The following is a 60,948-nucleotide window of genomic DNA, read 5'->3' as shown; positions in this document are numbered from 1 at the left end:
CTGTAGATGTTTGTTCCTTGTGGGTTGAGTTTTAATTCTAAACATGGCATTAGCGGTCGAGTTTTATTTATTCTTTTCTGCAAAACTTAATTTGATTACCATTATGATCAACGTTAAAATGATATATATAGCAAGTGGCAAAATGCACTTTTAAAGGTACCGTATTTTCCGCACTATGAGGCGCACCTAAAAGCCTTAATTTAAAAAAAAAAAAAAAAAAAAACAACGATGGTGCACCTTATAATCAGGTGCGCCTTATTAATTACAGACAAAATAGCTTTTACGTTTTTACTGGTGAAAATGGCGAAATAATAAAGCATCCTTTTAATGTTGGCCATGATGGCAATCTGACGTAAAATTTCAAAAAAGAAATGCTTTTTTGAATGTACACAAAGAATAATTTACTTATCAAATTCATTATAGACAAAATTTCAACTTTTTACTGCTGAAAATGACTGAAGTCTTCCTTTAAAATACAGTAGGCCCCAAAATTCTGGTCTAATTCCTAAAAAGGCCTGAAACTGATCATAAATATGGTGAAAACGATAAATATGGTGAAAACAATACATTAAAACTGTACTTAAAAATATGTTCTACAGGTCATATAGGAATCAAATCATAAGTTGACTGAATTCAAATAAATCGATCTGCCTAGTTTGCTAGAAGATATTATCACCCATGAAAGAATTTAACCCGTCACCACTCCAATACAGATCTTTTTTTTTTCTTTTTCCTTAAAAGAACTGTTTATGAATTTGAAGTGTTCGAGAAGCCATTAATTTTGTTTTCAACATGCCGGACATACTGTAAAATGAACGGTTTGCATCAATTACTACTTTCCTATTAGCAAGGGATGTTCTAGCATCATGTAGCATCTCAGGATATGACATCAAAAAGCACAAATCCCCCCTGAAAGACTTTCAGTGGTTAGTGAATAGATGGATATATATTAGTGCGGTTAACTCTAATAGCAATAAGTCTGTCTTGTACTTTGGATATATTACCGTCCTGAGAGGAATAGAACACGTCCTTTCCTTCTGCTTTCCTTTAACTGTGTCGTCTCCATTTATGTGCAAAGCCCCCCTTAATGCTAACCAACAGTAATATTATACATTTTTCATGGACGTAAAACTTAAAGTGACAGGCAGCGGTGCATAAAAAGGGAGTGCGCGCGGAAAACGAGGTTGTTGCGACCCCCTCCTAGAATTCTGCCAACATCCCTTCATCAAGTCAAGTTAATAGAGGCCATATCAGGTGGCAGCAGGTTGTAAAATTTCCTGATGGCAGTCAGCATTTATAAGTGTTTGTGTCTTCCCGCTCCAAACTGCGAGGATGTGCACGCTCTATACGGGCTGCGTGAATCTGAGCGTGCCTGCGTCATCCTGAGTTCACGCTGGTGGGCTGGCACTGTGCGCTTCATTTTTCGCAAACGACCGGCCACATCTGAGACAGGATCTTTCCCTGACATGATCCCAGCATGATGTTTGCATCCAGTGGGATTTCCCACAGCCTGTGGAGTGGTTTTCTCATCATTTTCTAATATAGACACGGAAAAATACATGATACGCTCATTATAGCCGAGTTAGCCCCCTTACACTGTTTCGAATATTTCGAATCGTTTTTGAAACTGCGCTTTTATTGAAGTTTTTTTTATTTTATTTTCAGTTTCTCAAAGGATTGACTCTCTTTGTAAGTTTTATGAAAAGAGCACTTTAGATGAGAAAATGAATATGTGGAAGGATATTCACCAGAAGTTAAGCTTCAAAAAGTGAACCAATTTTTGAAGGCATTTACCCAACTGATTTGGTTCGCCATAAAAGCTTAATTTGACCATTGATAAACCATGCTGACTCAAATGTGCTTTTTCAGTTGGCAAAATCATCTGAGTAAAAGTTAAGGGGAGAGAGATGTCTCAAATGTAATGTTTCTATGAATGGTAAGTAGTGTGCTACTTGCTAATCACAGATTAAAATTAAGTTAAAAAAATAGTTGACCATCAATTTATAAAACATGCAATTATATTTGTATAATTAAAATTAAAAAAAATAATAGTGCACAAAGAATAATCAAAATGTGACTCCATAAAGAATCTTCTTTTTAAAAAATCAAAATGCAGCATTTTTAAAAGTTGTCAATTATTATACAATCATTATACTGTCTACTCTAAATGTGTTCATTATTACTGCCATTATTTAAGTCTTTTGTAGGGGGCAATACTTACAAAACAAACACTCAGTTGGTCTTTAAAATTAAAAAAAAAAAAAGACATTTGAATTATTAACCATTCCACTAATTTGGAATCAACCTATCTTTTTTATATTAAATTAAACCTGATTTTTAACAACAGGTGTTGGACTAGATTTTTATTTTTATTTTTTTTTACTTTGTCCTTTTTTTTATCTTGATGATATTTGTTTCTATATGTTCAATCAATAAAGTGGAAAATTGTTATTTGGTCTACTGTGTTCATCATTGTTTTTCAACAAGGACGTACTAATGTGTTTATTTTAATCTAAATACTTGATATTTGATTCAAATGTTCTGTGTCACATCTATCCATCCATTTTCGAGAGCCGGTTGCTGGTGCCTGTCCCAGCTGACTTTGGCCAGTAGGCAGTGGACACCCTGAACTGGTTGCTGGCCAATTGCAGGGCACACAGAGACGAACAGCCATTCATGCAAACAATCACGCCTGTGAGGTGGACGTGCGAACCACTACAACACAGAGCTGGAATAACAAAAATACTCCATAGATGCAGCCCTATTTTAAAGGGTTTAGGCAGTTTTTCTCAAATATTGGGGTGGGAAGCGATTGGGAAGGGGGGGCATTTTTTTAGGCACTTTGATGCACTTGGGTTTATTTTTGCTTAGACAAACCTTTAACCCATGGGTGTCCAAACTCGGTCCTCAAGGGCCGGTGTCCTGCATGTTTTTCAGCTTCCTTACCGCCGCCACACCTGATTGGAATGATCAGGATCCTTTTCAGGCTTCTGCTGAGCTTGCCGATGAGCTGATCATTTGAATCAGGTGTGGCAGGGAAAAAAAAACCTAGAAAACATGCAGGATACAGGCCCTTGAGGACCAGATTTGGACACCCCTGCTTTAACCTGTATAAAGGCTGTAAAAAAGTAGTTAACAGTTGTTGAAGGTTTTTTTTTTTTTATATAATGCTTTTTCCTTGTGTCTATTTTAAAAAGGATACAGTTTTAAGGATACATATACAATCTTTCTAGGTAATAATCTTATTCATGGTCGGCGTAGCTTTCTCTTTCCTAGGGAAGGCTTTGCTAAATTTAGAAGCACTGTTTTACGGTGACAAACAACGTTGTAAATGTGCAGAAAAGTCATTGTAAAAGAAAATCCCAGAATTGTTTGTATTTTAAATTTTAAGTTTAATGTGAGAACATGACGCTGTTATTTTCAGCTTCTGTTTGAGTGAGCGAGTAAAGACGGAGCGCCCTAATAACAAGCATCCCAGATTTCCGGCGTTTTAACGCGCATCCTTCCTAATTTCATTTCCACTTAATAGGCTTTTAATTTCCTGCTACATTACAGCTCCACTCAGCCACTGGTTTAGCGCAGAAAAACGTGTCCACTTTGCTCCCAGCTGATTCCATCTGAATCGAGGAGGCACACATTACGCACGTTTGAGCTGATTCGTGGGGAATGAGAAGAAAGCGGTGATGCACAGTGTTCTGAGCGTTCTTCCGGCAAAGTGTGCACAATGAGCACTGGGGCTTCGGACAAATGTAACCCCGCCTCCTTTCTCCACTTGCTCACTCCTTGTCTTCACCGTGCGCCTCCTCAGCCAGTCAGTGCGGAAGGTAACTCCGTGCGTAAAAGCTGCCTCTTGGATGCGCTCTGCCTCTCGTTCAAAGTCATCCTGGAATTGCGGTTCTAATCACCAAACCCGCCCACGTTTGATGATTCAAAACGGGCCGGACTTTACTTGAATGTGATTTTCTTTGCAAAGTCTTTTTACGTTGTTGCAAACGAACCCCGATGCATCCTTCACTCGCTGCTACGTGAGAGCAGTCGAAAAGGCGCAAAGCAAATGAAGACGAATCAAGTGGGGAGCTAATTGCCAATGCTGGATTTAACCGTAGGCAACAGAACGCGAACAGCGACAGAGATCCGCTCAAACCTATGGCGTGAAGGTGAGATTTCTAAAGTTTCCCCCTCGAATGATGCATGCATCGTTCACCTGGAGCCTTTGGGCTCACGTTCTGACTGATTTATTGGGGGTGACTTCAGTGATGTTAACTTTGATCATGCATTAAGCACTGCGTGGTTTTCTTCATATGAGTGTTAATGGCACCATGGGAACTGCATTCAACCCCTTTACTTTGCGCATGTATGGAAAAATACAATCAAACACATCGTCACCTTCCTCAAATGGCTACATTTTTTCTTTGTCCAAATCATTTTATGATTTTGATCACCTCTGCCATCCATCCAATGAATGTTCCCACTTAATGATCTTTAGGAAGATACCGTGTATTTGTTTTGATGCAATACGATTAGTTGTAGGTTAGATGTTTAATGATCTGTGTGGTTGTTTTTGCTTTAATTGTTTTTTTTTTAAATGATGAAAAGTTTGAAAACACTTCCAAACGCATTTTTTTAAATTTTCTCCCCCTACTTGTTAAAGGAATGCTGAACGATGCATAGTATGTGAAATGAATCATTTACCAAAGTTAAAAAAAAAAAAAAACGACATTTAGAACAAAATATATTTTAGATTCTTCCCTGGGATCAGGCAGTTTTATGATCTCACGTTTGAATCTGTTTCCAAACATTTGACTGGTACTGCATATACAGCCCTAACATTGTACCTGGCCTTAACATTTATGATCCACTGACTGTAGGTTGCACACCCCTGGCTCCCACGATCAATGTTAGGCTTGCTAGAGCAACTAAAGAGCTCAACATCATTTTAGAAAGATAACATCTTGATATGGAAATATACGTGTGTGTGTGACTGGGCTTGTTGAGTTGTCCTTTGCAGTGTGTGAGAATTAATTGCATGTGATGCGACTGCAAAAAAAAAAGTTAACAGTCAGGCAATTGTTGAGTTTGACGTTTTTTGTTAGGAATGAGTCACATTTGATCAGATGTTGAGGGTGATGCTGACCTTCAGGCTTCAAGACAGATCAGATGCATTCTATTTAAGGAAGGGAGGAGGAAGGAGCCAAAACTGTGTTGTAAACATGAAAAAATAAAGTAATTAATTTATTTTTCAAAAATAGTTGAGTGCCTTATCTGTTCCGAACACCAGGCTTACAAATCGAGAAAGGAAAATGACACTTATATCCAGCTGTGTTTGCCAAGATAAGGTAAACACCACATAAGCACTTAGCGTAAGTGCATCCTGTAGCAAGAAAATGAGGCCAACTTAATAGCGGCGTATTGTAGATGAGAACGGTTGTTCTGCATATTTGCTTCCCAGTTGGGGTTCTCGGTATCGGTCCATATGGATCCTACACATCCCTTACATCTGATTCAGCTTTTCCTGAGCACTTATCAAGCCATGCAGACTATTTGACAGAAATAGCTCTAGTGAATCAAATCTCCTGGAGGGATTCAGAGAAGGATCGCTCTGAAAGTTATGTCCAGCCCAGCTGCATCAGATTACAATCAGTGAATGATAACAAAGTGTTTTTTGAGCAAAATGGGCTATCATTGACTTTTTTTTTTTTAACATGAAGGTGGCATGTTGCTTTAAGTGAATAAAGGCTCAGGCATACCATAGTAGTGGGCAGGGGTCATTGAAAACCATGTCCAACCCAAGTAGCTCACAATCTGTGATTCATAACCCCCCCGCCCCCACCCCCAATTAAAAACAAAACAAAACATGTGACTTGCACATTATCTCCGAGCTGCCGTCCAGCGCAAACACGCCGTGGTCACGATGGGATGATGTTTTCTGAGAAAAACAAAAACAAGCAAAACTGTCATGGCAAACGGTCATGGCAAAATTAAGCCTCATGAATCATTTGCTACATTTTTTGCTCCTCTTGGTGGCACTTTCGATTTAAAGATGCAGTGAAAATGTCATATGTTTCTCTTCCATTTTTTTAGAAAGTAGCGCCATCTAGAATAAAAAATAACAAAAACATTACAAGTAGTTCACGAGGCTTCATTTTCTCATAATTATGTCTATTAAAAAATGATTTTAAATGGAAAATCAGTTGAGTAATTTCATGTGCTTTCAATGTTTCTTAAGCTCTTACCTGAAAAAAATCTGGTGTGACTTGGTAAAGCCAATATATTAGTTCTCTATTGTGAAACATTTGTTGATGTATTTAAAAAAAAAATCTGTGATTGATGGGTAGTTTTTAATCAAGTGTGAATATCTGGAAACATGTCTTAGCTTTAGCTTCAAAATATCTACTATGAATTTCTTTTACTAAAACGCTCCGGACATTGAATGTCAGGTGTGTAGCTCACGTGTAACCGAGCAAGGCAGGTACGTAAATCTCTCCCAAAATTTGTCTTGATGCAACTAAAGAGCAAATTTTTGCCAGTTTTTCAGATAGACTTCCATCATTTCTATCTCTATCAATGGCATCAGTCTAAACATTCTCCAGAACACGGTTTGTCTTGGATCATTTGTTTCATGGATATTGAGGCTCAAATATGGGATTAAACAAATCTTTGACCAATTTTAGAGCCATACGCCCCAAAACTGACAGCACACAGCACCTTCATAAGATATTTCTGCTTAGTTTTTCAAAGGTTGGGGTGGATTTTATTTATGTATTTATTTCTGGGTGTCTCAGTGGTTGAGTAGTTAGGAAGTCTGCTTCATAGATGAGGGATCCGAGTTCAATTCCAGCTGTGAACTGTGAACATAATGATAACAACCCGAGTATCGAGATAACATTTTCGAATGAAGCTCGAATGAAGCTTTTGTGGGCCGTTTGGGCAAATTGCTTTGAAAATGGGTTCATTTTCAGAAGCTTCAGTTACAGCTTGGGGCCCGTCCCGCCAGAAACAAACACTGCAGTTGGTTTTAACCATTTTGCGGTATTGTGTCCAATCCTTTGATGTTCATATCAAAGGGAAAGCATTGAAAGAAGACGCTAAGTTCGACATGGTACGGCCACTGAGTTATCACGCTACCAGATAGGGCTGCACAATTAATCGAATTGTAATCGCAATCACGATAATGGCTGTCACGATAAATTAAGCTGATACTTAGCGATATTAGCATTTAGAAAATCAAGCTCTTTTTTTGATTACAAGTCAAATCAAGCACTTTGTCTTCCTACCACCAGGGGGCAATGTTTCCCACATGTTTGCATGACATAAACCTCTCCTTGATTCCTAATATATACAGTGCTAGTTGTCGATCGAGACCTACTCTGAAAAATCCGATTGGCAAAAAATTTGAATGAATTCGGTTTGAAATGACCGAAAACAACATTTTGACGGCTAATTGATTTACATTTGCTTAAAGGTAAATAATGTGCTTGGGCCTAATTAGATTTTTTTTTTTTCATTGGTTTACACTCAGCAAGTAAGTTACCTGTGTTTTCCTGTGTGCCAAGTTTTTGCCATGTCCTGAGTGAATTTGTCTTATTAATTACTTTATCTATTTATTTTAGGTAATTGTTATTATTTGTACTGTATCAAGCCTTGAAGCCTTGTTTGTACATTGCTTGTTTAAAAAAAAAAGGGCAATAAATTGACGTTTGACCAAACATGAATAATAACGATTAATAATCACGGTCTCAATATTGACCAAAATAATCATGATTGTTATTTCGGCTATAATCGTGCAGCACTACTACCATGCGTGCGATATGAAAGAAGACACTAGGCAGCTGAAATTTCACCCAGATTGACGAGATGTCAAAGTTCAACATGGTACGACCACTTAGTTGTCACACTACCAGGCATGTGCCATTGGATAAAATACTGTGAGAATGATTTGGAGGAAAATGACCCCAAAACGGTGAAAATAATGCACAAGGGTTAACATATCTATTACAGTGGCTGATAAGAAACGGCAGAAAGCCACACACGCAGGAATCAGGCAAATAAATAAAACAAAAAATGAAAGACTCTGTCAGATGACAGACAAACCACCTCACTAGGCCATGTCATACCTTGCAATAAAATATATATACAGTATTTACCAAATTATCTCAGTATTTATAACTGTGCTTCATCTAGTGTGAGCCAGGTGGAGCAAAAAAAGGCAGAGTGGAAAGATTTTATTTGGCCTAGGATGACCTCTTCCAAAAAGGCAAAGGGATGTAGACAGGAGCTTCTCTGACCTTTGCGTGCGCTTCTAACAGAATCATCACGACACAGAGATGAAATAAGTACAAGTCTGAGTTACTACTAACTTAATGTGAGGACTGACCCCGAACACCCACCACCTCCTCCAAATAGTGGATTGTTTGGGTATTTCAGACGCATTGCATAAGTGACTTGTTACTGTCCACCAGCCGCGCGGTTGTGGCTCGCAATGTTCTGGCGAGTCTCGGGCTCGTTACTCTTTTGGCATCTACGTATTGAACAGCATTGGAGTCCAGTAAATACATCCAAGTGGCCGACATTCTCTCTCTCTCTCTCACTCTCTCTCGTCCACTCATTCCCTCTCATCCTCGCCTATTTCTACAATTCAAATTCTTGACATGTGAAATACTTCAGGACCGGAAACATTGCTAAGATAAATTGTGGAAGAGCAATTATCACACCCCCACAAAGAAAAAAAAAAAAAAATAGAAGATCAGGCGTGATCTGGATGTGCTCCAGATCAGCAGTCAAATTCTGATGAAGTGATGTTAGTTGCTCGGAGGTGACTGTGTTGCTCATTGATCTACAGTGCTTCACAGTATAAAGTGTTTGGTGTAAACTTAATAATGTACGAGAAGTGCTTTGTTCCAGTGTTGTTTTTCACAGAATCGTCATTATTTTTAGCACTTGTTATAATTGCCCTCACACTTATTTTTGGTCTTGGCTTGTTGCATTGGATGCCCACATTGTTCAAGTTGAAACATTTGAAGTTAACCAACACCTCCGTCGCCATGCATTTATTTTTAGAGTGTGTGAATCAAAAATCTCAATTAAAAAAGAAGTCCCACCTTTGCTTTTTTTGTTCTTCTTGTGCTCATTTTGTGAATGTTAAGAATGTCCAAGTTGATGCTTTTTAAAGTTTTAGCCAAACTAGTTCCAAATCCGAAATCGGCGATTCAAGCCAAATCGTGTGACTTCTCTTTTCCATTCACACTGATTCCTGAGGGGGTTGTTTGATGCTCCGCTACTATAAATTCTTGTCTCTGAAACAGCATTAAAGGCGCACAAACATCAGTAGAAGGCATCAATACCCTGTTTTAGATATGAAATATGAACCTGAATACAATATCTTATTGGTCTCGAAAATGGCAAAAAGATCGAAAATGGCTTGATGTGAATGAGTTAAAAAAGAGAAAAAAGCAAAGAGCTTTTGTGGACTACAATCTGTCAGAGGAAATAAGGCCTTGGTGGCATGTGCAAGGCCACTTACAGTATCCGCTAAGAATATCACTGGACTGTCTTTGTTCTAAAGCATTCCGGCCTCATGGGATAAAACGTGGTTTGGATTAACAAAGAAATGAGAATCGCTGGTAGATTCTCATGAGAATATTTTCACTGCTCTAGATAATGAAACTAGACCATGTACAGTACACTGCAGTGTTTGGAGATACTGTATGAGGTTTATGTGGATAGTAGCAGCATCTAACAGGAGAGTTTTAAATTAAAAAATGCCAATTTTACCTCATTCAAACCCAAAGACATATTTATATGTCTTTTCTGAGTCCAGCCATTCATTTGAGGTACTTATTTATTTATTTATTTCTTTAACAAACGTTAGGGTAAAGGAGAGCCTGAAGATAGTTGACACTGAATGAGTAAATAGGCATACAATAATGGACAAAATTTCACTGATTTAAATTGTTACGTTACAGTAATTGATTCAAATAAATATTAAATGTGTGGTACTAGTAGGCTGATTATTAGTAAATTAATAATTTCTCATTTGTTTGGCATTTATTAGTTTTAGTATTCGCTTTATGTTTTTTTTGTATGTCTTGTGTGCAAACAAAAAAATAAGTATTCTGTAGTAAGATCCCTGCAAAAAAAACATGATTAAAGATATGTTGAGAACAATCCTCCACATATATATGTAATTTGTTGTGTGTGTTTGTGGGTATGAATGTGCAATCCATTTGAAGAGTATAGATTGTTAAATCAGTCAGGCTGATTGCGCCACATGAAAGCTGACACGCAGGCAGCATTTATTTCGCGGCTGGCTCAGAACCGCTGAGTGAATCGTTTGGTTCCGCTCCGAACGTAAGTCATGGAAAAAGGTCACTTTGAAAAAGGTGGATTTGAGATGAAGTAAGGTGGTGGGTCAAGCCGCTGGGCTAAAAGCCGCACACCATACTTCAACAATTATTTGCAAAGCCCTTGGGTCAAGTGCCAAATATTGCTTGCGTGGTACTAAACAGAATTTTTACTGGCAGCTTCCTTGACATTTTACTCAAGAGGATACAAGACTTTTGTTTGGTGAACAAAGCTACCTTATTAATTGGCTTTCTAGATACCTTTTTTTTTTTTTGATCTGATGGATGATTGAAATTTTTCTCAACATTGTAATGGACAAAATGAGCGGCATGGTTCAGGTTGTAAAGTGGTGTTATATTAACTCAAAAGTTGTGGACTTCATCCTTCTTAAGGGACACACTGAAGTTCCAGTTGGGCCTGATTAGGGTTAGACCGGTATTTGGTGCCGATATTTTGACTTCTTTACGAAGTTTGGTATGCTAGGTTCAGTAGAGCCTAACTGGCTAGCTTAGCATCCAAAAGCTATCTTTTTGCATTTGACAAAGTATGATAATACAAAAGGTGGCATACTATTTGTATTTGCTGCCACTTTTTTCAGATTTTTTTTTTTTTAATTTATTTTATTTATTTTTTTTGTAGTGAAATCATGCTTCAAACCACTTGTAACCCATGGAGAGATAGGCAGTTATTGTGAACAGACTATGCTTGTTAGGCGCAGCATGAAAAGAGCATTGCCGGAAAGAGTTCATTAGGAGCTAAGCGTGACTCACCAAAACAACATCATCAAAAATTCCATGATTCAATTTATTGCTTATGAAGAATGCCACTGTCTCACTTTGAGCAGTGTGTATATATATATATATATATATATATATATATATATATATATATATATATATATATATATAATATACTGCAAACCTGTGACCCTTGTGAAGATAAGTGTCAATAGAAAATGGATGGATGGTTATATATGTGTGCTTTTTTTTTCTCTCCCACATGGATTTCAACCATATTCACAAGTCTCAGCAAAACTCCATGCTCCATGATCTCCAGCCAGCCTCTCACTTCAATGGATCACCTCTCTTTGGTTCACATCTATCAGAAGTCCGCTTGGGGCATCACAGTACATGGATGTGCAAACCCAGATGCATAAAAAAAAAGACCTTTACTAGTGTTACAATTCCTATGATTCTCAAATTCCAAAACCAAATTGATCTTGCTCATTCGAGTGATTAAACAAGCACTGCGTAAACATAAGATTTACCTAGAGCGGTGATTGTGCGCAGCCTTTTCTCTTTTCTTTGTGTGTGCACTAACGCTTGTATTGGAAAAGCAAGCCGGAGTGTGTATGTGGGTGAGTGTGCTTGTATGTGCCAAGCAGGCTCACATGAGACAAGACTGGTTGTTAGGTTGGAGCTTTCCTACTACCTAATGAGGCTGATGGATGCATGTTACCAACCTCTGTCTCTCTCTCTCTCTCTCTCCCCTCGGTGAGGACGTGCAAGCATTCTAACACTATTGCCACTTTGAAATAGGCGACCTCCTGATTCCACCGTCCTCACACCTCATATTTAACCTGCTATGTTGCTCGTGTCGTGTGAGGAGCAGAATTTGGACCCAGAAATAGATAGGACATGGAAGTCGAAAAGCAGTAATAGTCTTGATGAAAAAAAAAAAAAAAAAAAATCAACATAACCATGGCTGACTAAAAATGAAAGAAACTGGATTTACCTCGGAAATTAGACTTGGAAACAACACCTCACTGAGAACCTTGATTTTAAATTTTCTCAAACATTTATCCTCTATGACAGTGGTGTCAAACAAATTTTTATTTTGGGCCGCATTGTAGTGATAGTTTCTGTCAGAGGGCCGGAATGACTGTGAAATTCAAATACATTTTAAGTGTGTTGATTACACATTTACCAAGATTTGATATCGGAAGCCGGCAAAAACTGTTCAAAAGAGATTTGGAGAACAAGTACGTTTTTCTTCCCCTACATTTTTAAAAGTTAAAGACAACTTGCAATTTTGGTATTTTAGTCAGAAACCTTAAGTCACATCAGCATTTCAAGGGCCACAAAAAGTGAGGTGGCGGGCCGGATCTGGCCCCCGGGCCTTTACTTTGACACCTGTGCTCTATGACATGAAAAAGCAAACTGAAGGACCACAGCTATTGACACATCACCGAATAAAGCAGTCACGACAGTAAATACAGGAGCCTATATGACAAAATTGATAAATACATAAAAATGACAAAGGTGACCAATAAATGACTACTATGGCAAAGGTGACAAATACATGACCGTAGCAATCACGTGGAAATTGATATCACAACAGCTCATCTTTTGTAATAACACTTTAAAGAATGTCTCCAGTGCTTCATTTGATTTCATCACTTTTTGACACTACCCGCAATATAGACCAATCTCCTGCCAAGTGTAAAATATTTTTATCGAGTGACATTTTTGCCAACACAGGTTATTTCAGATGTCAGTCAAATACATGCCTTGAGTGGCTCCAGTCATTTTTTAAAGTGTCATGTCCTTTCCTTCCTCTGATAACCTCGTATCACCACTCTGCTTTTTAACAGTTTATCTTTGTGTTTAGGAAAAGTTATATCCTTGTTATTTGTATTGGAAAAAAAAAAAAACTGGCCTTTGAAGCGTCATGTGCACTTTTTATATTCGCTGCACATGCTCTTCAAACAATAGTCACCCCAATCAGTTTGCAATGGAGAGGGAGGAAACGGATCGTCGTAAATGACTACAAAGGAGATTGATTGTTTTAATTTAGGGAGGTTAGACGGATATTTAGAAGACCATACCCTCTGATTTGTGTTTCCACTGATGACAAGTCTATTGGAACAACAAAAGTACAGTAGCTAATCTATGCTAGCCACACCAGCAAATCTATTCTCTTTCATTTTAACCTAAACTTTGTAGATTATCCTTGGAGTTAGCATAATGCGAACACATTAGTTACAATAGACGCTATTGAAGGGAAGGAAGACCAGACGTCTTCTTTTAACCAAGACCATAATGATTTTCAGTCTTGTGTCCTGCGCCACGACTGATTTCGCCAGTCCTATTGCTTGGTCCCGATTTTATTCATGTCACATCCCTACATGGCACTTTTTTTTTTTTTGGCGATGTATACAATAAATCCAGCTCGGTAAGTCAAAATTTTGTTGCCTTGTGATGCATGTAATGGCAATAAAGGATACCTAGCTACCTACAATAAACCGATTAAAAAGAATCAAAACTTCTTACTTTCACTTTAATATCATACCGGACACTAGAACTACTTCCTGCCTCAGTGTTGAGCAATCATGGGAAATGAAGTCACACCATAGAGAGATGCACTTTTATGAACAAGTTTTTGCCCCACCGAAATTGCTTGCATTGAAATAATCAAGCATTAGTTGGAGAAACAAACAAAAAAGGGAGTAATCTACTCGCTCACGCAGTTGACTGAAGATACGTTCTATGACCACCCACACAGCAGGATATTTAAAATGTCAAAACAAGTTCTAGTTTAGCAACTGGTGCCTAGTGACTAAACTAGTGATTAAAGTTGTTGTACATATACGTGAGCATTTTTTGTACATTTCATTTTCAGGAAATTTATATCCCAGTTTTTATTTTTGATAAATCTGGTCAACCTAACACCCAGCAACATGTAGTGAACATACGTGTAAGTCAATTTTATAGAGCACTAAAGTTAATGATCCAATCTCACCATGGCAACAACAGTGACATTACAGTACTTTGAATCGTAATATAAACATTTTTACAAGGGATACGAACAGCCTAGTTCATGAAAGCTCATTCTTGTTCAGGCTTGCTATTTTAACCCCAACTCTACTCAAAGCTACGCAAGTGAATCATCACTTTCTAAAGTGAAATTTGATGTCCTTTTTCTTACAAATTAATGCTTCAAATTGGTATCTTTTGTTATTGTTAATGGTTTCTTCAAAAATGAGCTTTTATCCTCCTTTTGTTGTTTCAAAATAAACACATTATCTGAAAATTCTTACCAAATTAAAGACACGTTTAGAGATGTGACAAGGAAATTTTTGGTAATGACAAGCGCAGAGAGAAGGGGTGTATAATTGCAGTGGCAGGAAAGTGACACAGTAATTGCTCAAACTAGAATGTGCAGGTTTATTTTGAGCCCCAGTTAATGTCATCGCAGCCACCACCTCCACAGCCAGCCTGCAGAACATGGCAACATAATTGTGACTCTTCTCTCACATTACTACAAAAGAGAGCTTTTCACGGAAAACTGGATTTTATGAGATAGTCATTGACTTTTCCAGCATCAACGACTTCTGACCTGGCGATTTAGACGCTTGCAGCTGATAGAAAACTAATTAGGTAGAAGGCTATCGCAGGGCTACATCAACACATTGACACTATTGACAAAATGGTCTCAGCCAGTGGTTTCGCCTTCATTTTCCTTGCTAGATTCTGGAGTTCAGTAGCATATTTTATGTTGAAGGAGTTGAAGGACCAAAGTCAACCCTCAATTCTTACCAACATAACCCTATTCATTCATTGCATAAACAGTTAAGTGAAAAATTGGGTGTGAAAAAAGTGGAAATATGTCACAAAAATTAGAATAACCATGACTTCAACATACTAAAGATCAAACGCATTAGTCTAATAATGTAGAAAAAAGTAGATTTTCTGCTTTTCTATCTATCTATCTATCTATCTATCTATCTATCTATCTATCTATCTATCTATCTATCTATCTATCTATCTATCTATCTATCTATCTATCTATCTATCTATCTATCTATCTATCTATCTATCTATCTATCTATCTAACTAATATATATATATATATATATATATATATATATATATATATATATATATATATATATATATATACGCACACGCACACACACACACACATACTGTCCATGCCAGTTGCAATAGAAATGAAAAAGATCTTTACTTCCCTCACTGAAATTACTAGCGCACCAGGCAATAGATGAACTGCAATTAAAGATAGTTTATATCAATGATGCATTGTAGCATAGCAGCTCATTTTAAATTCTGACATCATTGCCATGTTATAGAAGCAGAGGCTAAGGTATCATTTTGCTGCTGCAATAAATTTAAGTGCTCTACAGTGCGCACAACTAAATGACGACAACAAATTACACTCACAGGGCACAACATTATGCACCCATGAATCTAATAAGAACCCTCATAATAGCTTTGTCAAAAATACGCCTTTATAAAGACAGTGATGATCAGTTTTATGCTGTCAGAGATTATTTATTGAACATTTATAAAAGTTTGCAATGGTTCTTGATGAGAGGTCTGACTGCTATGGGAAGGGCAACTTGTTTACAGAGATACCACCAGTCATTTGGTGATTTGTTACTGAATGCTTTAATCAAAGAACCTGTGTCAGCGTGTGTGTGTTTTCGCCTTTTTTAATATGCACTTTAATGGATGGTACTGGAAACGTCACTATACTAACACTATGATAAAATATGCTTAGCGTAATGCTTACAAACAATGTAAATCGCCATAGATAGGCTAATGAACAACACTGGGTTCACCATGTATAACTTTAAGCAATGGATTTTTAAACAGAAATGGTGCGGCAATACACATAGACTGACTGGTCTAGTTCTCAAAGGAACATCTGATTTTGTTGCTATATTTTTAACAACACATGCTCAATCAATCAGGTAGAAGATGAAGCTTGACTCTAAGGGTTGTTTTCTATTATTTTTTGGAATGTTTTGATCAACCAGCACATCCCATCTCATAGTCTGCAACAGTCTGCAAGAGCTCCACAAAAAAGAACCAGATATTTTTGCTCACGGATTCCAAAATAGTCACTCGAGGTGTCGAAAAAGTAGCACGCTGACTAAGCTGGCGTAGTCACACACGGTCTCCATGCTCGTTGTCACGGTAACAAAAGCCATACTATGTTTTGCTTATATACAAATATATAAAAACAATATATATATATATATATATATATATATATATAATATATAGAAACAACCCACCTCTCTAATAACGTTCTCTGAAAAACATGATCAGTTTAATAGCTAGCTTTATGGCACTCGAAAAAAAAGATTGCAGCCATGTCTTCATTCTTCACTTCCTGTCAAGAGGTCGCATCCAGTTTCTATTAACTTTTGGAAAGTGAGATTTTCTCCACTTTATCTGATGAAGCAAAAACATTCTTTATTGCGTGAACACAGCAAACATCCTTTCTTAGGCTTCTTATCTTAAGGTTGGAGAAACAGTGCGCCCAGTGACTGTAATGTGCAAGTGCGGGAGAGTCAGATAATGCCTACTGCTTTCAGAGATCAGTGCCGGGGTCACTGGGGAATAAGTGGACGCGCTCAGATGCCAGACTGAGGACCGTGGGTAGAAAGTCAGGCTATTTAAGGATTCCATCCAGGACGGGCCATTTGCTTACAATGCAGAGGTTACCTGGCTGGCTGAGGTACTGTTTAACTTGAGAATTACCTTGCGCATTCAATTTGGATGAAATATAGACCTGTCTTTGTCTCTTTCTTGTTTTGAAGAAAGGCCAAATGCAACTAAACTGATCAAATCTTGTTACTGCTTGAAGTAAGGAAATTGATCCCTCTCAGTGACGATGCTAACTATTTTTTAAAAATCCGACAAAGTGCAATTTACAGCACTTTATAAGGCCCGCCCAAATTGCAAAGTCATTAGTTTTTTAATTTTCTGCCCACAGCGGGCTCTCCGAAGCACCACGCATAGCTCACAGTTATTGCATTAAAAGTTTATTACGGTTATTTGCCGTTGTTCTTTTCAGCACCTCGTGTGAATATACGTCATTAATAAGCGAGCGGGGGTATCACTGTAAAGTCGCTATGCGTGTGTCATGTCATTTCCAGCAACTTTGCTCTTTCAACAATTGCATGCTGTCAATTTATACTTTTTTGAGCTGTAGTTTGATGGAGCGTTTACAGGGTGGACGCTTTGAGGTCTATTTGTGAAGGATTGGATCCCCCTCAAGGACACTAAAGTTTGTAAACAATCTATCCATCCATTTTCTATATTGTTCATCCTGCTCAGAGTCTCATAGATGACTGAGTCAAAGTCCAATACACACTGAACTGGTTATGAGTTCTCTGCAGGGCTACTTTTATTGATTTAAAGTCTGAAAATCAGTTGCATTATTTGACCAAAGTAATTATAGTTTGTCTTTATTAAGATTAATGAAGGAGCTAATTGCAGTCATTCAGTCATAAAATTGGCCTGGTTCAGGTGGTAGAATGGTTGTCTCCCAATCCAAAGTGTTATTTATGTTCATCCCAAACCCTGCAACCGAGGCCAAATGTACTTGAACAAGTCGCTGCAAAATTAGGAGGTGAGGCCTCGGTGTAAAAGTGCTTTGTGTGCTTTGAGGCTAGGAAAGCGTGTTACAAGTGAAAGCCATTGAAACCCATTAACCGTTTCATCTTATTGAAATGTAATTAATCCTACTTGCTTTCTTAGTAAACCCACTTGCAAACTTTCATTAATCTTACTTGAAATCTAAGTAAACTTACTTAAAAAGATTTGTTGATCTAATGTTATGTAGTACTTTATTTTGCCTTGAAAGTTTACTTTAAGAAATGAGGCAATCAATTCCCTAACTTTTATACTTTATTTGTGTAAACTTGCCTAAACTTGTCTGACTTCCAACATATTAGCAATTATCTTCATTGTAATTTACCTCCTTCTCTTTATCATCTTCACAAAAGCTGTGCTGATCTCAAATCTCAAATCAGTCTGTCTCTGATTATTTTTGATTCGGGTTTGTAAATTGGATTTAGATGTAAGCAATGACCCAAACAAGATCATATTTAAATACCTTGGATTGATTGAGGGGATTGATTTGATAAAATCCAACACTAAGAACAGACATTTCATCTTGAAAAGCAAATTCTTTATTTCAATAAAAGTAACCTTGTCTTTTCGCCTATCCCTTAAAAGTTTCTCGCGCACTTCAAACTTTCTTTCTGCAGCTCAATTACTATTTTCAGCTACATATTTTATAACTTGCATCTTGTAATATGCGAAATATGATCTCTTTTCAATGGCGTTTTTATTAATTCCTTCTTAGTCGTTGTTGTAATGTACACCTAATGTTCAAGATATCAATTTTCAGAGGTACAGAAGTAGCAGGTACAGATACCCAGGCCTATAACCCTCTTGTAGTTAGTGTGAAATTATTAACTCGAACTTAGTTGCCATTTAAACCGTGTCGTGGCATGTGAGAGGGGAGAAAAACGTATAGGAAACAATGACAAAATCATACACTGCATAAAGCCACACTTATGGAGTGAGGAGAAAAGCGATTACCATTGTGGTGAGTGACATGATTATAATGTGTTTTATTGACAGTAGAAAGTAAGAATCAGAAATGATGTCTGTTGCATCGTGACTGTATTTATTTATGTATTTATTTATTTTTCATCCAGGGTAAATACTACAATTATTGTAGCCCCTTTTGCGAAAATGAAGATATTGCAAATGTATCAGAAACTGGAATTTTGGCATTAACTTGACTTTAACCTGAATATTGACTGCATGTGAGCATAGTTATTGACAAACATACTTCATTTCCCCTTACACACAAGGGTCTGTGCTTTGGTGGCTAAATTGGCCCCATTAAAAACAAAACTGAGCTGGTGATTATCCCAGATGACTTTGGATGAAAGATAGGGGACACGCTGGAATCCGGCCATTTGCAGACAGTATCAGTCAATACTGAGAAATATGAAATTGTCTTGAGTGAAAAGATTTATTTACTGCAGTGGCAAATGATATCTTCTTTCATTGCTGCAATTTCAATGCAACAAGGATTTCTACTTAACTGCTCTAATTTTGTCAGAGTTTTTGGTCATTTGCAGTGAGAGCAAAAAGGAAAACTAGTCTTCAAGCATGTTCCTCCCTGTCATCATCACTTATCAATGTTGCAATGCAGATTAGAAGAGTACTAGACACAGAAGTATCAAAGTTGAAATGATCATTTTATTAGTGAAAAAAAACTGTCAAGGGGGCACCATATAAAAAGTCTGATGCAACTCAGAAAGTGATTTGTACTGCCCATGCACTGAAGTCAAGGTTTTGCCAAAGTGCCACTTTATCATAGGTCTCTTTCACACAGCAGCTAATTGGCCTTCTGCTGTATTTATTGGAAAATCTTTGCCTCCTCCGTGTGCTGTTTGCTGTAAGCTGAAATCCTTCTAAAGAATTGCACTTGAATACCTTTAACCTGTGCCCTTTTGTGTCATTACATAAGAAAGCCATTGGTTTCTAGAAAAGATGTTGTTGCATTTATTCATATTGGTAAAATAATGCTTCATATAGTCCCCCTGGAGCCAACTTCATGGTTTTCAATGTAAGGATGCAGATACTGAATGAATTAAAAAAGGAATTAAATATGTTTTGGCTGGGTGAAAAACAAACGAAAACACAGAAGACCAAATAACTAGGGATGGGATGAGATTTCGCGAGACGAGATCTCGCAACATCAAAAGCCCCAAGATTTCTCGTTCCGGCATGCCACGAGATTCATTTCCTTCTCACTTTTTTGGAGTGTACAGTTTATTAAGCCAGAAATGCAATGGAGGGCATTGAGTTTGATAGGTAGGTGTGAGTGCTACACTCTCATACAGTAGGTGGCAGTATTCACCAAAACATTGTTTGCATTAATTGAGAAGGAGAAATGCACGATGCTCAGATTACTTTTAAATCAACGGTGTGGCAACATTTTGGTTTTCCAATTTAGGCTTTTGCAGTGCCACTGGATCCATCAGGTGTAAGAGCTATTCACATTCATGTTTATTAACGTTTAGCACTTTGAACAATTTACTTTTATTTTGTTAATTTCCAACTATGAAAGAGCTCAGCTACAACTTTTCTTGAAACAGTATGTTAAAAGGAAGTATTTTATAAATACATACGTACTGTATGTATTGTTAGGTTTTTTTTTTTTTTTCTGATTGGTTTATCGCTGCTAGCCTACATATGGTGTGTGTTCCTTCCCCTAGGTCCCTATGTGAGCGGGAAATGGTCTGACTGCCAGTTGTAGCACTTACCAAAATCGCACAATCATATTTGAACAGATTTTGGAATTCAATGAATATACAAGGAGCACCAGGTTGTGGGTCGCAATTTTGAGAAATCTAAGGGCTTTTATTTGTGCCTTATGGTACGGAATGTACAGTAATTGAATTTTCGAAGAGGTCAAATGTCAACAGTCAGTACAAAACTCTGTTTGGAACCGAACTGTGCATTTTTTTTTTTTAACTCAACTAAAAATGAAATTACAGTTGGTCAGAGCTCAGTTAAAGATCAATCATGCCTCAGCTTGTTAACGCCATATGACCAAACCCTGAAAAAAGTCTGAGCCATGATATGTTGTTAAATGAGCCTGGAGTCAGTCTGAAGTCATTTTCAGTTGACAGCAAGTGAGAAAACGGCCATCCCTGAGATTGATAAAAAGGGTGGATTTCGCCATGGATAATGCCTTGTTTGGACTAGTGGGGCCACGTATCGACTGCTCTCGAAGTTACTTGAACAAACAACAAAACACAACTGTTCTTTTGTCGTGCTGTCCAAACAGGAAATGACTCAGTGACAGGGAAAGTGTTTCAAATCAGTCTGCTAATCAGTGTCACAGTCAAGCAGTCAACAAAGTAAACTGCACAGAGGGAATTGGAAAGGCCATGAGATGCGTTGGCCATTGTGCTTGATTACAAGCGCCAAAACTAACCACACATTTTGTCCTGTGATCAAGAGAGACGAGAAACGATCCAGTTCGGACAGAAAGCCTTTGACGCTTAGCCAAAGCGAATCCCTGCGATTGATGCATGCGTTCATTGTCATGCCATTTTCAGTCAACGCGGAATGCGCATTGTCAGCTGTTAGCGGTGGATTAGAGTTGATATATCGCCGTGTATTCATGTGGGCTGCGTGCCTAATCGTGTTCGTGATACTGCGGGAAAAAGAGTTAAATCGTTAAATATCCATTGTCAGTGTGTTTGCCAAGTGGCTATTACGCTCTCAGCCTGCTTCCTAGAACCTCCTCAGAAATACAAACAAAGAATCAGTAAGCCCCTCCCGTTCCTTCGGACTACTTGATTAAATGTTCGCAAGAAAGCGTGGAGGGAGGGCACAAAACAAAATTGTTTTGTAGTTACACTGCGCACATGTGTGTTTGTATTCTGACTGTGGAGCGGGCAATTTATGCCAGCACTGAAACACATGCTGACCGATTTCATTGTTTGTCACCTTGAAGTGGCAATTTTAAATGTGGGTGGGGACTTTGCATCTGGGCGCTAATAGAAATATAGGCTGCAAATATAACTGGGAAAAACGTGACTGACTGACTAAATCGCGGCGTCATATCATATGTAATTGCTTTGTAGGTCACATGGTAAAAGAAACAGTGCTGCGTGGGATGGCTCTCAAACAGTCGGAACAAATGAATAGAAACACATTAAATGTTCCTTGGGCGGCAGTCGGGCGAGTAGGAAGCTCAAAGCTGTCAAAATAGTGAGTGGAAAATTGAGTTTGTGTTGACTCAACCCTTGACATGATATTCATAGTAATAATAACGATTATAATAACTGCAGCGGTTATTCTTATTAACAAGCTGCTCACACTAATTTTTTGCCTCGTTCCAAGAATATTCTGCAAGTATCTTTCTACATTCAATGGGCGAGTGAAGCAGCAGGTCTAATCAGTAGCCTGTAAAGAAAGTTTTGCTGAAGGCAACACAAAACAGTGTGCTGACATTGCAATGAAATCTGTGTCTGTGTTTTATAATTTTGATTGATCGGTCTCTCATGTCTCTTTTTGTCTGTGTTTGTTTATCGCATATCACCCAAAATGACATTGTGTTTTGGCAAAGGCTAATTGGGTGTCCGCTTGCTAGCCATCCCTGAAGGCATTGCTATCATCAGCAGGTTCCCTAGTGTTCCAATATATTGAAAGGTTTGTGTGGGCTTGGCTGCAGTGGATTTCCAACTTCAAAACAGCTGCGCAGGAAATGGCAAACCACAGAACATCAATCCTAATGAGACAAACAACAACAATGGTGGAGCCTTGTTGGTACACAAGGAGCAAATGTAAGGATCGCTACAGGTACCATTGATGTCTTAAGATCCCACATTGTCTGAAGTTCTTCCTTCAGCTCTTGGTGTTTCTCCTGCTTTTCAATTTTCCTTTAAAAAAAAAAAAAAAGCGTAACAGCTGTGGCTCCATTCGCTATTTTTTTGGAATAGGGCACTTTCTTTACAATTTAAAACTTGATTAATTATTGTTAAAAAAAGAAAGCGGGGCTTATAAGTATCTACACTTGCCATTTGGTCTTGCAAAGCAGAGCGGAGTAGATCATGCTGATTGTCTATAGATCGAAGCAAAAACCATTGTCATTCAAATAATTTTTAATTGAAGACAAATTAGCATGTTTGATATATATATATCTATATCTATATATATATATATATATATATATATATATATATATATATATATATATATATATATATATATATATTTATATTTATATTTATATATATTCACAACAGAGAAAAATGGGTTCAGTTATTCTTTAACCATGTGAGAGAATGTCTATCGAGTTAAATTACGACATTTTTTTTTCCCTGATGGCGGTTATTTATTAATTTTGATGACTCACTAAAAGAACCCACTGAAGCCTCTCTAATCTCATAACTATTGGAGTAAATGCAGTCGAATTACCGTATCCATTGTAAAAACAGCAGTTATGAGGCCAGTAGTTTCACACGTGCATAAGCGGGGCGGTTAAATAAATAAGAATCGACAGCACAGAGCATCTGAAGGCTACATCCACAAACTGGTCCCCCGGAGAACATCATTCTTGCTTCACTCACTCACTTAGTCTTTCTTCTCATTGTTTATCTGCAGAAATTATACCATCTCTCAATGCATTGAGTCAGCCTCCGCTGGCATTTTCTCTTATTAAATAAGCTGATTACGTGGTTGGAAAAATGCAGTTGCACATGTTCTCACGCACACATACACACAACTCACACTGCGTGCTAGTGCAAAGTGTGGACATTCCTTCATTATGTAGGCATATTTACATATAGTGTGTGAGGTGGAATAATTCGATTATCCTCCCTTTACTGCATTTGCAGTCACAGCGAAGTTAAAAAAAAAAAACCTTTGGACACAACATTAGGCACATCCAGTTATAGATTTATGTGACTAATATTTGTATTATTGAAGTCATAAATTGTGCTGCATCAAACCAAACTGGATTAATAATTATATTTCATTTAGCAGGATTGTCAAAATATTAGCAATGCCCTTTCGTATTACTAGGCAACAAGGAACAATTTATAAAACGAATAAATCTGTCAATCAATATTGAACCATCACTTCATGCATTGGAACTTAAGCTAAGATTGTGGCCAGTAACTGTGAATTTATTAATTATGGAATCACCCCATTGGCTTTAATAATAAATGTCCAATTGAAATGTAGCTTACAGTAGGAAGTATTTATTTTCCATAGATTTTCCCCACTTTGAACAAATGTGAACTCTTAGTGACATAGTCTAAAAACAAATCCAGAAAATGACTTATTTTGAAATAATTGCTATTTTATTTTGTGGAACAAGTATTTGAACCACCTGATAACCAACCAGAAATTTGGCTCGTGAGCCCTCCTGTCCTCCTCCCGTCCTCCACTGTATTAATTGGTCCTGTTTTAATGGGTTACCAGACATGTACACAGAAGAGGCATAGCCACAATTTTTTCAGTGGGATGGTGCATGCATAATATTTCGTCCTACCATCCATAAATATTTACCCACAATGTGGAGATGGTCCTGGCCCCCTTTGGCCTCCACATAGCTCTGCCCCTGGTCCACAGAATCATCAACCCTGCACAAGGCTGGCAAGACTACACAGTCAGTTTAAAATCCTACAGTACTCGCCAAGTCCTGTTGAAGTCAGCACATGTTCAGGCTCGTCTGAACTTTGCCAATGACCATCTGGATCAGCGGCTCTTAAATGGGGTTACTTGAAGACACTCCAAGGGGTAAAAGAGATTTTCTCAAAGTGTCTGCAGTTATTAGCAGCTCTAATTGTGCCATGATGGAAACAGTACCGTTGTCTTTTCAAATTAAGATAAAATCATTTGGAACATAAAGTTCTAAAGTGGTGTTTAGTGAAGGAAGTATGAGGAACAGCAATTCTTACAACAAAATCCCATTAGTAAAGATATAATGTGCTACAGGGGTGGTTCTATTATTTAGCACTAGTGTGGCACCCAATACGCTGTATCAAATGTTATTACTGTAGATCTAGGTTCAAAATATACATTTATTTTGCTGAGCAGTTTTGTGAATTTTTGATTTAATTTGAGGAGCAATTTTCTAATTTTGTCGAGCATTTTTTATTTGTTTTGCAGGTTTATCACGGGGGCCTGAAGCAACATTTTTATTAATAAAATAATATAATATTAACAATTATTAACTATAATGAATTAATTTATTATTAATAGTAGTAGTAGTAGTGACTATGTATGTAGTGATGACCGCAATGCAGAGACAATATTCAAGGAGGCAGCCAGGGAAACTGACCAGTTTTCAAGTTACTAATTTAAAAACTATTAGTGTTCCATGTTGATTTCCCCCCAGTATTTCAAAATTATTTTTCAAGCTGATATTTGTGACAACTCTCCAAAGTTGTATGCATTCACCAATCCATTTTTTTAGCCACTTTTAGGTCACGGGTAATTGTTTAAGTGTTGCATCTAGTTTTTGTTGTGTTAATGTTTATTAGTTAGGAATTTTGCTTATTTTCTCAACACTTTTCGACCTTGACCCATAAAGATGTTAACTTTTCTTCCTTGTGTTTGCGCCAAACATTATAAGGTTTCGCACACCATGTTGCTGTAGGTTGGCCTCGGGCTTTTGCGATATCCTCACCAACCACAGCAGGCTTCTGTTGTTGATCCTGGAGGCATCGTAACAGTTTTATGATGTGAAAATGACATCAATAATTGGTGTTTGTGAAAGATTGCCGATGCGTTTGCTGTCTCTTTGGAGCATTGAAATAACAATAACCCTTCATAATCCAACTCTATGAAAAGTGTTGTTATTCAGCAAGTTTGGACCTTTTTTCTAAAATGCAATTGTGTAGTGATCATCGCAATAGAGCTGCTATGTGAAACGCTTATTGGTATTCTATAACGTTAATTTCTTCACTACTTCACTTTAATAAGCAAAGTAATTGCTTAAAGAAAAAAAATCTCTCAATTTAAATCAGGTCTCTTATTCATTTCTGGTATGTGCTTTCATAAAGGATCAATTATTACTAACTCTACACCACATTACTTCCCTGTGCTCATTTCAAGTGTCTTAATTGCAACGTTCATTATGTCCTGCTCTTCATAGCAGTGAACTTGAAATATTGAACATATTTAATTAATTTAATCACCCTTGAAGCACAAAAGTAGACATATTTGATGAAAGTAAGAAACCAAACAGGTGCCACATTTGCGACACAAGCAATGATGTGATGTCATCTTTAGGAGACGACATCGCGGATCAATGTCCCCAAAATGTGTATTCTTCCTTCTGTCTCACTCCACTGTCAATCTCCTTGTTGGAGGACAACAGAGGATTCAGGACCTAGGAAGTTAAAACATAGTTTTCAATAATTTTGGTGTGTGTGTGTGTGTGTGTGTGTGGGGGCGGGGGGGTGTCTCCATTCACCCGTTCCATTAAAATACCTAACCGATGTTTGTTTGTGGGGGTTTTTGAAAGAAACAATTTTTTATGCTTTTTATTGGACGTTAATAATATTCCACAAAAGAGTGTCAAAATTACAGATTATTTACGATCAATTAAATACATCCTTCATTAACGTTTAGATTTATTGCGTTAATGTATTTTTTGTCTCTTCTATGTTTCCTGTATGCTGAGTGAGTTCGTTCTCATGCACTGGGCTTCTTGTGCTTGGGTTCTTAGAGGTTAGAAAACAAAGGGCAATCATAACCTTAAGTGGACACTGATTGTTATCATTGTGTTTGGCAAAAGTTGATAGGCTCCTGTTGCGTGTGGGAGGGCAAGTTCAGGAGCAAAAGGAAAATGTAAAATGGAAGTGACTTGTAAGTCCAATGAATGGTAAATCAAACTTTTAAAGAAGCCCTGACAGAATTTTGATGAAGGTAGAATGATCTTCCTTCTTTGCAAGAAAGAGTTCGCTAACCACAGAAGCTCAAGTTCAGCCACTTTTAACATTTTTAGTGCCATGGGCAACACTTCTCATCTTTTAATATAGGAATAACAATAATAAATAATGCAATTCTCATCAAATTTGTTTTTTTTATGGAAGGTAGCTGAGAGAATGCTAAATATACTGGTACTCTAGAGGTTTCCATAACGCCTGGTACTAAAAGAGTTAACCACATAAATGCAAAGCACCCACTCAGCCACAGCTAACGATACTACCAAACATGCTAATGTAAGTAGCAAGTCATAGCAAAGCTCTTCGCCACGCTAAACTTGACTTAACTTTTTTTTAAAGTTATTTTTGAATTATTTGGCCGGTGACAAAAGACAACAGCGATTTTCCTCTTGGTTGTCAAAACTCATCGCTGCTAGTTGCCATTAAAATATGTTTCCATGATCAAAAAAGTAATTAAATTTTATTGAAGTGCAGTATTTTACTGACATGGTTAACCTGTTTAGGAACAAATTATCAACCCAGTCACACCATATGCACAACTCTACGCCCCAGGCATGATTCTACAGACAAATAGCGTTTGCAGTCATCATTTGTAGGGAAGGAAGCAACATGAAGGCCTATTGAGTCAAGAAGCATACAGACTTGTGTCATCTTTTTCTCGCTGTCTAAACATCTCCCGCTGCCTCCTTTCGGATATTTTTACACTGGGGAAAACTGTGTTTGTGTCCCGCACTAAAGTCACTGAAAAGAGATGGGGGGTGGGGGTGGCATCATGGGTGTTTAAAAGACAGGAAGTTGACACCTCAGTCGGAGGTTTGCTTCCCCGAGTGTGCGGTTAGCTTCGGGCAACAACAACAAAAAAAAATCATTTAGTGAATCATCTCAAGGACTCTTCAAGAAATTGCCACCTCTTCTTTAGTATCAACCACGGCAAAGTGGCTTATTATACATACTCTACCAATATATTGTAACAATTTTGATTTGATTTATTCAGCATTCATTGGCACAAATTGCATGGAAAGAAATCTTTTTTACAACCTTTTTAAGATTGTAGTTTCTAACAAAAAGCAAAGACACAAACACAAAAAACACAAAACACAAACAAAGAAAAAGCCAATAATATGCATATTGCATTAAAATTTTGAAATGACAGCTTGTTTGTCATGCACATTAGAGGCTCGACCTTCAAAGTTTCATGCAACTATAAGAGCATACAATATTTATTCCCAATGTTATTTGGACAAATTCAGCATTATACTACAGTAGTAAGACAACAATGGTAATTTTACTCCTAAATATATAAAAAAAAATAGCAGGGTGGCATGGTGGTAGAGAGGTTGGCGTGTCTGCCTCACATGCAGAGGTGCTGGGTTCGGCTCTGGCCTTCTTGTATGGAGTTTGCATGTTCTCCCCGTGCCTGTGTGGGTTTTCTCCAAGAACGCTAGTTTCCTCCCACATTGCAAACTCATGCACGGTAGATATAATGATCGGTCTAAATTGTCCACAGGTATGTTAGTGAGAATGAATGGTTGTTTGTGTGCCCTGAGATTGGCTGGTCACAGTAAATAGCTCATCAATTGTTCCCAATGAAGGCAAACAATGTTATCTTCTTTTAACTTAGTTACCATGACAACCCATCAAAGCTATATTTATCTGGGATTGTTGGTAACACACTTGCGAACAATAATTGAACATGTAAAGATTTCTTTTTTGCACGTTATAAAAATGAGATTCATTTTTGCTCTTTTTAATAATTGAACATGTAAAGATTTCTTTTTTGCACATTATAAAAATGAGATTCTTTTTTGCTCCTCTTTTTATTATTCTTTTGTTTTTGCTCAATAAACCTGTATTTTCTTGTGTGTATTTCCAGGGCCTGTTGCTGGCCTGCATCACTCACAGCTAATGGATGTCTTTACCCACTATGCCTACAATGACAGTTTCTATGATAATGGAACATGGGGTTTCAACGAGACGGACCAAGAGCAGAAGCATGAGTACAACTACTACGCCATGCTGCTCACGCTGCTCATCTTTGTCATCGTCTTTGGCAACGTGCTGGTGTGCATGGCTGTGTCGAGGGAGAAAGCCCTGCAGACCACCACCAACTACCTAATCGTCAGCCTGGCGGTCGCTGACCTTCTGGTGGCCACGCTGGTCATGCCCTGGGTTGTCTACTTGGAGGTACCCTTACATGAAAATTCAAACACACGTGTGAGCTTGCAAAACCAGCGTATTCAGTCGTCAAGTTTATAATGTTCCTCGTTAAAATAGATGACAATGCTTTTCTTCTGTTCCAGCAATCCCAAATATTTTGCTTTGCGTATATTTGGGTGACAAGCCGCACCGGACTATAAGCCACAGGTCGTAACATCAGATATTTTTGCAGACTTTTTATCTCTTTTTCTATTTGACTCTTACTTTTTATCTAAACCTGGTTTTAGAATTGTCCGTTTACATCAACATCCTACCATTTACCGTCTGAACGTTCTTGCAGGTTTAGCACCAATTTACATCCAGAAAATAGATTGATGGATGGATGGATATTGTCAACATAACAGTGACAGAAGAGTAATAATAGTAGTTCAAACTTAAAATCAATACTTGAATAATATCTTCTTCTGTCTCCCTTTATTTAATTTATTGATTAGTTTAATGAACATATAAACGCATTGCATATAATTAAAAACAATATATATATATATATATATATATATATATATATATATATATATATATATATATATATATATATATATATATCTGTTCATGTGTGTATACTAGGCATCTCTTCACCAAAGTCGATTTATTCTGTTTTTCTGGTAATTCATGTGCGCCCATAAGATGAAATGTCATGTCATGTTACACTTTTAGTTTCGAAATATATGCTTCCGCACATCATAAGACCTTGCAAAAAGCTGTTAAAAGTTTTTAGAGAGACTGAGCAAAAATAAATAATGCTGATCAAAGAGGTGCTGTCAGTTGACTATTTGTACGTTATCATGGTGACTTTATGTAAACATTTTTAGAACAAACATAGCTGTCAAGTTGCAAACGATTCAACGACTTCAAGCAAGCCCTTAATTGGCAAGTAATATCATAAATAGCTGACTTTTTTTTTCCTCCTCCGTCTACATCTGACTGGAGCAATTCTATTTGAAACATCTTGCGCTGGTGCCAGCATTCAAAGACAAGTGTTTGGACTTTGTTGAAAGCACAGTGCTCCAATTATGAATGTACTCTTTTGTGTGACATTTAGAGTTTGTTTTTTTCCTTTTATTTATGTTTGTAGCAATATTTATAAGATGTGGCACTTTCACCTTGCTAAATGCTCACCAATAATTTTATCTGGAAGACAGCTCTTTGTACATCATTGTTTTGTTTTGTTTTTTTTGGCGGGGGGGAAGGGACATACAGCCCCTATTCAGCAGGTTAAAATATCAAAGGGGAACATCTCAGCAGGTGAAGGTCAAATCAGCACAGTACAGTAAATAAAGTACCAGCTGGCAATCTATAATGTATCTGTGATAATGTCAAATGTCACGCCAGACACAGTTCGCATGATTGTGAAGAATTCCAATTTTGGAATCCATCATCAGTTCATATGGTTTATTAATGGTTACCCTTTGCTTTCAGCAGATGCGACTCATCAGCAATGAATTATTGGTGCAGCTTTAAACTTGAGGGCAGAGACTGGGGTTGAGCATAAAATCTATAGTGGAAAAAAAAAAATCAAAAGCAAGCAAGGTGTGGGCTCCAATCAGAAAAATCAGTCTTTGATATATTTTTTCTTTTCGTGGCAGATGACGGGTGGGGAGGAGCGAGGGGGTGACCACCAGCCTCGAAGTCATGCCGTGTAATATAGACAGGCAATTTAAGAGTGCGGGGTCACTAAGCCTCCAGTGTCTCACAGTAAATCATGAGGATTAGCACTCTGATCCGATTACGGCGTTTGAATCTATATGATGTCATGGTGGCGACGGTGCATGTTTTTCTCTACATACTGTATGTAACACCATCTTAGGAAATATTATTGTAATGAATTCAGCCATGGACAAATTCGTAAGAAAAAGGAATCGATAAAAAGCGATTCAACTTCATAGCTCCGCGTTAGAGTAAGACATTCTCAGTCGATTGACACTTTCAGTGGTTATTTTCAAACATGTAATAAGAAGCAAATCCCACTGCAAATTGAATCAAAAAGTCATCTAGAGTCGCACAATAATATCAAAAGTGCTTCATGAGGCCTTTTTCCCCATCACTATTAACCACTATAAAAGTGTCATGTCTTAATTGGAGCACGTTTGGGATTCAAAACGATTGAAAACTAAACCTCTAATATGTTTTTTTTTTATAACATATTCATCAATAATACATAATAAACAACCAAACGCTTAATTATTTCAGCTCACAACGGTAGAACAGTTATTACATGCCATGTTGTATTTGGTGTTTACAATACTGACACTCTAATCAGAGCAACAGGGTTGCAGGTAACAAGGTTGCAAATGTAAGCTTCTCTCAGGAGTAGAAGCCAGCACTCCTGAATCCAAAGAACCTGAGCAGATTAGATTGACATGGCCCTTAGAGGCTACAATCTTATTGGACAGAAAATCTAATATCCATAAACGCACGGAAGCAGTAAAAAATACAGTTTCATGAAACACGAAAAAAAAGTTAAATGTTTCAAATGCTGTAGTAAGGTGAAGTTCTCATTGGATAATATTATAATTAGTGATACAGACAACTTCCTTTTCCTTTGTCTTTGATTTCAACTAACATTCAACATTTGCTGCACCGCTTCTGCTGTCAGCTCCGCGGCCTCCATTTTCAATTTCTCATAACAACACCTTTGCATATTAAGCCTGGATGCTGACACAATTTAAATCTCGAAAGTCTTGTGGAAGCATATCCACCGGCGAGCAGTTGTGCGTACGGAAACCAAAACAGCTGCGGCCCTGCCAACTAACGCACTTGTGTTTGGGTGTCAACTGTCAAAGAGAGACAAAGCGAGCAGTTTCCCGTCGCTGCAAAGTATTGTCCTGCCTGCTCCGATGTGATCTGACTTGTATTTGTCTTCTAAATTAAAGTCGGTGGGACCTCAGAGTTTGAGATGAAGATGTGATAGCGGGGAAGAAGAACAAAACGATTTTGTCAAGAAATCTTCCAACTTCTAAAGGTTGAAAAATGCAAAAGAGGAGCGAAGTGGAGAGGTTGAGACCGGGAGAAGGTCGCTCATTAGGACGTCTAATCTCTTTGCAATCACTGTCAACGTGAGTAGAAACGCTTAATTTTGGGATGACAAGGCCTCCGGGACAAAGATTAATAGACCCCCCCCCCCCACCCCCCACCCCCGCGCATACACCTGATACCCTTTTCAGAGCCGTGCAAGGTAGCAGGTGGGCTCGTGTCAGGCAAGACAGGCGGCCTGTCAGGGCTGTGCTGATAATGTTACATTCATAATGGGGTGCTTGAAAAAAATGCAAGCTTATAATTGCACCGTCTTTGAATAAAGATATCTGTTAAAGAGATTGGCAATTGGCAGTTTTATCATAACTTGATGCATCTTCATTATAAGGATGAAACGGTTTACAGTTTACCGTTGACAGGTAAACATTAGTGGCAATCTAAAATGCAGGCATTCTGTCATTTTTGGATTTGTGCCATTTTCCTGTTGACTTAAGCACTTTTGCGACCTGACATCAGGGGTGTACATTTTCAGCCCATCATCCATTTTTCAGTGGCCCCAAAGAAAAAAGGATTAGTATGCATGGGCACAGAAGTAGACCAGCACCTGACGAATGATGGACCAGAAAAAAAAAAAGAAGTCAATTGTCGGCCTCTGGTGGTGGCAGAAGGTTGGGCAAAAATACCCTGACGGATTGATGGACCAATGATTACAATTTCGTATGGCTTGAAAAAATGATGGACTGATGATGACGGAAAGGGTGAGGGGCTCATATATTTAGTGTCCTTAATGTAAAACATCACTTTCTCCGCATTGAAAGGAGCTAGCATGGCTGGGAAGCCATTATTTGTGCTGCCTTTCAGTCATGGTTTCATGAACTGAAATGAATACAGTAAACAATCTTGCTCAGCACATTCATTGTGCAGACCTAACATAAAAAAAAACAAAACATTGTTTAACAATTGAAATATTTTTGTAGACATTGAATTGATTTAATTTGATTGGTTTGTCACTTTAAAGATAAACTATTTCAAAAACAGCCAAATAGTAAAATTGAGTTTACTTTTAACATGATTAAAAATCAGTATGCATAATTGATGTTTGATCATTTAGCACAGGATTAATCTTTAATTTTATCATTGTTATATGAATAAACATTTTCTTACTTTGTTAAAAAAAAAATATATATATTTATATATATATATATATATATATATATATATATATATATATATATATATATATATATATAAAAATATATATATATATATATATATATATATATATATATATATATATATATATATATATATATATATATATATATATATATATATATATATATATATCACCTAAGATGACTCAAAACAGTAGTAGTGGTAGTTTTTCTCTTAATTTTCTATTTCCACAAATCATTTCAGCTGTTGTTCCCTGTTGTTTGTCCTAGTTAGATCGCCAGTTGGACCCTGTCCAATATTCACAACACATTGAGGCTTGGCTTCAATTGAAACAGTTTATTTATTTTTTGCCTCAAATGTCATAATATGCCGAGGTCGCCCATTTACATCAACGGAGGGGATACAATAAGGCTTATGCACGCAAACAGAACAATGCCATTTTTAAAATGTTCTTTCTTTCATGCTATTCTTTAATATGTTCCATGGATACATCCAATTTCAAATCCCTTGAAATGTCTAAAAGGTAAAAAGAGAGCCAAGGGGGGGAAAAATTGAAATACTGTACAGACATTACATTGAAATTGCTCACTTGGGCCTGTTGTGTAAATCGAAAAATGGCGTATTATTCCGGCAAACAATTTCTGCTGAGCTTTTCCTGAGGGCTTTGGCTTTCTTGTGTTGATAGCTGCACAAAGATGCCACTTGTTGGTGTTTTTCCTCTTGTAGGTGGTTGGGGAGTGGCGCTTTAGCAAGATCCACTGTGACATCTTTGTCACTCTGGACGTGATGATGTGTACGGCCAGCATCCTCAATCTGTGTGCCATCAGCATTGATCGGTGAGTCGGCTAATGCTCAGATTGCTCTTTCTTTCTATCCTGTCAGCTTTGCATGGATTTTTTTTTCTAAAGGAAATCTTTACTTTGCTTGAAACCTTTCTCAGTTCATGCCCGTCACTGTCAATTACTCTACAAAACCGATTCATTTTTACACCAATCCATTTTACGTAAATTGTAAAGATGTAACAAGCGAGTGGTATGTCGCATTTTGCACATGAAAATATAGAGTGAAAAATCTGATTTGACAAAATGAAATGTTCTAATGCAAATACTCAGCAGAAGACAGTTTTTCTGTGTTTGTACAAAGATTGAATTAAGATAATGAAGTCATACGTTTACAAAAATACATTTGTATCTGGTGTGCATGTTGATATGCAATTGCACGAGATAATACAAAAGACGTTTATGAACAGTAGTATTCGCGAGTGCAACCAGCAGGAACCAATTAATAAGACAAGGTATGAATTACCGAAATGAGTCTCTTTGGAGGTTTCTACAAAGCCTGGGGGTGTGCGCTCTCCCGCATCCTTTCTAGTTTATGACTGTAGCTGGGATTATGTTCTTACGTGTTAACTATTCACAAGGGGAAGCAAAGCAGAGAGTTAATTAGAAGCTGTTGAAATTTAGATTTGGGCTGCTATGTTCGGATGAAACAACAAATTTATTTGTTAGGAAGGTCAGTGAATTACCACAGGAAATACAACTTTAAATGTGAATATAACTCCGAGTCATTTAAATATGATCAAGCAATAAGAAAAATAGCTCAGTGAAGTCATTTCTGAGTTGCAGGAATGCTGCTAACTTAGCAACCAAAAAATAGAGGTTGCAACAAAATGGATATTTATGTAGTTTTAATTCCTAGAAAGCACATTGGAAATCTAAAACATCTGCGCACTTGGCAAAACCAAGTTCAAACATTGTATTAGTTGTACATCCTTGGCGTAACATCTTGCAGCGAAGCACCCTGCTCAAGTGAGCTCTACAAGGCCTTGCAAAAGGCGACGGCTTGCTTTTCATTTGAGCGAGTCCATGTGTTTATATGAGGCACGAAATCTAAAAATTAGAGCGAGAGAGCAAGGAAAATGAGAGAGAGCGAAAGTGCGAGAGGGCGAGAGCTAGAGAGAGAAAGAGGGATAGAGATTGTCACGTTTAATTTTACATGATCCCGGCTGCACAAAACAAAGCAAATGCTCATACCTTGCACTGATAGGATTGGATTAAGATACATGTCATTTTTTTAGAGGAAATCACATCATCCTATATCATCATACTTAATACATACATACATCATAATTTGTACTCGAAATAAACGTCTGTATGTACGCCAAAGGTAAATGACAGCACAATTTGCATTTAGATGTTATTTATAAGACTGGTCTCCTCTGGGTGTGCACTTGCTAATCCTCAAGGGGGAAGACTGTAGTCGTTTCCAGGATTCGCTTTCTCTTGCTCGAGAACATATGAGCGTCCGCCGAAAGGATCATTATTTCGCAAGAGTCTTGGATCAAATGTGTCGTACACTTGAACAGCTGGAGGCAGCTTCCTTTTTTCTACATGAAAAGAGAGTTTGCTTCTTCTCCTCCGTGTGCATACATCATCACTTTCTTGTTTATTAAAGTGGAGCAAAATCGAAAGGCGCTCACATTACGGGCGCTACATTTCTTCCATGCGCTCACAATGCAGCCGCATGCACATGCAAATGGTAATGCTTGGGAACATCATGATTTAAAGTAGGATATAAGCGAGTTATTTTGTTAGAATGTAGGACTAACAATTTAGCGAATTTATTAATCAATGAATCCGTCGTTGCTGTTTTATCGATCAATTGATCAAGTGGATGAAAAACAGGCTTTAATTCCCATTCATTCCCATTTGTTTTTTTTAAAAAAAAGAAGAATTTCAAATTCAAATTCACTTTGACAGTGCAGAAAATGATATACTATGTAGAAATGCTATATGTTAATGCATAAAGAATCAGTTACTGGTTTAGTCTATGTTATGAAAATAGACACTATGTTTGTGTTAAATTACAGTAACCAGATTTTTACTATTGAAAGGCTGAAATTCCGAGGATTTGAACAATTGTAAACTAACCTTTGTCTCACTGATTAATCAATTACCTTATGTCTCATTTTGATCCAACACAAATAAAAGATTTCTGCTTATGTTGCGATACAGAAACCAGATATATTCTGTTGGACAATTGTAAATGAAACTAGATCTGGCAACGATTAATCGGTGATCTTATTGATTCTTTCGATAATCTGCTATTTATCAATTAATTGCTCAATGGGTGTTTCCTTTTAGAATTTCCTTGTTTAAATTATTTTTTAACTAATCCTCCCTTTGGAATGAAAGAAAATGTGTTTTGCAATTGAAAACATTTTCCTCATTAGAAAAAAATACACACTAATAATGTGTGCCAGAGAGAAGCTCTCACTGCCATTCATTCATTCAATCATTCATTCATTAGCTTGAAGGTCACATGACCACTCAAAAAACAGCTGAGCTGTGGTTAGTCATTAGCTGAGCAACTATGATGTCATTTTCAGTCTTCTGCAAATGAGGGAAATTATTTTCTTTTTTTTCCCCCTCAATTTACATTCCACAAATGCAATAATAATCAAAGTATCTTGTTTAGGAACAATGAATGTGACAGTCTAAGGAGCCATGCCTTTTCTGGTGATTGCCACCACTCTAGTAACTAGGCTCCACTACGTAATGCATCAAGGTTAAATGATAAGAGTTGCCTGTGGCAACACGGAGTGGGATACTCACCCGTGCTTGTCATCATGTCACACACAATGCTGCTGTAAATCAGATATGTTTATCTATAAAAGACAAAGATTTTACATATCAGAAGTTTTGGGCTGAATTTTGACACCTGTGATTACCTTCATTTAGTTCTGGGAATTTGAGGCTTCACACCCTAGGAGAGAGATTGCTTGTTAGCACAAATCAACATAATGCTAGCAATTAGTCGACTAATCAAAATTCATTGATTAATCAATCTGGCCTTTTCTTATCTCCTCTGCATTTTTCACACGGCTGGGAGGCATGGCAAAACTTCAATCAAGATTTCAATCGACCGACACAAACATCAGTCCAATCTTCGTGTGTGAATAAATCATTCTGGAGAAACCGCACTACCTGAACAACTTGTTGGCTTAAGTCATTTAGGCCTGGTTTTGCAGTCTTTTTTGCCCCTACCCAACCTGCATCCGATCTCTTAATGGCAGTGTGAAAGACACATATCAGATTTTTTCAAAGTGACCCAGACCCTTGGGTATGTGCTGCACATTGCGATAAGTATCCTAACTTTTGACATGCGACTTCAGTCTGAACGGCCAGGTCACTTTCATCCGGCTTGCACGTAACAAACAAGCGATAAACATCACAATTCGGCGATCAGAAAGGCAGAAGCAGCTTGGACAAAAATAAAACAACAATAGAAGAAGAATAGGCAAAGAAGTTTCTGTGTGTGTGTGTGTGCTTGTGTGTCTGCATCTGTGTGTGTGTCTCCTTTAGTTTGCTCCAAACGTGCAAGGGAAACGTTGCTGTCACGGCACAAAATGCCATGGCCAGATATCGCACCTTTCCAACCCCTCCCCACCTTAAATGTAACAGATTAGGCTTCGGTATGCCGGATGTATTTATTTGGAAATGTGAAGGACCTCCCGAAAAAATCTGATATAAGAAAAAAAATTGGAATTGAGCATTAAGCCCTGCAGTGTGAACCTCGAAGTGCCACGGTTGTCGCAAGGCAATTGGAAAACTGCTTAACTCTTGAGGAATCAGACTGAAACCTCGGATCACCGTAATCTGGTTCCGGGAATAGAATGGGACATTTTCAGACAGCAGAAAAGAGGTTGTTACAAACAAACAAACAACATAATGCTAGCAATCCACAAAATTACATGACCACAGACATGGCCACCTCACCTGATCTGCACTGGTAGTCATGAAAGAGTCAGAAAATGTCCAGACCAGCCATTGTTCATCCCAAAGAGCTAATTAAGTGATTTGATTGTAGTTTTTTTCTTTTCCATGTGTAGATCTTAAGTACATATCATTAAGTACATATCTAATATTGTTTATTTCAATCGATACTAAAGTGCTTTCCACCTTTCTCAGTTACACAGCAGTTGCAATGCCAATGCTGTACAACACCCGCTACAGTTCCAGAAGAAGGGTGACTATCATGATCTCAGTTGTGTGGGTGCTCTCTTTCGCCATATCCTGTCCTCTTCTCTTTGGACTCAATAATACAGGTAAGAGGAAGCATATTTTGTGCTTATTTTGTGCTTATACATCTATGATACATACATGCATACACACATATTTAAACCTGTATCCTTTTTAATATTAACAAAAGAAATAAAACAATACAAATACAAATATATATATATATATATATATATATATATATATATATATATATATATATATATATATATATATATATATATATATATATATATATATATAAACAAATTATTGTAATAATAAAAAATAACAAAACTACATTTTCGCATTCATAATATTAAATAAAGCTAACGATAAATAGTAGCAAAAATGTCTTTATTAATTTCAAACAATACTGTTTTTGCGACCTTGTCATGTTAGAAAAAAGACTAAAACCGGTCAAATTTAAACTAAAATGAAGTAAAATAAAACCATATTAAAAAGTTCTAAAAACAAAGTAAAATTATCTGAATTAAAAAAATATATATAAAATAAACAAAAAGAAAATGGTGAAACTCTCATTGCTTGTTTGAGCTATTCTTGCTTCACACAAATACATGCACGTTCATGCAATTGAAGAAGACTGAACAGTCAATGGGTGTTATTAAGGTATTAAGTGTACTGTATATGAAAACTAATGTAGTCATCCAGTTAATTACAAACAAAAGAATAACATTTCATTGCTGAAAATGGTTAAAAAAGTAGAGTATCCCTTTAAAAATGCCTGGCTTGGTGGCTACTTTTCGAAAGGGATGACTCACATGTTTGAGTCCCCAAGCTGATGGAATAAAAAGGATTGTCATGTTCTAAGCAATGGTAGAGGAAGCTAATAAATGGAATTGTGTAAACATCGGTGAGGCCAGGTGCCATTTTCTTTCTCAAGATTTGAACTTCTCACACAATCCCTTAGTTGTTGCCACGAACACAATTTTCAAGCTACAGCATGTACAACAGCAAAGAAGGCTTTTTGTTTTTGAATAAGGGATGCCACGACCCACCAATAGTAAAAAAGGCTAAACACCATCTTTTTTTTTGTGATTCTTCTCCTTTCTCCTGGCAGCGACTCGGGACGCTTCGCTGTGCGTGATCGCCAACCCCGCCTTTGTGGTGTACTCCTCCATCGTGTCCTTCTACGTTCCCTTCATCATCACCCTTCTGGTTTACGTGCAAATCTATGTGGTTCTGAGGAAGCGTAGGAAGCGAGTCAACACCAAACCCAAGCAGCGCCAGTGTCAGGCCGCCGTCCCCGATGTGGCCACGTCACTCAAGGTCGGCTTTAGTCTTGGGGTACCTTCAAGTAATTTTCTGTCATAAATTGCACAAATCCTCAGACTTCAGGATGTAGGTGATCTTTTTGTATTCCTTGATGAAAATACTGTAGCTTGATTACAGTGTTGGCTTGCTACGTTGCACTTGGGTAATTGCGGCTTCACCCTATCATGATTTTTCATTTAGAACAATAGCTTTTTCCATTACCGGTTTACTTTGCTATTATTCTTACACTTTTTCTTCCTTTGGTGAAGTTATACCAGTCAACAAATAGCATGTTTATTCATTCAAAGAATCAGTCTCTATGACATGGATTTTCATTTATGACTGTTTATGTATTGCAGGGTTTTACAACTATTTTTCTTGGTTTTTTTCAAGTCAAATCAGACAAAAAAGTGAGTGATTTTTTTGTAGTTATTTTTCTTTAATAAAAGTGAACTGCTAAAATTGATGACATTAGGTACTACAGTATTCAAATAGTTTAGGAGATTACCGACTAAAGTAGTTGATCAATCTTGTTCTTAAAGTAATCCCTTTTAGATCCATATTTTACATTACTTTTGTACTTTGGAGACTAACCTAATCTATGAATTAGTACCTTCTACTTTAGCACCTAAATGAATAGATTACTACAGTTCTTAATTACTGAAAGTAATCAATTACTTTAGTTGTCAAGCTCAAAAAGTATTTGATTATATTAGTACCTAAAGTTATCAATTTTGGTATTTTGCTTTAGTACTTTAGAACCTAAGGTTATTGATTACTTTGTACTTAGATCACCGAAAGGAATTGATTATTTGAATACTTTTTTACTTAAAGTAATTGATTACTTCAGTGCGTAGTTACCTAAAGTAGTTTTTTATTTAACTCATTCTTATAGCGAAACTCTACATACCTGGGATAATATGAATCAATAATAAAAAACAAAAATATGTCTTTGGGATTGAGTGAGTTGAGTGTAAAAAGCATGTATTTGTGTATAAGCGTGTGCATTTGTATAATAACACACAAAAAACATGTTTCATAGTTTTGTTTTGTTTTACTGTACCTTAATAATATAATCCAAAGGCCTGTAAAGTCATTACATGGTAGCATCTTGACAAATGAGCGGATAATGATTATGATGAGAAAATAATCATTGTGAAGCAGACTAATCACACTCCAATACAGCGAGTGGCTGGCTGGCTGCACTTATTTGCCTGTCGTGAAATCTGCTTTATGATGCTGTCAAGTTAATGGTCTGACTTTCAGCGGCAGATCACATCCTCACTGAGCTGCCTCGCCTTGCCAACACTCATGTATTCGGCTTTGACCTTCCAGGCTGCCGTATCTGCGCTATGACAGCCTTCTTTTTGTCACTCGTGAGCTGACATTGTACTCGCTGCACGCTTGACACTTCTTTTTTTTCTCTTTTTTTTTCAAACGCAGGAGTGCACTCACCCAGAAGACGTGAGGTTGTGCACAGTGATTGTTAAGTCAAACGGGAGTTTCCCTGCCAACAAGAAGAAGGTGGTACGTTGTCATTATGCTCTTCTTCTTCAGTGTGACGGGAACACGAAAGCGATGGGCTCGCGGGGAGATTTAGCAAGATGTCACCTTGGGATATGACATCCCATCCACCATGTTAAACTGGGGGTAGGCGTAATAATTGGTTAGTCAGTTGTGTAGAACGGATTCATTGTGTTTTGAATTAATGGACCATATGCACAGCAAGACATTAAGCGTTTCCAGGGCAAAGGTCAGTTCCTGCTGTCTATTTGTTAAGTTTTACTGAGACGCCATCTCACTGAAAATTCACTTCTATCGATAAAACTTGTGGTTTTTAAGTTTTTATTGTTATATGGATCATTGGTATATTTATTATCTGTATATTTATGGGTGGGCGGACGAATTAAGACAGGCGGGCGGACGGACGGACAGATGGACAGACAGACAGACAAGACAGATAGATAGATTGGTCACCATCTACAGGGGACATTTGGACAAGCAGTGTGGGGAAAATATATGTACTCCTATAAAGGTAAATACCAGTGGAATATAAAATCCAAGACAATGGAACATGACATACTTCAAAAACAATAAATCAACAAAGTTGTTGAAAAAAAATGAGGCACTAACACTAAGGGCAGAGACTGATTCTGTACTGACGGCCAACAAATGAAAATGATCTCTGAGAAGCAGCTGAACATCTCTGCTGTCTTATGGGGTTCCACAAGGATCCATTCGAGGGCCACTGCTTTTCTTTTTGTATTCGCTGTCACTGAGTTTGATCTTGAGATGGAATTTCCTTCCATTGCTATGCTGACGGCAGGAAGAGTTATGTTCCACTTGAGAAAGAAAGGCCTCCTCTTTAAAAATGATTTAATTTAATCTTGAAGACATTGCCACTTGGATTAACTTTTATCAATAATGATATAACTACATATTTTTCATACTTTTGACACTTCTCAGATATTCATTAAAGATGTGGCCAGCAAAGGCGAGGATCTGGAACTGGATGAGGTCAACAGTGGAAGCAGCATCCATAAACAGAAGCCGCAATGCACCCTGGGAGACACTCCGGCCACCAGCCATCAGCGGCTGATGCCAGCTAAGGCCAACGCTAGCCCTACGTCCTCGCCCCCAACGCCCCCGGAGGAAAGCCAGAGAGCGGAGAAGAATGGAGACCCCGGCAAGGACACCCAAGGAGATCCCACACAAATGGGGGCCAAAGTCTTCCAGACGCAGACCTTGCCGAACGGCAAGACGCAGACATCTTTGAAAAGCATGAGCAAGAGGAAAATTTCCCAGCAGAAGGAGAAGAAGGCCACGCAGATGTTAGCCATCGTCCTCGGTAAGTTTGCTCACCTGTTACCGTTCCCATTATTAATGAGTGAACACTACAATCAAATGGAAGCATCGGAACTTCCTCAAAGAACGCGATACATTTACACTGCAGCTACTGTATATGGGTCACTGGTCCCCAACCACTGAACCGCTGGCCGCACTGAACTATTCTATTCTATTCTATTCTATTCTATTCTATTCTATTCTAACCCTGTCCACCGCCCAAAAATGGTTGAGCATGCTTGTGACCCACACGTGGATAAGCAGTTTGGGATGATGGATAGTACTGTACTTTCTCACATCATATATCATATCATATCATATCATATCATATCATATCATATCATATCATATCATATAAAAATGAAAATGCATAGATTATGCATGGAAATACAACGTTCAAACATTTTTAATGCATTTTCTTCTTTTTTTTTTTTTGCCCCATACCTTTCATTGAATTTCACTTTGGGAAATTTCTTTTCGAGTTTAGCATGTCACACTTTTATTGTATTTGGCTATCATTCAAAAGCAGCTATAGAAAGTGGATAGATGGAACGATAATAAAGATTGTGACTTCCCAAACTGCATTTTCATCTTCATTTTTTTTTTTTGTTAAGCCTTCATTTTTATTTTCAACTATTTATTGAACAACTTTTAGTTCATTATGTGACTTTTCAAGGTTATGGATGGCAGGTAATGAATTAATTTAATGCTGTATATTGTACAAAGATCACATTGTACGCTTACCATTTTTAAAAAGATTGCCTTATGTTTATGGCCTAGAAGTGGTTTTCATACAAATATTTACTCATTATGACTTTATTATGACACTCGCAAAGGATGACATTAGACATCAGTAATATAAATTTGTGACAGCACTCCATGTATGCCCTTCTCTATAATTTTACAAGGTTAAGTTTTGACAACTCACTCAGCATTACAGCCCCCGGCTTTCTTTGAAAGTCCGTGCAATGGAAAGCCTTTCATACTACTGAAGCAATGATGCAACGATGAAGGAAGTAGTTGGACACACACACATCACCTGGAGGCCAACTTTCTTCCCATTCATAAACCTGTCGTTCAAAACGTCCATGTTCTCCTCTCTCCTCAGGTGTATTCATCATATGCTGGTTGCCATTTTTCATTACGCACATCTTGAACACCCACTGCACAAAATGCAAGGTTCCCGCCGAGATGTACAACGCCTTCACATGGCTGGGCTACGTCAATAGCGCTGTGAATCCCATCATCTACACCACCTTTAACGTCGAGTTCCGCAAGGCATTCATCAAGATTTTGCACTGCTGAACCTGAGACCGAAGGATGAACACCAGCGTGTCACCGGGCAAATACCTCATCTTGGTAAGGAAAACGCACCGCAGGATGGGAACAAAGATTTCATTTTCAAAGTCAGGGAGCTAAGTGACCGAAAAAGTGACTTTTTCTTGTGGAAAGCTTCATCGGGTAAATTGTTCAAGGAGTGTTTTTCTTCTCTCCAAAACTCTGAATGTAAAACAAGAAATGTCTGTAACAACGGCTTGTTTGGCAAAGACCAATGTACCTTGTTCTCAAAAATGAAAAAAAAAAAAAAATGTGTTTGTCACTGTGTACTATATTCACTGCACACAAAAACTGCTATTTAATTGTGTGTATTTCTTGTTTCTTTTATATATATAAAATATATATAAAAATCAGTGTTCATTTCAGTGTTCAATGAGATATGTGAGCTCTATATTCTGAAAATCTACTTGGAATGTGTGTTCACGGCGAAAGACTCTATGGTACTTGCTGTATAATGTGGCTATGCCAATACCCACATAATTGCAATTTTATAAATTGGAATGTCATGTTTCATTTTTATCATTGTTATAATTTGTTGTAAATATAGTTTTCTAACACATTTACTGTGTTTATATCATATGCCTGCGACAAAAAATGTGATGCATGCCACACTGTTTCTCTACTTGGCTTCCCATGAAATGTATTTGTTCAATTCAAAAAGACAAGAAGATGTCCAATAAATGATGAAAGGCTGTCATTTCCTTGTCTGCTCATGGTTGGCTATAGGGGTGTTTTTCATTGTTGTGGGGTTTATTCACATTCATGCTCTTTTACCCTCATTTAAAATTTATATGTGAAACCCAACCATACTTTGAAACTCATCTATGAAACCCACAAACTACCTTCAAAACTTAAAACCCTACTTTCAAAACCTAACTTGAAAACCTACCCCAGTGAGACACCCTTTAGTAAGGCATTTATTTTGTCTTTAAATATAAAAGGATGGTGAAGTCCTTTTTTTAAAAGCCTAAGTATAGTCATGTGGGGTTTTCCTTTTCCTCTTGATAATGAAAAAAAAAAAAACCTACCATGCATCTTAAGGCATATTGTTTGGAAAAACTAAATAAGTAAACAAGTAATATGTTTTACATGTGTAGTAGGGTTTCTTATTAATATAAATTGAAAAGACTTTGCTTATCAATGTGCTTTTTTTATTAAAAAAAAAAAAATTCACATATAAGGCATATTTTGAAAGATTATGTGTAGTAAGGCTTTTTTTCTCAAAAATCATGAATATCACAACATTTTATTAAAAAAAAAAAAATACTAGCTTTAGGGCGGAATAATGACCATATATAGTAGGGCATTTTGTTTGAAGAAAAGAAAGATCCATGTGTCTATCTCCTTAACTGGTTGTCAGCCAATCACAGAGCATATATAACCAAACAACCTTGAACACCTCTGGACAATTTAAAGTCGTTGCCTGTCATAGTAAGGCACAAAATAAATAATTAAATAAATAAATAAAATACATGTAATGGGGTAGCTAGGTTACCGCAACTCATTGAGACATGTTGCCAATTAGAGTGGATGCCAGTAAATGTCAGCTTTACATATGCCATGCTTGCTTGGCAGATGTTGTGTTATGGACTAGGCATGGTGGTGATAACCATACTAAATATAAAACCCCATGCTATGATGTGTTGTTATTTTGAGCAGGGGCCAGTAAACTTCAACCTTTAAAGAGTGTGTTTTTGACTAGCAAAGAGCAACACATCAATCATTGTAAAGCTGTAGAAAAAAATAATGGGAGACTGGTCTCATGGTGCAGCTAGCAATTATTTGAAGCGGTGGATCAATCAGAGTGAAGGCCGCCATTGTGAGAAATATGGACTTTTTTTATGATTGTGTTCGTTACAGCTCCAATTGAATGTATGGATTCGTTATGTAATATATGCTAAAGCATTGCCGCTCAAAGGATTGTGATGCCCATATTTAAATCATGTGAAGAGAGACTTCAAAAGCAAAATTCGATGGAGGAAGAGTGTGTGTGTGTGAGTGCGTGTGTGTACAATTGTGGTTCAATGCCTATGAGCCAGGGTAAAAGCGGGTTTAAATGCATCCATGGAAAAAATATGTAAATTAGCAATTTGCCGTTGTGTGTGGCTTTACATAGTGCCTCAGTCCCCTGCAGAAATCTATCACTGTCTCACTGTGGCCCTGAAACACAATTTCCTCAGACTCTCATGAGAGTTTGAGAGGCGCCGTGCGTCCTGGCAACATTATGACCTCATGAGCATAAAGTTTGGATTCAAAGCCACCGGTGAAACGTAGACAAAAACAGCTGCAAAGAAGTAGCAAGCGAGCAAAATATGGAGGTTGCTTAGCAGTTGGGAATATTCACTGACCCGAAATGTTTTGCTTTGCGAAGCAATTCATCAATTGCATTGAAGTGCTGCAGCTGACAGTCAGGAAATGCAAGTGCAGGCCTTTTATGTACAAATGTTGTCTATTAATCAAAGGAAAAATAGTGACGACATGATGGATGAATGCGTGTTGACAGTTTTGCAATGGCAGACCAGAAACGCAAACAGTACCATAAAAGGTGAATATTGATTCGACGATTTATCCTCACAGTAGGAGATGCTGAAAAGGCAATTACAGCAAACGCTGGCTCCAGATTTTGAAGCTTTCTTTAGAAAAATGTTATAACATGATGTTTGGCACCATGGCTGTCTTCTCTTCAAGGAGAGCAATAGAAGATGCCCATTAAGTGGAAAACCCTCCTAAGACCCCGGCCTAGTCATTTGTGTCCACTTTTGTGGACATTTGTTTTTGTTTTGTATCTTTTGACTCACTCAGCTATCCTAATGAGTTTTAGTGTTATTGTTTTAGTAGTAGCCAGCCAATCACAAGCTGTCTAATGGCAATTTAGAGTGCTCAACAAACATTCGATGCATGCTTTTGGATTGTGAGAGGAAAGAGAAGTAATCAGAAACTCCACACTGCAAGACCGGAATCGAACCAGGGACCTCTGCACTGCAAAAGCGGACATGCTAACCAGTAAACCATTTTGCTGTGCCACCCTCAGCAAATCTAATCTAATGCTTTTTAATGCTGGGACAGGAATAAGTCTTTCTTTTCAAACAAAGAGCAAATTATTCAGAATTTAAGCAACTTTTTCTGACGACGTTGATGTTGTAAATATCAAAATAAGATGTTCTGTTACACTTTATTTTCAATTTAGAAAGCAAAAGGTCCATACTATAGCTTAACGACATTCAGCACCTTGTCTACTGAAAAAAAGTAATGTTTCGATTTGTACAACCTCATCATCCTCTCTTATAGGCACCATTGATCCCACTTCCTATTAGAAAAATAATGTTTCAGGCATCATTTTTTCCTTTACAAATTATATATATATATATATATATATATATATATATATATATATATATATATATATATATATATATATATATATATATATATATATATATATATATATATATATATATATATATATTATTTTCAAATTAAGAGCAAACTAGTTGGAACATGAAGCAACATATTCCTAAATGTTGTTTTAATGACTTCTTTGCATGTGCCTACTATAGAAAAGTTTAATAAATCAGACACAGCACTAAGTTTTAATAATTTATTTATTTACTATATAATCCAAATGGTTCAACCCCATAAATGATTGTTTGATTGGCACTCATACTTATGCCCATAGACAATTTTGTGTATCCACTAAGCCAAACACTCGTTTGACCAACCTTGAAAGAGTATGCCATCAATAAAGTATATTCCCCTAACAATTCATTACCTGCGGTTATCTATACACTCCATACGGTCATTCATTCATGTATTATTGCAGAAACAAAGAATGAGTGACAGGTAAGTTTCAGACTGGTTTCTGTGTTGGGGTCTTATTGGCCAGTGCATATTTCAAGGGGCTTTGCGTGAATTCTTACCTTTTCCCGGTGGTCCAGCAAAATCAGTGGAGAAGGTGTCGTGTCATTTCCACTCCATTCCTTCAGGCGCTGCATGACTGATGCGATGTGCTTGGCGACTCGGTTTAATGGACTTACAGCATCTCCAAGGACATTTGGATTCTGTTTGGCCCCCTGGCAAACATAAGTGGAGCGAAGTGGTGACGATACAACTGGTAAAGAAAACGAAAAAGCTTTCGGATAAGTACATTAAACCCTCTAGGTGAATCTGCAGGGACACAAATAGCAGCGGAAACATAATATTTGACATGTTGATGTGCAAGAACCCATGTTATGGCCTGCTTCATATTCTGTAGTTTATTACTGGAAAAAAAAAGAACATGATCCATGTCAGCCATATGGAGCTGCTCCAATAAAACCCCAGGAGATAATTTTCCACATTAATGCACAATACCCGCTTCAGTCACATCCAACACAAATTCTTTCACTACACTCCTTCTGTTGTCACAATATCCACATAATTACATTACCACCCCATATTTATGGTCTTGTTTGATTAATCAATTAGTGCCTGTGTATATGTTCAATATGATGTCAATGCAATAAAAGTAATAGACTTCAGATGGTTACATAAAATCTTAAAATTCAAGATCTATTGAGTCAGTGATCTGTGATGTGTATCAACGATCTAATGACTAATCTCACAGATTAAGCTCGAACACTACAGCCAAATGCTATATATATATATATATATATATATATATATATATATATATATATATATATATATATATATATATATATATATATATATATATATATATATATATATATATATGAAGTGATATCCATCAAAGTAGAAACTTTTGTTAGCATTATTTCTTTTCACCATATTTTCAGAAAAGCTACTGATGGAAAAGTACTTATTTAATTTTACTAATCCCAAATGACAGCTTGTTATCAACCATGCTTTGCTTTTGTCTTCCTTGTGCCAAACAATTTCGAATGCAGCATGAGTTTGTGCTGTCTTGTTATTTACATAGCTATGTAAATAATTTAGAACTCACATAATTGAAGTTGGTTTCAGTGGTAAAAAAAAGTGACTGGAAAATAACATGGGAGTCACATTTGAATTCATGAATAATTGCGGAGTGCGTGCTCAGCTTGTGTCACACACAGACTGTGGCATACGTGTACACACACACACACGGCCTGATTGGTTTGTAAGTTATGAACTTGGTTATTGTTTCATCATTACTACTGCAGAGACACTTATTAATTTTATAATCAGATGCAATCTCCTCATTGTTGGCCACCCACACTCGCGCACGCTAATGTGATTTCAACCCAGACGCTCCGATATGATTTCGTTCACGGAAGCTTCCCGTCAATCTTTCGGCCTTGTCCTTTACCAAGACATCCTAAGATGACACATAACCATGCGCCGCTACTCGGCTATGATTTATGAGTATGCACCGGCGATCATCGATTTATGCTTCGAGGAATTTCCGAGGCCGTGTCGACAAACCTGAGCACTTGGTGACGCACGATGGGAGATCCTGCGGTGGCTGTCTCGGTTGAGCGCGTCCGCCTCTCTAGTCCAGTCGTCTTAGACCTCCAAGTGTTTTCTCTTGTCACCCTTGAGCACTTCACAGCCTGGTGACAAGAAGCTCTAAAAATAGTCAAAGGGGTCATGGGAGGAGAGGTAGAAAAGACAAGTGGAGAAAAGCAATTCATGTCAAGTTGTTATGTCATTAGGATACAAAAAAGGTAACGTTACAACCCATTTCAGGTGACTACCTCTTGAAGATCCTTGAATGAATGTTAAGTATGCCAGAAAGCAGTATTAGGAGCAATGGGTAACTATCGTTATAGTTAAGTCTTTAATTATTTCACTTTTTTGTTAAGTGCAATACTTGCACAAGTTAGGGTTAGGGTTACCCTAACCCTATTCATAGCTTGAGTGAGAATCTACAATAGTTCGAAATACTGAATTAGAATGTGTGTATATAACAGCTATAATCAACTTTTTTCAAAGAGAGCATTTGGTATTGGTGTGACTTCAAAGTAATCAATCTGCATGACTTGCATATGATGGAATTATGGTTTTATCTATGTAAATAACTGGTTTTTTTTTTAAGAACTGAATGAATTGAACAGGAAATATATTCTCAGCAACCTAGTCACGAAATAGAACATACAAATAATACCAAACCATTTTAAAAGATTACTTGAGTCCAAGGTTTTGACTCACTCTGAAAATTTTTAAAAATCGCACTATGGTTTACATGAGCTTTCTGTGTTCTTGAACTTGTACCAAGCACTGATGCCCAACTAAATCTATGCATTCCTACACTACAAGCAGCTAAAAAGCTTTCTCACATGGTCTTACACTTACATAAGATGCAAATGAAATGTTCCATGCTACGTGAGTTCGCTTAAAATTTGCAATTTATTACTGTTAACCCGCAGAAACATTGCTTTGGGAATGTGCGACTGTGATTCACTAAATCCTGTGTCAGGATTCATCTCAAGCACTTTTAATTTGTTGCAACTATTGCAAGGAATAGGCAAATGTGTGTGTGTTGTGTGTCATTCCCACAAAAGCCCCTGGAGGTGACACAGGCTACAGTGGATGTAGAAACAATAAGGACTCTTTTAATTAACTGGATCATGATGGCTTTCTTGAATTATTAAATGCCTCTTCAACCTGGACCAAAGCCCTAAGTGTGATTACAGCTCAATACTCATTTGTTCTCTTGAATGAGCCCCCCAAGACCCAAAAGTGGGCTTCGTGACAGTGTGGTACAATTTGGATATGCTTTTTGGAACTATTTCATTCATATGCCTCGAGTGTCCTTGAGAAGTCTGGGGCGTTGAGCCGGTTCGATTGGAACGGGGTATGCCTGGGATGCGCCGCTGCGTCAGGGAGACACGGGCATGAGACCTGTTGCAATGTTTAAGGTTTGGGGGGGGGGGGGGGGTTAGGAGTTAGAGGTTAGAGTTGGGAGTTAGTGGTAGGGAGTTAGGGTTAGGGTTTAGAGTTCAGGGTTCGGGCCTTAGAGTTAGGGTTAGGGTTTAGGTTTAGCATTCAGGGCTAGGATTATTGGTTTGGTGTAGGGTTAGGGAGTTTGGGTTAGGAAGTTAGGGTTTAGGTGGGTTATGGTTTAGTGTTAGAGTTAAGGTTGGGGTAAGGTTTATCAGTTAGGATTAGGGGTTAGGTTTAGAGTTAGAGTCACCTCTGCCCCACCCTTCCTTTTAAAGGTTAGGGTTAGGTCAGGTTGCGGTTAAGTCCCGCTCTGCAAACGTGAGGGTGGGGTGGGGTGGGGGGATTGCCCATTTCAAAGACTCGATTCCTATTGTTCACAGTGGGGAGCTGTCTAAATGAGCTGTTTAAATCACATCATCATGTTTAGTTTTGAGGTGAGCATCCTGGTGTGTGTGAGTGTACAGTACGTCAAGGATGCCCATAATAGCTGCATCATCACTGTTGCAAAAAAATTGTGCTGACTTTCTGCTATCATCACAATGACTACAAAGGAGCTGAGCAATGCACCCTGAGCACTTTCCATAAGACCTTTATTGGTCAACTCTTGCTCCTGTGTAAAAAAATATGTCAGGTGCTTGATGATGCTCCTAAAGCATCAATCATGATTAGAGTGTTTTCTTTATTCATCTGCAATAACAAGTAGGGCTAACTAAAACGGTTTGAAACTCCTCATTGATTATCCGCAGAGCAAAGCGGCAAACATATCAGTGCAAATGGTTATCAAGGCCCAAATGTTCAACTTGATTTCTGAGGGGTGAAGCAGCACTAATGATAGTGCCATTAAAGGGGAAGTGGCCCGTGTTCTTCCCCAGTGGTTCAAGTAAATCAAGTGTACAGAGAGGTGTAAAAGCATCACAAATTGAGCTTCAAAAGCCCCATCTTCTTTCATCTTAAAAAGTGCCTGAGGGACGGAATAACGCTTGACATGAAATCTACAAAATTTGATTTGATTTGACTGTTTGATATGTAAGACATATTCTTATTCTTCTGATTCATCACATTGAGTTCAGTTAGTTGAACAAAGTTCAGAAGATCAACTTTCTCCTCTCCCTAAAAGATTATCGTGAGCCAGTTGTGTGTGTTACGGTCATAGTTATCTTTGCACCTAAATACCCTCAGGGAAATATTTTAAACCTTTTCAATATTCATGATTAAAATATCTGATACAGAGGGTCAGCAAAGTTTGGCCAAGTCTTGAACTTTATGCTTGTGAGAGAAAAGAAAACGAAAGTTAATTATGAGGAGACCTGGAGTGTGTTTTGTGCTGTGAGTTAAACATTTTTATAGTCTATAGTTTGCAAATCTGAAAGTTGCTCAATAAAAATACACTAAGATATCTCAACAAAGATGAGACAGAATTTGTAATGTTTTCAATTTTAACGTGATTTTACCACTTGTTTTCGGTACAGTATGACTTCTCAATTCTTAAGTGGTCGCCAACACTAAATAGTGATACCACCAGTACACTTAAAGCACAAAATTTCCCATAAATAGAATGAAATATGATTTTAAAGAAAGACCTACATATTCCAAAATAGCAATCCCCTTAAGATTTCATGAACTTTATGACAATTTAGAATTTTCCAATTAATTATTTCTAGTTTACTGATGATAAAAATGCACGAAGCAACTGAAACAAGTAGCAGCTGTCATTGCGAGTCGCGATACCCTAACATAATTAAAGGTATCAGTATTCACTACTCACCCACCCTCATATTTTCCTTTTACCGAAACTAATGTTGACTCCAAATGTCAGTTATCAGCCTCCTCGATTACTAATAATTGGTCAGCCCAGATCAAAACATGTTGCTTTTTGTCTACTAGTTTCTGGCAAAAAAAAAAGATCAATCTTGCCTGGCAAATGTCAGTGGAAATTGGTGGAACCTTTTTACACGCAAGTACCTGTGTTTATCATCTCAAGTTTCCAGCACATACTATAAAACTGCAGGCACACTTGGTAAAAGTAATAGCTAAGATGGTGAAAATCAGCATTTGGGTAACCCACCTGCTTTGCTGGCTGGTGTCTTTGAGTTCCACAAGGACAAGCCTCCAAGTTTCTCGTAGTCATTTAGTCGCTCCCCAGGCAGCGCATCAATCAAAACCTAAACCTAAGATAGCCAATCAGGGAAAATGAGTTTGGAATAAAAGAAGCATGATTTGCTGTTAATTGTGCTGGGAGTCAGCATGAGCGATTGTGAGCGCTCTCTTGACGCAGGTAGTCGTAATCACATTCTTAGATGACTTTGCGCTTCAGTGGCGCCACTTGAGCTCTGTTTAACATCAGTCCCCTTTCTGCCTTTAAACATGACTCCCTCCCACGCCGTATTCCTTACCGTCTCATGAAAAATATAGAGATAACAATGTAAATATGTCTCTGCAGACATAAAGCTTTTGACTGGCACTATTAAAGTTTAAACTTCTTTTATTTGTCTTTTACAAACGTAGACAGATTCACTCCTTTTTCAAAGCACTCTGTCAAGAATATAGAATATTTTTGTCTTCTCTTTGCGGTGCAGCCAAATAGCTGAGTCTTGAACCAAGGATTTGTACTGGCCGAGACCCAAAACACCACAATCGAAAGTCATTGTGAAAAGGGAATGGTGAATTTAGAGTCTGGGACACAAAAACAATGAGATAATGGCGATTGGCCCAGGGCCACTTCTTGCTAACAACAACCACAAACAGAATCAGTATAATTAAAAAAGCTGTAACTATAGATCATTCAGAACACAGGTGACGGCCCAACATGCCAGGATCTTTTGGCAAAAAAGGTTGACCACCTGCAGTGACTGATCAGCACATAACATATCCATGCTTGCAGTAATAGAAATCGCTTTCTCTCTGTATATATAAGCCGCAGGTCATAACATCTGATAGTTACGCAAAAAGATGGTACATGGAAGTTTTTTATTTTGTTTAGTTGGATGGATTTGTAGTTGGATGTTTTTCAGTTGGAGGATGCAGCTGCTTGAATTTGGTCCTGTTTGAAAGTGAAGAATGTTTTGGGAACCGAGCCAAAAGTACAAATTTTTTTTTTTGCATAAACCAATTTTTTGTCAAAGGAGTGTTTGAAAATTCAAGGTTCAGTGCACCACTTTCACTCTCCTTTGCAACTTAAGGAGCAGTGTGGAGGGTAAATAAACCCAATGTTGCTTTTTAATTTGTTACACAATTTCAAATCATGTCAATATGACAGATAAATTAATAATAAAAAAAAACACTTATAAAATTTGCGATTATGGCCAGCTGTGGAGCGCAATGTATAAACGTATTGTTTGTCTTGATATGGTGAACTACTAATGGCACGTTTAGCATGATGGCACCTGCCATGGCTGCCTTCTTCAATGCGCTGCGGTGAACAGAGTAAGAATTTCCCTGTGTGGTTTTGTGCTATACATGTAATACAATAATTCTCTACAATCTCTCTGCTCTCCTCTCTTTCGTTTTCCAATTCACTCCTATATTGAAAGCTTGCTTTTTTACGATTGATAGGAAGTGTCCAACCAGAGCAAGAACACTAAGATCAAAGTAATTTGTCAACCTAAAAATAGCTCTTGCAACAACATTGATTGTTGATGATGCACGTTTCAATCTCAGCTACATTTTACATGAAAATCACATTGCGACTTCAATCCTGTCTGAGTGTGCGCGTGCGTGTCCCACTCACTCACCTGATTGATTGCTGATCAGCCCGCACACCTGCCATCCATCATCTCATCAACTGTGCGGAATATTAAACGTGTTTTTCATGCCACCGTCACCGCATCACCAATTCAACCAGTGTGTGGGTCAGCTTTGTCATCTTAGCTTGGCCCCAGTTGTGATTTGATTCCAGCCCACCTGTGGAAACATAATCACTACATGCCCAGCCATGATACATCCTGCATCACTTCTTACCTCAACTCTGTACTTCCAAACATTGCGGCGCATGTTTACACCGTGCCTATTTTCTCAGTCAGCAGGTCCTCACCTTAAGTGACCCCTGCAGACAAGACAATGCAGCCTCTCTGCATTCATTCCCGTCGTACTTGGCGTGCCTCGGCATCCTAGTGTGGTGATAGCGACAGAAGTAGTTGTCACTGCACACAAGGGGAAAATCTTGTCTAATGCAGTTGACACCTTATACTGGCATGTGCTTAGGTGTAAAAGGTCTAAATCATAATCCCAAAATTATTTCCGTAATCATATTAATTGCAATCCACTCTTCCGTAACATGTATTTGCTGATAGTCACCCTTGAGCGCACTGATTATTTGAATTACTCTAAAATATGTAAGCATGCCATCTTATGAACATAGTGTTTTAAAAGGAATAGATCATTAATGTTAAGTATATATATATATATATATATATATATATATATATATATATATATATATATATATATATATATATATAAACACGCACAAATAATATTAAAGTAACAGAGTTACAAACAAAATGATGTTCAATGTGCTCACACAAGGAATAAACCACATTAGAAACTAGGAAATTTGAATAGGATTTTTTTTCCATCTCCACCTAAAATTGCCCATGGCACAAAAAGATTCAATAGACGATTCAATATAATTTTATGTAAATCAAGCCTTCATCAGACGCATGTGAAAAGAGCATATTAAGGTTATTCTCCATTTGAACGGCTGAGTTGGCGAGGCACTCCAGGCCCTTTACAGTGCTGTCGCTATCTGAAAACTTAAACTGAATATAGGGCTGTGTCTCAAGCTGCTTACTTTTAGGAGACAGGAGATTTACATTAAAAGCACCTATTATAAGGTTCGGGGGAAAATACACATGAAATATCTCGTTAAACCCGTTTAGTAAATTCATCATCCATTTGGAGCCGAATCCGGCCAGCATTGAACATCGGAGTTCCAGATATCGCTGTTGCAACAGCACGCCACTCTTATCAAACTCATGTAGAGCAGCCAAGTTGTGTCGTGAGATAACAAATTAGCGAGCTCTCACCAATAGTTGCCACAAAGTCAAGAAGCTACCCTACCAGTTGTAATAATTTATGTCTTCCTTCCATCCTCAGCATGAAGGGGGATTGATCTGCCAGCTGCTTAGGCTCATCCCTCCCATCCGAGAGGACGGGCCGGGTTCACAAATAGACAGAGCGTGAACAAGCTTGGCACAGTCATCATTCTCAAAGCTTTATTTTGTAAACTGCCAGGTTTTGAGGCTGGGTTGATGTTTTCTCTTATGTCCAACAAGAAAATTAATGGACAGCTGTTTTTTTTTGTTTGTTTTTCTCCATAGGCGCTTACATTGTTTGACATCACGATTGTGCAGTTGCACCAAAAATACAACTTGATTTATCCTACAATAGTTCTGAGGATAGTAGAGGCGCAAAATCCATTAAAATTGTCTGACTACAAGTGCGAGCAAAGTGGAAAATGGCTTCATGTTGTGTGAGGAGTGATTTGTACTATTCTGAGATTGGCCTGAAATCATGTACAGCTGGAACTGAAAATTACATTTGAGGTTTATGAATTACCGCTCAGTAAAAAAAGAAAGTCACCGCTTGGTAATTCAAAAGGACAGGATGGGCTGCCGAGGCCTTTTCGAATACCTGACCGTAGCTCATGGAAATGGCCTCACTCTGAAAGGATGGTCCACGGAGGATGTCACGATCTTCATTTGGTGAAAAACACTATTTGTATCACAGCCGCTATGCAATCCAAGAGGGGCTTCTATATGAAGAAGCAGCTGCGATTCAAGAGGTTTATGGCCGCAGCAATAGCTGAATGCCTACCTTGAGTGAGATAAGCGCTTAGCTCTGTCAACATGCCGGAAAACCAATTATGAGCAAGTGAATTTGAAGGCGCCACTCAAGACAGGCATTCATAGACCTGAGAACCCCCATCGGCAAATTGACAGCTGCTTTTACAGCAGTTCTTTTAGTGGAGGACCAGGTTGAACCCAAAGTCATATTTTGTAGGCACACTCGGGTGAGTCGTGTTTTGAAGATCATCTGAAAAAAAACAACCGTCTTAGCTATTCATGGTTAGAGTTGGTATTTTGATATTTTTAATGGCATTATAAAATGAGTTTTGTTAAACTACCACGAGTCACGCTTGAAGGATTTGATGGCAAAAAGCTGAAGAACCCAAGTGCAGGAATAAAAAAGGTGTGCGTTTATTTAAATAAATAAAAAGTCCAGCAAAATCTAAACAAATCAGAATCCCAAGTATCAAAAAAATGCCAATGAAGAGTGTATAATCCAAATCCAAAATAATGCACTTTTAAACAAATAGTAAGTATCAAGGACCTCATGAGTCATATTTTAGTGAGTTTCATTTCATTTTTGCAATAATAATTACACTATTGGTCAGTCCACATATGTGTGTGCTATTTTTTTTTTTTACAATGCATTGACCAATGTAAAGTGTTCTTTTTGAAAATGCAATGCTTATGCAGTTAAATTATCTTGCAATTTTTGGGGTCTTGATAAGTGATGAATTTTTGCATACGATGATTTCGACTGAGGCCAGCCAAGAACCATTCCCCTTACTCACCTCCACTCGCCATTCCCCGTCATGACAATAACAAAACGCAAATTTCAAGGTTCAATTGGAATTTCCCTTCATCAAATGGAGATTGAAACACTATCAAAAGAATGAAATGCAACAACACAGCAAGTCGATTTTTGTTGACTTATTCATCCGATCTTTGAAAAAAATAAAATAGATACCTTAATACAGCAAATAATATGATTTTTGTATTATGAAAAACTTAAAGCATTGGCAACTGTTCTGCAGATCTAGCAATTGCTTATTTATTTTGGCCACATTCATCCCATATAGTCAATGATTACGTGAGTATCATTCTCCAAAATATAATGTCGCCTGATCCAATGCTTTAAACCAAGTTTTGGCCAAATTTACACCAATTATTTAAAACATAATTGATGCCAGAGTAACAAATATTTGATCACAGTAGATCTTAAACACAAACAATGCACACAAGTATCAAACGCACTATACCGGACAAAATAACAGGTGTTTCAATTGGAGTATTTCCTGCAATTCAGTGATCTGGGGAAATACATATTTAAAGCTATTACATCAAAATGTCAAGGGATTAATGCTGTGTGTCTCTACAAAACTGCTATTACATGCTAGACTTGCTCCTTTTGCTGTTTTAGTTGAAGACACGCCTATACTGAATATGCATTTTCTCTCAACGCTGGCAATTTATTCGCAAAGACAGATCCTAATGGATTTCTGATTCCGTTTTGCTACCTCACAGCAATGAGGAATATCAAGGGAAATTTAGCGCTGCATTTAAATGAGATTTGGAGTAGATGTGATTTAGAATTTTCACTGCAGCCTCATGCGACATTGCCAGGAAGATTATTACCAATCTGAACTTGTCAAATTTAATACTTTATATTTTGTTATTCTGGGCAAATGATTTGATGTTTTAATTATTCATAACAACATTATTATTAAAATCGCTGCATAGAGGATCAAGGTTCCAATTAAACGATTTAGGTGGATTTTTTGTTTTCTTTTAATCAAAAATCACATTGCCGTTTTGGTGTCTTTAATTCCTCAAACTTTCCAATGACATGTACAGCATCAGACAAAATGTAGACATCACAGATTTGCCTATTTATTGTTTGATTATTTTTATTATTGTCATCATGATGATGATGAAGACGATGATATTTTTCGATGTTGTTTTCTAGTGTTGTGCTGAGTATTAGTGGTGGTTTAGAATGTTTTTGCATTATGGCTAAGCTAGTAAATGTTAATGAATTTTAAGGACATCTTTTGAAGCTGAGATAAAATTGAATATGGAATACTGGTTAACCTTTTATTAGCTTTCTTTTATTATCTGTATTAAGAGTACTCTCTCTGCTAAAACTCCACATGCTGGCGGAATAAAGACAATACGTTACAATGGAAATCGTAACATATTGTAAACCAAAGTGACATGATGGATGAAGGGATTTCACCTCTATCATTATTCTTTATATGTGGCATCATTTATAAATTGATTAAAAAAACATGGTGTTAAGATATTTGATAGTTATTAAAATTTAATGCATAGATGGACCTTTTTTGTCAGAATTTTTGAATGCCGGAGCGCATGGAATGTACCATCTAGTTAGCGGCTTGCGCTAATGCCAGGGACCTATGCCATAGCATACATAGATGCTAGCATACTTTTTTAGCGTACTTAATCAGTGATTTGTTATGTTTGTTAATGTTGGTAGAGACATGATGTGATCTAAAAACGACAACAAAAATGGAGCCGCGAGGTAGGTGGGAGCAACCACCGCTGCCAAGGCCAACTTCAAAATAATAGCATATAACGGCCATTGCATTGCGTCCGGCGTAGTTACAATCCAACAGGAAGCAGAATTGTTTTAGCTTTTATTTCATAAACCTGCTTTGGGGACATGTTCTGTTAACGACTCCAAATGAAATTCTTGATTCTTTTGTAAAAAAAAATTTAAGCGCAGCTCTAAATAATATACTTTAAATATTTCTATAGCGGCATGTTGACTTGGACATGCGGTGGAATGCTCGTGCATATTTGCACATTTTTTTCTTTTAAGTGACAGCATTGAAGGTGGTTTCACACAAGTGTTTTTCCAGTGGGGAATAGCGGCTTCTGAGGAAAAACAAATGTGGAGGTTGGACAGACATAAGGCAGAGGGGAAGGACGAAAGTGGAGAGGAAATGAAAGAGATGCATATCTGAGTGGGCTTTAATTCACTGTGGGTTCAGCCCTGCTGGCAATCTACAACAAGGACGTGTTTGGATGTTTTGATGCTGTGATCTCTAAGGCAGTCTTTCCACAACAGAAACTTCTTTCCCCGTTTGTTTTATTTAGTGTTGTAATCCCTTTTCCCTTGTTTCTGATAAATTATCATCAAAAAGCACTGAAAAGTGACAGTAGCTATTCATTACAGCTCTCATGCATGATAAACACACACTCCCTGAATACCATTTATTCTAATGTATTCAACCACTAGATACACAGAATGCAATCATTGCCCTGGGTTAAATTGAAACATGAAGTGGTGCTGTAATATTAATATTTTGTTCGAGAAGAATATTATTTTTTTTCTTGACATTTTATTACAGCAAGTATATTACATACCTGATCTTGAGACTACAAATTTTGAGTTTGAACACGGTAAAAATATTCAATACATAATACATTAGAAGTTTGTGGAAATAAACGGCTAAAAGGGGATACTTATTCAGATATTTTTAGATGTATTATTTTTCTGTATAAGAAATATTTTGCCTGTAATTTGATTGCCTTATTTTTCACGTACATTACACACCTGTGAAATCATATTTCGCCACTTGCTGTCGACTGAAAATGACATCACATGTGCTCAGTGCTCAGGTAAGGACCAATCACCGCTCAGTTGCCAGTGTCATGTGACCAAACCCAAAAAACAGGTGGGCCGTGGCCGTTTTCTGATCCTTGAACAAGCTATATCATTTTAAGTCAAGAGTAAACGGTAAAGTGTGGTTTTGAAGTCCCTGTTTGTGCGTGAAAAATAGATGTTAGCAGGGCTGCATGGTGGAAGACTGTTTACAATATATGCTTCAGAGTTCAGATGTCCCGGGTTCAATTCCAGCTCAGGCCTTCCTTTGTGGAGTTTGCTTGTTCTCCCCATGCTTGTGTGGGTCTCCTCTGGGCACTCCGGTTTCTTTCCAAAAACAAGGATGGGTAGGTATATTGACACTCAATATTGCCCTCAGGTGTAATTGTGAATGTGACTGGTTGTTTGTCTGTGTGCCGTGTGATTGGCTGGCAACCAGTCCAAGGTGTCCCATGCCTGCTGTCAAAATGTCATTTTGTACAAGAAGCCCTAAAACTGGGTTGTTTTGTATAAAACAAACAAGAAAATTAGGTCAAATTGAACTATTGTTTCAGTCCTTTATTGACCCACATTTGAGTTATCGAACCAGCTGTGTTTAAAGTGAAAAGCACTCATATTTTATTCAAACGGTGACACTTTGCAAATTTAATCAGGCTTTTTTTACTTGTGACACTTTTCTATCAAAGGTGTACGCATTCTGTGATGTCTTCAATGTCGATCAAATGTGCATGATATGAACTCACACAGAGATGCTTCTAAGAAAGTATCTAAGAAGCATCCCCATGGAGAAGTGTTGCCAATCTATAACGAATGCATTGCATTCAAATATTGTAAAGAGTGTTGGGGGTTGCATTCTGCGCCTGTGAGATAGCTCTGCCGTTCACCATTAATCATTGCAGAGGAACATGACAAGCAAGAAAAATCAGCATGAAGAGATAATAAGAATATACTGGAGAATACAAGTCCCCTCAGAGGCTACACTTCAATGGCGATAACAATAAATTCAGCTTTGAAAGGACTTTGGATGTGTGTGTGTGCCCTTGGTTTTTTCTACATGGCGGGGACCAGATCTCTGGTTTTACTGTTTTGTGGGGACCTCTTGTACTTGTGGGGACTATTTGGTGGACCCCATGAGTTCAGAACTCTTTTTAACGGACAAGACTTGCTTTT

The 60,948-nt window shown here is 37.6% G+C and overlaps 1 protein-coding gene across 1 annotated transcript; it reads left to right on the top strand.

Annotated features, from left to right (window-relative positions):
- The first annotated feature begins 3,829 nt into the window (after positions 1–3,829).
- On the top strand, positions 3,830–44,176 carry drd2a (dopamine receptor D2a). Its single transcript, XM_088428243.1, has 8 exons — positions 3,830–4,157; positions 28,470–28,780; positions 33,689–33,798; positions 37,933–38,069; positions 39,104–39,312; positions 40,741–40,824; positions 41,764–42,145; positions 43,250–44,176. The coding sequence occupies exons 1-8, from the start codon at positions 4,088–4,090 to the stop codon at positions 43,444–43,446; spliced, it is 1,500 nt and encodes a 499-aa protein (XP_088284369.1). The 5' UTR covers positions 3,830–4,087; the 3' UTR covers positions 43,447–44,176.
- The last annotated feature ends 16,772 nt before the right edge of the window (positions 44,177–60,948 follow it).

The sequence above is a fragment of the Hippichthys cyanospilos genome, chromosome 11 (genome assembly GCF_059441005.1).
Source record: "Hippichthys cyanospilos isolate Australia breed blue-spotted pipefish chromosome 11, RoL_Hcya_1.0, whole genome shotgun sequence".
In the NCBI taxonomy this organism is placed as follows: domain Eukaryota; kingdom Metazoa; phylum Chordata; class Actinopteri; order Syngnathiformes; family Syngnathidae; genus Hippichthys; species Hippichthys cyanospilos.
This window is presented reverse-complemented; position numbering and strand designations above follow the sequence as displayed.

What these genes read in the sequence shown, in the direction of transcription:
- drd2a (XM_088428243.1), top strand. Translation starts at nt 4,088, where the DNA reads ATGCTGGATTTAACCGTAGGCAACAGAACGCGAACAGCGACAGAGATC. An exon ending in CTCAAACCTATGGCGTGAAG is followed by an intron (nt 4,158 to 28,469) that starts GTGAGATTTCTA and finishes GTGTATTTCCAG; the next exon opens with GGCCTGTTGCTGGCCTGCAT. An exon ending in ATGTGGCCACGTCACTCAAG is followed by an intron (nt 39,313 to 40,740) that starts GTCGGCTTTAGT and finishes TTTCAAACGCAG; the next exon opens with GAGTGCACTCACCCAGAAGA.